Source organism: Lipophrys pholis, assembly GCF_963383615.2.
Source record: "Lipophrys pholis genome assembly, chromosome: 7".
In the NCBI taxonomy this organism is placed as follows: Eukaryota; Metazoa; Chordata; class Actinopteri; order Blenniiformes; family Blenniidae; genus Lipophrys; species Lipophrys pholis.
The window spans coordinates 7,905,218-7,956,171 of NC_137638.1; the positions used below are offsets into that span (position 1 = coordinate 7,905,218).

Consider the following 50,954-nt stretch of genomic DNA (forward strand, 5'->3'; position numbering starts at 1 on the left):
TATATATGCTGATCAAATCTTCCTCTCCTAAGTAACATGACGCAAAATAGTCATTTTGAGGTAAATCCCGAATTTTACTGAAAAAACAAACAAACACAGCGATTATTTTCATCATCAGACCTTGGCGTCAGCAGTGGGCTCTGGATGAGTCTCTACAGTGACGGAGTGGTTGTCCAGAGTGGCCTGTATCTCTTTGTGATGATCCTCAAAGGTGGGCTCCATTTGCACCGTGACCAGGGTGGGTCCTGGAGGTCTCGCTCGGGTGTCTGATGTGTTGGGACTCTGCTCAATGACCGCGACGCACTCATCATCTTCAAAAGCTCTGCATGAGACATATCACGTGGAGACAAACAGATCAGCTCTAAAGCTCTTGCTTTTGTATTGGTTTGTGTAGTAGTGTGAATACCTGTTTTCATATGTTCGTCCTGCAGTCCATCGGTCAGAGTGCCGTTTGGGGACACCCAGATGCCTCTGGGCTGTCAAAGACAGGTAATGTGATTATAGGTTTAACAATCTCATAGTTTGACCTGCACATTTTTATCGGAAGGATAGGAGATCACTCATTTTGTAAGCATGAGGCTCATTCATCTAGTTCAGGGTCTGCCAACTTTATAACCAAAAGAGCTGTTTTTGTCACTTTCCACCAAATCAAATTTAACTGGTGCCACAACACATGTCTAACCTTTAAAGTTGGGCTAACACAGCTTAAAAAGTTTCATTTATAGTTTTGATATATGAACACAAACTGTGTCTTATGCTACTTTTTTCAAGTTAAACTACAATTTAGGATGTAAAGATTTCATTACATTTTCTGCTGTTTTTGCTTTAAATTTTTTTGGGCAATTTCAGCCTTCTTCTTCAACATTTGCAGCACAGACGATTCCTTACCTGCTCTACTGGTTGGTGCAGGCTCATTTTTCTGGACAACAGAATAAAAGGAAACGGTAACAAAGATGAAGGCCAAAGATACACCAACTCCCACCACAATGGGGATGTCATGTTTCTCTAGTACAGGCAGCCATGAGGGCGATTGCTGGGTAACTCTGGAAAACAAAAAGATAAAACACATCTCATTTCTTTGCTTTGCTGTTGATAATCTTCTGGCAACCAGATTTGGATTTTTACCTACCTGGGATCATTGCTGGTCATGGGTGATTGTGAGGTGTTCCTCTTCAGCCAGTCTGTGAGCTCTGTGTCATTGGCTGATTTAGCCGACTGTATCGGGCGCCCTTTCCGAGTAACATTTAGCTGGTCGGACCCGTTAACCTGGTGGGTAATCTCAGTGGGCAGTGTTGAGGAAGTGGATGTCTCGTCTGGAGAATGAGTGGTGGAGAATGACAGCCGCGAAGTTTGCGTTGGGGAAGATGTTCTTCGGGTTCGTGGCAGTGCAGAACTGGAAGATGTTGATGAAAGTAGCCTGTGGCCTTTGGACGGTTGAGGTTTGGTGATTGAAGACTGTGTCGGATTAATGGACGGCAGATGATGCTGGATTGTTGAGAACTCAAGATGAAACTTTGGTATCAAACGTAAGGTAAAGGGTTGTTGAGCATGTGTTTGAGATGCTTGGGATGAGGGTGCAAAAGGCAATAAATGAGTTTCCTGGGTATGAGGAGACTGGATTAAGGATGTGTCATGGTTAGATGGCGAAAAAGATCTTTCTTCCACTTTAGATGGGTACGATTCATCTTGTGTGGTGTCTAAGACTGAATGTCCCATCGAAGTGTTGGATACAGTACTCTGTTTTGTTGACATAATATACGAATCCACCTTATGGAAGCTAAAGGGTCCATCAACTGGAAGCGTTGATGATGATTCTGTGATTTGACTGACTGATTTGCTGTGAGAATCAGCTTCTGTGAAGAATTTCTCGCTAGTCTGTTGCTGGGTTTGTAAACCTAAAGATGTTAATATCAAATGAGATTGACTTTCAGCGTGTGGCGGCTGAAAGGTTGAGCTCGAATCTTCCCCTGTGACGACGGATCTTGGGCTGTTTATTACTGGTGGTTGAGTATTCGGTGCCAGCCTGGAGTAGAGATCTACCGACTGGAAGTTGGGATGGGGAGGAGGTGGCAATATAGGGGGTTGCATTTGTGTAATTAATGGCTGAGTTGGGCTGGTGGTTGTTGTTCGATTTTGGCGGTGGCGTAAAGCATGGCTGAGAGACCCTGATGGCATCCTCAGTTCAGCAACATCTTTTCCTGAAAATGGGGGGAAACTACTTGCCCTGATGTGGGAAGAGTCTGAAATAGAAATGAAAAGAAGTAACCATTTAGTTTCAATATAAAGCCATTCATTTTATGAATTGCCATTGTGCGCCTCTTGAAATGTTTTCCCTCATATACAAATCGGTAATAAAAATAGAAATATTGCGTACTATGTCAAAAATGCAGGGTTATTTACTAAACTTAGAATGGGTTTAACCTCTACCGTATGTTCTCTTTACACTAAACAACACATACTTAAACGTAATATAATTTATGCAACAAAAACGCCATGTTATTCGAATTAACAGTGTGTGAATGTTAAGGTTAAAATGTTCTCGTTATAGTCATGTTTATTTAATGTTCTTAAGCTGGAAATAATCATGTTTGCTTGTGTTTGTGATTTAGTATTAGAATTATTTGATTAGGTTCAGGGAAAAAAAAGCATTTTCTTAATAGTGAATTGGATAAAGTGAATTTGAATTTGTTAAATCACTTTATCCAAATACCTTTGAAAAAAGAAATTCAAGTGCAGGTTTGTTCCCCCACAACACTCTAATTGGAGTTTTATTGTTGGTCCTGGCCTTTCAGGACAGGTTTTATTTCTGTCAATCAAACTATTGTCCATTGTACTGCTAAAGCATATTATGCTCCGTTCATCATAAACCTTGTGTTTTCAGTGCAATTTTCATTGTGACTCCTCATCTGTGGAAGTGGGGAAAACCAATAAAACGCATCTTGTTCGAGCGTTAACACTTGAGCATTCTGAATACCATGTTGGTGCTTATTGCAGCAAGGTTTATGCAATTCAAGCTGAATAACGGTTTTACCATCATCATTGAATTCCCCTTGACATATTTCTGAATAACCAAAGAGATCTTGTGCAATGACTGAACTGCCTCTGGAATCAGTGTTGTCAAAGATCTTGGTCATTATTCTGATCACTACATTGATACAGCAGCATGAAGATGAAGATCTAGTGATTAAAGTGAAGAAGACGTTTCCTCACGTTGTGCCTGTGCATATGGATGTTTCGTCCTCAGATGTTGTTCAGCCAGAGAGTCGCTGAGCTGGAACACTGGAGGGCCTTTGCTCACAATAGTGGTCTGTAAAACATCGACAGGTTCAAACAGCCTATTTTGACGCTATCAGATATTACGTCGACCGTAAAACAAATAATAAGCAGGTAATAAGCCACAAATGACATATGACAATGTAAAGTTTGCGTTGAACTGACAGTACACAACACATCACAAAGTGATTTAGCTGGACCAAAGACTGATTTGGAAACAAAACAGCCTCACAAACAGCAGCGATATTAATGCTGGTATTGCTCACAGCAGACAGAACCACTCCTCTCTGCTTGCTTCTATCAGCTGGATGATCTTCAGTTTAGGACAGAGGAGAGCCGGAGTGAGAGTCGGCAGGAGAAAAAAAAAATGTACAAGATAAATTAGGAGAACACATTATCTCTACAAATACACGGTACATACTGTATATGCTGTTGCGATCAAATGATATTCTGTATAGTGTAAGTGTATACATTTGTTTCCATAGATATCCTCAGTGAGGGGTCTAGGAATTAATATTGGAACACAAAAGAAGAATCTTAAACAAATAGGAACGGTTATTAAAACCAACATCTTTTCATGTTATCTTTGTGGAGTCATGCAGAAAAACTATTTAAACCTGTATGAATGCAGATCATGTCATTACTTGTATTTATACATTTAATGTTTCTTCATTTGAACCAAACATAATTCATGGCGTCTCCCATTTGCTTTCAGGGTTTAAGATTAACATTGGAATGGCAGTTGGAATCCAGAGGCAAAAAAAAGCACAACTCCATTTAGTTACTTTTATTGTGGAATATCTCGTATGTCTCTGTATGTTGGCGAGAATTTTCTTGATTTGGAACTAAAGCCTAGTTTACCATTTTAATTCATCCTCATTATAGGTCTAATTTAAATAAACTATAGTTTTACCCTCTCCTTGGTCATTTTTGATCTGATTTTTTTCTTTTATCATGTTGGGAAAAGCCACCTCCTTAATCTTTAAATTTTTCATCGCCAAATGTCCTCCAGGGCTGATATATCCCACACTTTGAAGCCCACTTCCTTAAAGAAATGTCTGACGTGACAATGAGCCCAGATCAGCTTTACCTGTGATGGTGAGAAGGGTTCGTCTCTGGTGTCGTCCAGCTCGGTTCTCTGCTGTGCAGTAATACTCTCCTGCATCAGAGTGCTGGACACTGGAAATGTGCAAGGCTCCATCCGCTACACGTGAAGTCAGAGAGGTGAGGCAATCAGTTCAGTTCATTTCTGTTCCTGTGTGTCTCCATCTATATCAAGAACTTGAAGAACTTTGTGCGTATTAAAATTGGCATAAACCATTTGGAAGATGATCTATTTAGAGGTCACACTGAGGAGTGTGTCTCACAGATGCATAAAAAAAGCACACAGACTATTGCTTTAATTTAATTTACATTCATTGATATTTGCTTTCGTACATTTCTACTATTCTAATTTATTTATCAGAGTTCTGCAATGCTCATTTTTCAACACTGTGTGCCTCTTCAATATTCTTGAAATGGAGAAACCAACTCAGTCTTTTGCAGAGACGCTGCTGTTATTGTGGTGGGAGTCATTTCCTCAGCTAGCCCACCATGACTTATATTAGTGGACTATTATGAGGTATTTTCTATGTTCTACTTCAAATATCTCAAAATCAATCATTGAGGGATTTTCCACCAAATTGTTATATTTAGATTAACAATTCAATATGTTTGCATATTGATTGTACACCTCCACTTCCATGTTGTCATCATTCATTTGTGCTTTGGCAGTTAAGCGCTCCATCTAATCACATGGTGAATGCAAGCAACCAACAACTGAAAGGATACAGTTTCAAGCAGATTGATCTTGCCTCACCACAGCCTCATGCACGCAAAACTCTCATTTAAATACTCCAGTTTGTGTTTCACTCATAGCATAATTTTTAGTCAAAAAAACCACCCATGAAACACGAATATATTTGTGTGAACCTGCAAGTTAGGTAAATCAATCTCCCATTGAGAACCCACAGTCTATTTCTGATGATCACTTGACTCACCGTCAATGACTCTGTGTTCCGTAGGGGTGATGGGGGACTGTGTATCCTCCCTGGTCCAGGTATATGTGATGGGCTGAATCCCCATGGCTCTGCAAGGCAGCACTACTGAAGTCTTGAGCATGCAGTTGACCTGGCCTACGAAGGTCACTATGACTGGGCTCACTGACGAGGGGAAGACACACAGTGAAGGAAACATTAAGGCACATGATCTTGACAGTGTGTAATCTGATTTTCTTCTTCGCAATCAGTTCAGTGCCTGTTTTTACTTTTAATAGAACAGTGTAGTCCTGTGTGATTTCTAAATTTGACTCCAAGAGCTCTTTTTGTACTGTGGGGATAGTGTTGTAGCAGTGACGCGTAAAAAATATGCAGGACTTCAGTGGAGACCTCTGAGTAGACAAATCAAGCTCAATGTTAAATACCTGTCCTGTCACTTTGACAAATGTTTTGTTCAAAACATTTTATAACTTGATTCTTTTTAAATCTTTTATTAAATAGTTAGAAAATAATTATTTTGCTGAAGGTTAAATAGTCTATTACTTTCAATTTACTAGATCCAAATCATTCAGCAAACAATGTATTGCTTTCATTGATGCAAAGTATGTCTAATATTTTCCAAACTGCTTTTTTTTTAAATCATTTATGATGTGGCATTTTCACTTATATAAACTGAACTAATTTCTCACAGTTTGTTACTTTAAGTGAACCATTCACTGCTTTTTCACTGATGATCAACAGCTTTACAGTTTAATGTGTTCAATGTAGCAGACTTGGGGTTTTTTTGTGAGCTCTTTGCACTATTTATTACTTGCATATTACCAACAATCGTGTCTTTTCTTTTTAAGGCATTATATTTAGCTAATAATTTATTCATTAAAGCGTTCATGTTTGGGTAATTACTTACATGTAAGTTTAGTAATCCATTAATTACCTATTTGGATTTCTTCAGGTCTTAAAGGCTGATTTTACTACACACACTCTAAATCAGCACATTTACACTTGTCAGTCATCTGTCCACATTATCACAGCAACAAACATGATGCACGTTCTTGACTTGACCTCAACTCTCGTGTATATTTTAGTACACACGACACTACAGTCAGGTTGCCACATGAATTACCGGCGACTCTCAGCACTGCTGTGCTGCGACTTTGTCCCATGGTGTTGGAGGCTTCGCACACGTAGACGCCCTCATCATAGCTCCTGGCTGACTGAATGTAGAGAGTGGCATTTCTCACGCTGAATGAGAAAGACGGAAAAGGTCACGTCGCAGTTATTGTAGCAAAGCTAAGTTATCATTCAGGAAATTACCCTGATGTTATCTTTCCTCCAGTCTGCCTGGAGTGGCCTCTCTTCACCCAAGTGATGGAGGGTTTAGGGTGACCGGACACTTGACACTCCAGGACCACCCGAGCACCCACAGGTACCGTTAACGTCTGGGGCCACAGCTTCACTTCTGGAGGGGCTAGAAAATGACCAGTATGGTTGACCTTGGGGTCATTGAGAGAAATTGTCCGTGCTGTTTTGCTCAGCTGTAACACCGTACCCAGAACTGTCAGTGTCGCTGTCTGTGAGGTCAGAAATCTCTGAAGTTGGATGTTGGAGGCCCTGCAGAAGTAGCTGCCACTGTCATCCTCCTGGACACTGCAGACAAAATAGACATATTACAAGAACAATCCTATTTTCTGAAGCTAATATCAGCTCAATCAATAAAGACAGGTGATGGGGATGAGAAGTATTTGATCATGATGTAAAAAGTCAGAAAATAATAACATTTTCTGTTAAGTTTGGCTTGCGAACTATTATTTCACATCGAATGTGTGATCCCCAGAGTGGATTTAATCTTTGTTGGACTAGTTCCTTGTCTTGTCATTTGGCCACGTTTGCCTTTTAAGACAAGGAATTGGGTACAATGACCCGATTGTCCTGATCAGGGGTTGCTGAGAAAGAGTGAGAGTTCAGATCACCATGGTGCCACATGATTCTTTAATCCAAGTCTATACAGTATCTTTATCTCTTTATTGCCATTTTAGAAACATGTCAAGTCATTTGCGTTGTCCTTCTATTTCCCCCCATATGCATCACATAATATAATCATGTGTTGTTAAAAACACAAACCTGTGGAAGGAAAGGTCTCCGCTGGGCTGTACAGTTGTGTGAGTTGTGAGGGTGAGCAGCTGGTTGTTTCTGAACCAGGACACCAGAGCTGCTGGTCTGCTGGAAGGAGGTCTGCAGATGAGTGTAACATTCTCTCCTCTCTTCACTGTCATATTCACGGGCTGCTGAACAAAACTCCAGTCCATCTCTGAAAACACAACACCTCGCACTGCTTAAATGTTCCAACTTTTACACAAGAGCATGCCAAAGGAGAAACACCAGGGTGCGTGATAAAGGCTTGTCTCATAGAGAAACTCCACATGCTGCCATACTGTACCGGCTGGATGAAGGAAAGCTGGTGGTGACTTGATTGTCTCCTCCTGGTTGGAGGCTTCACAGTGATACGAGCCCTCGTCATCTCTGGTCACATTTCTGAAAAAACCCAGTCAGAAGTAAGAGTTTAAAACTATTCCTTGATGAACAAAGTGGTACAGAGAGAATGACTGTCAAAGTTTATAGTTTGGTAGAAAACAACATGTCGTGTCGTTCCAACACAGTGAAGAATGAATGTGCCTGTTGGACGTGCTGTGGGACCTGAACGTGAGCAGCTGTCCATTGTTCTGGAGGCTGAATGAGGCCGAGCAGTTTGTCAGTTGGCAGCCGTCTTTGAACCAGTGCACCATGGGAACAGGGAAGCCGTGGACGGCGCAGCGTATGGAGACTTCCGTTCCCACAGCAACAGTGATGTTGTCAGGGCCCTGGATGATCTGCAGCCTCCTTGGGACCCCTGCATGACATTGGTTAGATATGAGCCAGGAAAAAGGATCATTCCTGTGTTTCTCAATGGACGATACATCAGAAAAAAAACACCAACTGTTTGGTTTCAGTACCATCATGAAATACAGAAAGAACTAACTCTTTCAGGACAATTTTTGTTCTTTTATTACAAATATAATTGTACACACCTTGCACGGTTAGCTTAGCTGGGTTGCTCTTCTTGCTGAAATTCATCAAAGCATTGTGCGTGACACAAATATAAATCCCGTCATCCTCTAACGTTACATTGAGAAGATGTAGAGTGGCTGAAGTTTTCTTCTGGTGACCTCCGCCGTACTCACCCTGCAACAACAAACAGCAAGACAGCAAAGGTATCAAACTAGTCTAAAGCTGAAATATTATACTTTCTTTTTGCTGTTAGTACTGCTTCAAATGATCTATTTCTGCCGTTGTCTCATAAATAAAACTTCAGCAAGTCAGTACAGATGAACTATTTATCCTAATGAAAGCTTGCACTATCACAAGTGTTAATTCCATTCAATGACGATAGAGATGTATTTTTGACTTGGTTGTCATTTATTGGGAGTGGCAGCAGAGAGGAACCCTCTCACAAGGTTGTGTGTTCTTTTAAGGAGTAATTTGTGTCTTTTCAAACAGATTTTGCTGTGATTCACCTGAATCTGTCGCCCTTTTGTGACCACAGTTCCATTTTTGAGCCAGGTGATGTTTGCAGGAGGTGAACTCTCCCCCGAAACACACTGCAGGAAAACTGCCTCTCCTTCGCTGACTGTCTGATCCTGAGGACTGAAGAAAACATCTTCCAAACCTGGAACACACATTACAAATATTTAACAATGAATTTTGTGTTCTGTTTGAATGCATTGTACACTCATTCATCACTATGCACACTGTATCAAGCTTTGAGTAAACGCTGGAACGAAGAAGTTAGAAAGAAGAGAACATACCCGTATTTAATGACTATAAAATCTGATATAAATATCATTCGATAAAACTAACTGATAAGCTGGTACCTCTTATTATTTTAATGCTCCCTAGATAGATTGAATGTACTATACATTACAGTAAGTTCAGAATAAAACGTGCTGCATTCCAGTTTAAATGACAATGTTGTTTTTTCTGCTTCCAGTGCAGTTATTGCTGTGCAGTGCTTTGCGCGTCCTGAGCAGATTCAGTATCTTGAGGTCGCAGTGACAATGAGAGACTCGTGAACACACCCAGTTGGGATGAGGCTGTCAAACCAGACAGGATGAGCAGGCAGATGTGGGAAGTCATCAGTGGGAGAGAACAGTCGGAGACACACACTGGCATGCTACTGCAGAGCTCCCTTCTGTGAGGCGCGAGGAAACCAGCGTCCGACTTCACCCATGCTGTCAGCTGGGAAAAGTAATCAACAGTTAGTAAGGAGTCATAATGGCGCAAAGCTACAGAGCTTCTGTCTTTTGCTCGATTGTTCTCACACGCAGTCAGCATTTGAAGCTTTGTTTTTCACTGAAGAGCAGCTTTGTTACTATTTTACTAAAGTTTTGTTTTGTGATGAAGGCGCCCCTCATGATTCCTGAATCAACCTTGAATCTCAAGTCAAATTTGACTTATTCATAGCTGTCTGCTGTCTGCTGTCTGCTGTCTGCATGTTGGTAGTTCATCTAAACTAGGGGTGTCAAACACATTATAGTTCAGGGGCCACATATAGACCAAGTTCATCTTGAGTGGGCTGGACTGGTCAAATAGTGCCATGATAACGTTTAACTTTAAACTTTTATGTTTTTCTTTGTTGTGACGATAGAGTAAAGGTCATGCAAATGTTATCATGTAAATAAAAATGGCTACCATAGCAACATAACGGCAATTTTAATGATACTTTCTGGTGCAAAATACAGTGAAATGTCAAAAGAATGTCTTCTAGCTGTTGCAAGAACTTACATTTATTGTGTTCACGGAGCATCTTCCTCCCACTAAGTGATGTAACCCTCATCTGACCTGAATGTGTCACAACTGCCCTGCTGTAATGCAGCCTTGTGCACATTAAAAAGACATCCTGAGTAAAAGAGACAAATAAAGATGATTGAAAAGTTACATTCTGAAATAACTTGTTTAGTTTTATTTGAAGCAGACTTGGGATCAGAAGTTTGTAGGTTTGAATCCCACTGCTGGCATGTTACCACTGTGTGTCACTGAGCATGACCCTTGACCTCCGCTGCTGCCCAGGTGGCAGCCCACTGGTCCTAGCATATGTATTTAGGACGAAAGAAATCAGCCATTAGGGCCTAAGCCATGGAAAGTTTCTTTTGACGAATCAAAACAAAAATAAGTACTTTTTTATCAAAATGGAAACAAGCTACTATGATGTATGCCATATTTTGGCTTTCATGCGACAGGGAACCGTCTGAATTTTTACCTTCTTTATCTTCTCAGAAACATTTACAGAAGGGTTTTCAAAGTAATAACAAACTATGCATATCATGGGCAAGTACAAGTCTTATGCTTTCCAGACCTAGATTACTTTATATGAGGATATCATTTTTTACCCTGAAAAAGTTTGTTTTGTTTGGTGAAGTTTTGCTCTATCCTGTAACGATGAACCTGTTACTGGGCTATACCCACATATTGTGCTTAGAGAAGGACACCTGAACTACATATCCAGTTATTAAAATTTGACATCATCGTGTGTTAAGAGGCAATGCCAACATCATTTAAGTTAAAAATGTTAAAAAAAAAGCCAATTCTGTTAACTGTTGTTGTTGTGGCAACCACTCCTGGGCCATATACCCATATATTGTGCTTAGAGAAGTTCATAAAATTTGACTGCAGATTTGAACCCAGCAGTTGATGTTGTGCGATGCAAAACATTTTGCTGAACTAAGAAGACTTCATCTTTCTCCTCACTGCATCCACCACTGTCATTTCTTCACCACAAACGCCGATCTCACTGTATGCATACATCCACTTATGATCAGTTTCCACCAAATGTATTCAACAGATGAATTTTACCGTCTCGTCCTCCTCATGCCCTGCCCTCCTCCTCCTCCTCTCTCCCCTTGGCTTCATTCCTATTTTGGTTGTGGCACCGCAGCGAGCTCAGCTTTGTCCTCTTTAGTTCACTGAATGGGGCCAGCCACTTTATAGAGCTTGCACCGTGGCCCTCCACTCAATGAAAGTGACATGAAAAGAGGCTGCTGAGCTTTGTACTGTGAAGATCAGTTATTGGTCTGTGTGCGGGCAGATCACTTGTCTGATCATATGGCTTTCATGAGCCTCAATATGGCCATGTAGGGCCTGATCTTTCACTGTTTGAATGCATCGTGAAATGTCGCTAATGCACTGCTGATGTTGCATAAGTACAAGACTCATTTGATCTTGAAAGGCTTATTAAACTGGACAGGCAATGATGGGGGGTAAAGGGCAGCACTGCGATTCCTGTAGAGTGAGAACGGTGACAAATTTGAACGTTTTTCTACGGCTTTACACTGTTTCAACACAATGTATGCACCCTGCTGAGCAACAATAAGCAAATCAGTACATTTAAATTATTGTAAGAGAAGATCTTGTGAGGTAATGCGACCGAACTCCAGCTAAACCTCAAGCAAATATCAGTCACACAGGAGTTGTTGGACCAGTGTACGAGGGATCAGCTGTTAAAAATAGATGATCATTATAACATGAATATCGGGGATAGGAGGATCAAGTAAAATTTTAAAGCCATTTTAAGAACTAATTTATATGTATGAGAGCAAATCAAACCCAACTCACTGGCCTCTGTGCCGCTGGATGGAGTGGGGTTTCTTTTTTCTCTGGCCTTAGATTTTATGCAGCTGAAATTGTTGAAATTGCTGAAATTGTTGTCTGCAAATACATGTCGAGACATAAAGGGCATCAGAAGTGGAAAATATAAGGCAGCAGAAGTTGATTGAAAAAAAAGATGTGACAGCAAACTGAAATGGCTAAGTTGGGCTTGGGACATGACAGGGAGTGGACTGCTGATTCATGGTGGGGGTAGATATACAATGTACTAAATATCACATTAGTGTTGAGAGTGTGACGTTATTATCCAAATTTGTGCTAAATTTTGTAGTTGCACTTAGTTTAATATTTGCCAGAACCCTTATTTTTCCCAACGCCTTTACTGGAGCTGACCTTCACTTTCAGCTTTTCTCTCTTGCCAGAATGAGAACAGATTAGAGTGACTTATAAAACCACCTTAGTGGACAAAGTGGTGCAAAACAACGAGATTGGGTGAGGCTCATTACTTCATTGCAAACTTCAGCATATCTCACAATGGTAGATATCAAAAGTGATATTAACTGGCATTCAGTTTAGTCATTTTTCAAAATCATATTTACATTTTTGTTCTCGATTTGTTCCACTCAGACAGATGGATGTGCCTCTGCTGCAGTTCTACACTGCCAGGTCCTTGAAAGTAGTGTGAGCCATTTCACCATAACGCCAGATGCTGCTTGAGCTACCCCAAACATAAAGCATGTTTTTCCCTGGAAATAATAAAGCTTTTAGAGTCCATACAATTCAGGATTCCTCAAACTGAATCCAGTCACTGTCACAGCTTATTGAAAAAAGTCCAGATTTTACAACATAATAAATAATAAATGTGACACACCACCAGTGTGTGGAAAAGGCAGGCTTTTGTTTCTATGGTTTATAACAAATCAACTATAAACCTCTGCTTTGTACCTTGTGAAGACATAACCTTCACCACCAAGATAAATTCACCAGATACCAGACACACAGCAGCTTCATATTATCAATAAAAAGCTCTGGAATCAAACAATATGATCAAATTATGTTTGAAAATTGTCCGCAGGCCCCCAACAACATACCTCTCTGGAGGACAAAAGAAATGGCCTGTTACGATGTGCTTGAGCCGGTGACTAAACCAGAGCGGTACGTTAGTGGTCATCGTTGAGCGCAGTGAAAAGCTTGCCGGGTTCAGGACGGCTAGTGGCTGGCTTATACTCACAGAATGCCAAGAGGCCCGGGGTGTGAATCTGTCTGACTCACACCAGATCATTTACACTGTTTAGCATGTCATTAAGATGTTTGTAGCCCACACAACCACTTCTATGATTTTTTTTTTTTCTTTTTCTAATGGACCAATTGTCAACCATGATATTCATGATATTCATGGTTGACAATCATAATATTACTTTTTTTTTTTTCAATTGGAATGTGCATAACCTGAATCACAAGCTACAACCTTACTTTGGATAAAGAGCTTCTCGAAGATGGATGGATTAATCAATGGATGGACACCCTGAACCGCACACTCGGCTCCTATAATGAGGGTTTTACACGGATTGCACTTATTTTCTATTATTGTACTTGTTGCTGGTTAGAATGAAAACAGCTGCGGATCAAAATGGTGTTCGATCACAAGAACAAATGAAACTACTACAACAGAATGATAATGACGGCAAGAATGAAAAGCAGCAGAATTGCACTGATGAATCTAAACAATTCTCGTGAAGAGGAAAACCAACCAATAATAAAGTTTTCTGATTATATGACGGCAGCGGATACATGAGCTACAATTACAACTCTATTTGTTTTTCTTCAATTAAGTGTTCTTTGATGAAGAATAGGTAATCGAATTCAGATATAAATGCACAGTTTATTTGCAAACCGGTTATGAGCTAAAATGTGAATGTGAATGATGGTTACTTCCTGCACACCTTGATTAATATACAACAAACAGTAGTACCTGCCATGCAAAACACTGTCAGCTGCATTTGAGTTGCAGTTGAAAGGTACAAGCATTAAAAAAAATAAAAGCATCTTTCACAAGACTTGAAATGATTGAAAACATTGATACTCACTCTACAGTAGTCCGAGGATTGTCTTAGTGTTGGTTTAATCAATCCATTCAGTCAGATGTGCGTCTACTGTGAACTCCACTCTGGATCTGCATGTGCATGCTGGGCTTCTAGAGAATAAACAACAGCCACACACGTGTGTACACCCCCCCCCCCCCCCCGACCACACACACACACACACACACACACACACACACACACAGCTTTCCCATTCAAAGCCAGCAGCTGTAATGAAGCACAAAACCCCTTCATGTCCTTTATTTAAACAGAAAACTAACTGATCCATGCACTCGCTCTAAAACAGTAAATTACATAATAAACCCAAATGTTCACTGATGATGGCTTAAAGACAGACTGAATGCATTTTTATACTTTGTCCATTACAGTAAGGAAACAAGTGTTTGTCTGTTTGATGAATTTGAACTGAGTCAATGTTTTTAGAAGCTTTAGTCGGAGCGGATCTTAAGCTTTGCTTGCTCTGAGGTTGGCAAAAATGAGTTGCTCATGTCAATAGAACCAATAAGACCTAATTTATTTTTCTTGTGAGACAACAAGTCATGAAGAAATTAAATCCACCACATGAGCAAATGATAAAATATGCCTATAGTGTAAATGGTGTAAAAAGTGCAATAGCAGATAATGATTGAGTAGGATTCAACGATGGATTTTCTTTTTTCAAGTGATTGATCACTGGGTGTTATGGACCATCCAAGTGAAAGACTTGAGTGATGAAGTTACGTCACTGGACAGCAGAGGCCTAAAGGTTAGAGCTATGAGTTGGTCAAGTTTGCGTCAGGACGGGCAACCGAAAAACAATCATCTTTTGACTTAGTGTTCAAATCACTCACTCACGTTTCATACACACATAAGTGAGGTTTTGCTTCATCTTGATGCTTTCCTACAGAGAACATATAAACAGAGCCCCCCCCCCCCTCACACACACACACACACACTCACACACACATAGACATGGACACAGCCAGCATACTACAGGGGCCAGACAAAGTCCTTACAGATGTAAATTGACAATCCATTCAGCATAATCAAATGGAAATTAAAGTACAAATGCACCGATTTATAATCTATGCAGGAGGGGTCATTTTAATTAAGCAGACAAAGCAGGCGAAATGTAACATTGTTGGATTCAGGACAACATCAAACACAGAATCCACCAAAGGCTGTGCAGAGTGCAGGTTCGCTCCAAAAAAACACACAACAATCTGTATGTGAGCACAGTTCAACTAAAATACTGGAAGACCCAGTGACTTCTATTAGTGCTAAGAAATGGAGCAATGAGTAATCAACTGCAACATATGGACTGACCGACGGAGGTTATTCACTTGTTTTTGATCCGTCTTTGTCTTTGAAATTAGTTAAAAGGGTCACAGTCTCTTTTCATCCATCTAATCACAAGAAAGGTTGTTAAGATATTGAGGTTGTATAGTTTGAACTACAGACATGAATTCAGAAGAAGGTAATTAGTCTAGAAATATTTCATAACATTGTGACGCTTTACAGCAAGAGTTCCTTTCTTTCTGCAAAAATGCTGAAAATACTTCAGTAAAAATATTATTAGCCATTCGCACCTTTAATCAAATTAATCATCAAATCAACTCGATCGCATGTTATGCAGGGGATGCTACCAGCCAATATTCAACAGATAAACAGTGTGTTTTGGGATTAATATTCATTCGGAATTCATGTACTGGAAGCTGTAAGGGAAGAAGTGTCTATTGAACACTTTCTTCCTTAAAGATTGAAAAATCACAAGCGCCAATCAGAAAGTCATGGCTGTAGCAAGAATGGGAGAAACAAGAAGCGAGAGGATGAGGATGCCTGGGGTGATGAAGCTGGGCTGTGCTGCATTGTGGAGCTCAGTTAAACAGAGGGCTTGTTCCAGCATTTGATGAGTCTCAGCACTGATACCTGGAAGACACAAGAGTGAGCGCTGTAGGAGCGAATACACCGGGGCTGCTTCTCTTTAAAGTTGAGATCTTACCATGTTGGGACCATTCCCTCCAGGCATGCAGATAGTCAGGATCATATTCCCGCCCAGAAGCTGAAAAAAAAAAGAAAAAAGAATCACTTCTCATAAATATTTCTACAATTTCTTTCAAGGAAAATAACCTCTTTCCTACCTCGGGAGTGCTCCATCAGAAGATGCTTCAGGTCCCTGATGGCTCGGGTCAGGTTCTCCAGGCGCTGCTGCAGGTGGAGGTTCTCTTCCTTCAAAGTGTGGATGGTGTCCTGGAGCTCGTAAGCTGAGCCGCTGGGCGAAAGCTGAGAAATCAGCCAGAGCAGCACAGTGACCTGCACATCAGGGAACATTGTGGCAACAGCTGAGGGTCCATCCGTCACACTGAGGGTTGCTGCCTGGGTAAACTCCTCTGCAGCTTCACTGTGTTTCACTGTCAGGACGTGGCCCTGTGGTGCGCACGCTGGCCTGTTTCTGTGTCAGAATTGATCCACTGATGGGTAACTAAGTGCTTTTCGCCCTATGACCCAAACTAATAGGTCGATTGTTCTGTTTGAGATCTCAGAGAAACACAAAGTTGTTTTGGAAGTAATAAGTCTTTGTCCTAATGTTGGAGAACACAAAATGTAATACAGACAAAAGCCCAGGGAGATGTGAGATATCAGTTGGATTAATTTGTAACTGAACTTTATTGGAAATTGAAGCTGTTTGAGGTACTTTAAATGTAACCGATGAGCTCATTGTATGTCTAATGTATGCTCTTCGAATCTGTTCAACCTCAGTATATATATGTCTTATCTGCTGCTCCCACTTCATGTAGTCTACATTGTGTGATGTATATTATATGTATGAATGTACACTGCATGAGATGCAGTTTGGCTCTTTAGTCGATTGTTAAGTTGTCATGATACATCCAATATGTCTCCTTGTACTGGAATCTATGATTTGCAGGTTATTTTCCTCAATGTTTGAACGGTTTGTGGGACGATATTGTTTGTTTTTCTGGTATATATATATAGCTTTAGTGATGTTTATAAGTGAGAATTACTGTATGTTGGATAAATGCAATGTCGACAAAATGGCTTTTTTACGCAACTTTCCTTTATCTTATGATAATAATGGTTACAAAGGACTAATATATAATTATATTATATATATATAATTTCTGTAGGCTACAATGAATCTTGATTGCATTGTTGATGTCAACATCTTGTGTACATCGATCAAGGTGGGCTGTAACAAAACTGTTTGTTTTCTGAATTCTTTGGTTAGAAAGAGCTTAATAAAAAAAGCATTCTCAGTTTACCATCCAAACCACTTTATTTATTGTTCCAGTAAGACATACATTTTTTTTGTTTTTGTTTTATTCAAATTTTCTGGAAAGAATAGGCCGCATTTCTGTTTTTTATTTATTTCAGTCCATTGTCTTTGGTCCAGGGATTATTTAGGCAGCTCCTCTAAATTTATGTCTTTGGTTAAATTTAAAAAAAAAAAAAAAAAACAAGTGAGTTTTATATTTGCACAGAGGATGGACATTTTGAAAATCAAGAAATTATGTTCAATTAATCTTAACGGACAAAGTCCGTAAGTATTGTACATGTTCACAAGTCACTGTCACATTTCAAAAATATAGCATTTTTAATTAAATTATAACATGAAAACATCTCATCCACATTAGCCTGATCAACAACCCTAACCCTAACCCTAACCTTAAAGTATTCACTGTGAGGAAACCGAGTTAACAAACTAAACATAGTCGCCATTGTTTGAAGCTGTATGGAATAAAACAGGAGGCTCAGAGCAGAAGAACAGAGCATTGGGGGGGATCAGTTCACTTGGACTTTTTTCTTGACTTCGGGAAAACATCACTGAACGTCATCAGAAGCAGGCTGTTTTGTTCTCAAACGCTCAATGACTTCCTGGAGAGAATAAACCTTCTTGTGACGGCGCCTCGCTGACTGATGAGCCGCCTTAAGCCTTGTTCTCACGCGTCTTGTGTCCTGGTGGCAAACATTCAAGTTGTGTTTGAGGGATGTTGGACTCTCACAGACACAGTGCTCCCTTTGTAGACACTGAAGGTCACATTGGGAGCGTTGGCTTCGGGATGTTGGCATGGTGAGAGAAGGAAGTTCAGGGGATGTGGCTGATTGTAACGAGCACGGTGAGCTTGTGCTGTCCTCTGAAGGCTTCCTCGGCTGCACAGCCTGCAAATACATCCACGGACATTTGTCTCACATCAATATAAGAAGTCTGAAACCCGACTGAAATCTGCATCATGTCTGCATTAACTGTTATCCTATCGTAGGACACTCACAGTACGCATCAAATGCTGATTAAACTTGAGCAGGGTGGGTATGGAGTCATCTCTGAGGCGAATGTTCTGTCCGGTGCGGTCAAAGCAGCGATCAGCAAAGTGATCCGAACAAATCACCGCCTTTGGTCCCGGTTGGTAGTTTTCATACTGGATAGCAATAATCCACCTCTTCACCAGATCAGGGTTGCTGCGAGGAAACCTGACAAATAAGAAATGGTAAATCTACTGCATAGAACATCAAAATGAAAGCGTTTTAAAATAATATATTATCCAGCATTATGGTGTTGATCTTGCTACAAATTGGGCCATGCAAATTGAGTATCTTAAATGTTAAATTTGTATTTATTTCTATGTCCAAATATCAGTTTTATTTATTTGTATTAAGTGTAATAGGAGTCAAAAATCTCATGAATTTTCTTTCTTACCTGTGAAAGGTTTTTCCACATCCTTTGAACTGCCTGTTAGTACAATTAAATGCAGCACAACTTGGCATGACTAAATCTAAAACATGCCAGTAAAAACCTTGTGAAACAGATTCTCAGCTTTTTCTGCGCGGCTGAGTCTCCCCTGATGTTTTCTGCGCTTTGGGAGTACCAACATGGCGTCTAATGGGCTTCCGGTTGTTTTCTCCGGTAGACAATAAAGTTTGGACGTACGTCAACGCAGCCGCCATATTGGACCGGGCACATAGGTTCGTAAATCTCCTTTTTAATAGTAAAATCTCTGCTATTCTCTTCATAAACAAACAGAACACCTCGATAAAATCACACTAAAGGCAAATATTTGTCAGATATATTTATTTTTTGTCACATATATGTACAGTGTTTTGCTGTTATTGTTAGTAGTTTATCATGTTAGTGCATTATTGTTAAGTAAATCTGTCATTCTGTGTACTACCTTTACACTTTACAATAACTTGACGTGTATTATTTAGGCAGTATTTAAATACATTATTTTATTCTTATGTACACGCATTCCCTGTTGTTGTTCAACGGTTACCACAATTATAACTACTTCTCTGATCATTATGATATAGAGATTTTCCTTATTACTTCCATACTTGAAATACTGCTGCATTTCTGTAAGTATTGATTTTGTGCCATAACATGCTAATAACAGGATATTATATTTATTTTTATAGAGTTGTAATATTGTTTTGGAGACCTGTATTTGTTTTCTGCAATATATTTATAAAATGATGTAGTCCGATACAAAACCCAAAACAAGTTTGACTAATATACACACTCCTTTTTCTGTGCAAGTGATCTGAGCAACTGCAACTGATCTATGTCACTGCTCTTATTACCCTCCACTAAAGATCATAAACCCTTGAAAGATGAGGATCCAGTCCAAGCTGAGGTCCATCCTGAACAACGTCTCATACTCCTCCATGATGTCCTGGTCAGAACACCTGGAACACCTTCAGCAACAAACTCATCCCACCAAAGTGTAGAGATCCTTCCTGTAGCCACAAGATGTTATAACTCATCCTTGGAAATAGTGTTTGTTGTGTTTTTGTCCCATTTTCTTTCATTCTTCCATGTTATACTAGTCACTGTTAACTCTTGTGCATATCAATATTTCACATTATTTATTTAAATTTTATTCAATATTATAACTTTTTAATGTATATATTCAGTATTTCCGTCTGGGGTTAATATTATATTCTATTCTATTCTATTCTATTCTATTCTAACCGTACTAATACTATTTTTTAATATTACGTACAATACAACCGATAAAATACTTTTCATCCAGAAAAATTATTCCAAAACTATTTTCCCTGTATTTAAGTTTATCCCGGCGCACTGTTGCCCGGTACAATATGGCGGATGCGATCGCGTATGGGGACCTATCTATTGCGGGACCATAGTGTTCTTCTTCCGGGTTCACTTCCGGTGACAGACGTTCCAAGATGGCGACTCACATGTCAAAGTGCCGAAGCCTGAGTCGAGTTCAAAGGTAACACGTTTACTATCAACTTTTGTTCATGGACATCCAACCTGGGCACTGCACAAAGATACTGTACTCTTAGTACACCCAGCACAGTCCATGGGAAGCTTCTCACTTGCTCGTGCGGCCTTAGTGCGACTCCATTAGCAGAGATTAGCTCCTGCAGTTAGCATGCTGCTAAGTGTTGGGTTAATGTTACAGCATGACTCAGGCATCAGAGTTAACAGGACAGCAGCCATGGTTAAATTGATGCAGACATAGACTTGAAAACAGCTTAGTTTATGTTTGGGAACTGCTGGGATTTGCGAGTGGAGGCTCAGCTCAGGGCAATTAAGTAGGTATCACTTATATATTCACAGTTGTAAACACATTTCATATATTTTACTGTAAGCGAAACGCATGAAGCTGTAAGTTGGACGTCAAAACGCCTTTCAACCTGCCATCGATCCCTTAGATATTATATATGCTATTTAATAAACATGAAAACAATCTTATTTTTTGTTTTTATTAGTATTTTATTAATTATATTCCTGAGCAGTGTGTGATACAGTGTGAACTTTATTTTAATGGGAGTGTTAGCAGCGTTTGCTTGTCTTTTTTTTTCTTTCTGGTCCACCACTCAGTGTGAAATAATACAGCAGGTTTTATATTCCATGTTTTGCTGCCTACAATTTCTGGTGAAACCTTCATCAGCCCTCTTCTACCCTCACCATCCCTCCGGCCTGAATGATCGCCTTCAGCCTCTTGCTCCTCCCAGAAATCTGGAAATTACTCCTACCCAATATCCAAAAGATTCAATCTCTGGACTCCTGAAAATCTCAACTTAAAACATAACTTTTTAAACAAACATATTTGTGTTAAACAAGTGTTTTTTTTTTTTTAATGTTTTTAATATGATTGTTACTTGTTCTTCAACTCTATCTTAGCATGCTCATTTTGTACCTTCTTTGTCCTGAAAGGCGCTGATAAATAAAATGTATTATTATTATTATTGTTATTATTATCATCATCATCCTCACTTTACTGTTGTCCAAGGTTTGGGATCGCAGCGTACAGGAAGTACAGCAGTGGCAATGGATACCCAAATATCTCCCTCTCTACACCTTTGCCTGGGATCCCTAAACCAGTGTTTGCCTCCGTCGATGGTCAAGAAAAGTATGAGACCAAGATAACAACTCTGGAGAACGGCCTCAAAGTTGCCTCTCAAAACAAGTTTGGTCAATTCTGCACAGTTGGAAGTGAGTTACAGCTTTAATATGCAACTAACGTCGATTACGTCACTGTTGGTTTTTGAGTGAATGAAACGTGGGCGTCTTCTTTCTTTGTTTCTTTCAGTTTTAGTGAATTCAGGATCCAGGCATGAAACAAAGTACCCAAGTGGAATATCACATTTTTTAGAGAAACTGTCATTTTCTGTAAGTGGAACCACTTCAGTGGCAACAGGTTCAAGTTTAAGGAGGTGGAGATGTTTGACGCAACACTAACAATATGTTCATAATCAGTCTACAGCACAGTACGGGAGTAAAGATGAAATTCTGCTCACGTTGGAAAAACATGGGGGCATCTGTGACTGCCAGACTTCAAGGTATTTGCACAGTTCCTGCCTCGGTGTCACACGATGTAACGATTGTTTACTAAAACCTTTGTGGTGTGTTTACTGTCGCGCCGTGCAGAGACACCACCATGTACGCGGTGTCCGCTGAAGTGAAGGGTCTGGACACGGTGGTCAACCTTCTCTCTGATGCTGTATTGCAGCCTCGCTTGCTGGGTAAGTTGGTCTCACCTCAGGTGAACCATCGGGGATCTCCTGGAGGCGTCTCAATCAAGTGATCTGTCGTGTGTTTGTTCGCACGCAGACGATGAGATCGAGATGACCAGAATGGCCGTGCGCTTTGAGCTAGAAGATCTAAACATGAGGCCGGATCCTGAACCGTTACTGACCGAGATGATCCATGCTGTGAGTCGCATCTCGCTGGTTTTCCCTCTGTAACACGGGCACATAGCTGGAGGACCTTTATGACTCTTTTATCAGTCTGTTTTCACAGCAGAACAAAGCTGAACTGCAGGGGTGATAGGTGGCGGTCAGAACAGAGATCCAGGCTGTGAGAGAATAAAAGAGTTATGGGTCCTAACTTTATTTAAAACAAGTAACTGCTTCTAAGTCGACAATAAATCACAATGCATGATATTTATTTTCATAATACAGCTAATCTCAATAGATATCTGGTTCAAATATTATCAAAAAGACATTTCTCCCCAAATCACTCACAACCAATCATTTAATTATTCTTAATAGTTTAAGTTGAATATCACTGTCTGTATAGATTTTGAGGCTGCATCTTAGCTCGCAGCTTCCTTGGTGAAGCTTGTGTCCAGTCCTGTTGACCGTGCACGGTCTACCTCCAGGCTGCGTATCGAGGAAACACGGTGGGGCTGCCGCGCTTCTGTCCCGCCGACAACGTGGACAAGATCGACAAGAAGGTGCTTCACAGCTACCTGCGCAACTACTACAGCCCGCAGCGCATGGTGCTGGCCGGGGTGGGCATCGAGCACGAGCAGCTGGTGGAATGTGCCAGGAAGTACCTGCTGGACGTGAAGCCGGTGTGGGGGGCGAGCGCAGCGACCAACGTGGACCTCTCGGTGTCGCAGTACACCGGCGGCATCATCAAGGTCTGGGAAACTTTTTTAATATGAGAAAAGAAAACTTTGTTTTAGTTCTTGGTTTGAGATAAACATGGAGCAAAGTATCTAAGCTTGTTTGAAAAGCGGGATCTTTATGTTGTCAGATGGAGAAGGATATGTCTGACGTGAGCCTCGGCCCCACCCCGATCCCCGAGCTCACACACATCATGATCGGCCTGGAGACCTGCTCCTTCCTGGTGGGTCCCCGCACGGTTTGGGAGAGCTTTGCCACCACTGTGAAATGTCAAATTCAAACAAACGTTCCCTTTCCAGGAGGAAGACTTCATCCCGTTCGCAGTCCTCAACATGATGATGGGCGGAGGCGGCTCGTTCTCCGCCGGGGGGCCGGGGAAAGGCATGTTCACCCGCCTGTACCTGAACGTGCTCAACAGGTGAAAACCGCTCCTCATGCTGCACGTCTCTCACTCTGCTGCAGGAAAAAGATGCTTTTAACTACTTTAGGTCAAATGGAGACACTTTTTCAAACTTTGAGGTTTATTCTGTCCTTTAATACTTCCTTAACATTTTATTTGTGACTATTGATGCAAATATTTGTGTGGATATTTTCTTCTTTTAACTTAATCACACTTTCATGGTCATAAATCTGTCACTTTGCGTTCATATTTACTTTTAAGTCGACTTTTAACGATGTAAATGAATTCTTCCTTGTCTGTTTGAGGTGAGTCCAAAGTAAAGTAACAAATCATTTGAGAATTAATGTGTTGAAGTCAAGTTTCTTCTAAAGTGTATTTTGCTGTCAGGAAAAGATCAAAAGTTCAGTTAATGGACAAATCAGCAGTTGTTTACCCCCCCCCCCATTCATGTCAATTGTTGTACTGTTTGTGCTTTCAGGCATCACTGGATGTACAATGCCACCTCGTACCATCACAGCTACGAGGACAGCGGGCTGCTGTGCATCCACGCCAGCGCAGACCCCCGGCAGGTCGGCACAGTCGGTCACGTCTTCGCCATCAGAGAGGGTTTTGTTAGATCAGTCCCTTCGAAGCCGTCACATTTTAGAGATCACACTGTATTTGTGTGACTCTCTTGATGTGTTTTCCTGCAGTTTACCACTGGTAGACCGTTCACTGGTGTGACCCATATTCTCGGCTGTGCTGCTCATCCCACAAATGCAGGCTTCATTAATACTTGGTGTCACTTCAAAGTAAAATAACAAGGATTTCCAGTGGCATGAAATGCTTTCCCTAAAGACAAAGAAATAATCTATCAAACGTATGTTTCTTAGTTTTTCTAGTTTCATTGCCTGAAAAGCTTTGAATTTAAGTGATACTGTTATTTGACTCATTCTGTTTTTATTGCCTCGGTTTGTGGTGTATTGTTTTTAAAGAATTCCTCCTCCTGTAAAGGAGTGACGTGGCTCACGTTCACACTCGCTGTTCCTCCTCAGGTGCGGGAAATGGTGGAAATAATCACCAGAGAGTTTATTCAGATGGCTGGAAATGCAGGAGAGGTAAAATATGGTCACGCATGAAGTGAATTAAGGATAATATTTTTTTAAATCAAACTTAAGAGCCTTTTTTTAAATCAAGCTTTTAATTGATTTTTATTTATTAAATTATTTGTATTGTGGTTTTTTTTGTACTTTTGTGTTGTTCATTAATTACTATCATTTTAGTGTAATATTTTTCATTTATTTGTTTTCATTCCTCATTTGAGTATTTTGAAATTCTAAATAATCTTTTTATGTTTCTGTGCAGCCTTAATCTAAAGTTGATGTTTAGATGTCTTCGTTTTAAATAATGTTTTCTGTATTGAGTGACTCATTCTGGCTCTAGTGTTTCCTCATTTTAGAAGAGGATTAACTCTTTCATCTCTTTGATGCTTTCATTTTAAATGTAGCATGCTGTTTTTTTTAAGTGGTCATAATTTTCCCCCCTCCCTGCATTTGCAGATGGAGCTGGAACGAGCCAAGACTCAGCTGAAGTCCATGCTGATGATGAACCTGGAGGCCCGGCCGGTTATTTTTGAAGACGTAGGCCGCCAGGTCCTCTCCACAGGAAAGAGGAAGCTGCCACATGAGCTGTGTGACCTCATAAGTGAGTCCTGGAGGAAAAGCTGCTGTTGTTTCATACTTCTACGTGGAATTATATCAACTGCTTGACTCGCTTCCAGGCAACGTGACGGCCAGCGACATCAAGAGAGTGACCACCAAGATGCTGCGCAGTAAGCCCGCCGTGGCGGCCCTCGGCGACCTGACAGAGCTGCCGTCCTACGAACACATCCAGGCCGCCCTGTCCAGTAAGGATGGACGTCTGCCACGCATGTACCGCCTCTTCCGATAAGCTCGCCCCCCCCCCCCCCCCCCCCCCGCCCACCAAAAAAACAAAAACTGGACTCTTTTATACTAGTGTTCCCTCCTGAAACAGAAGAGGCCCTCTGTGGGAAGGGAACCAGCAACCTGGGCTCTGACCCAGATCCTCCCGAAAGAGGGGAGTCACACACACAACCACATCGTAGTCTGCAGAACCCCTGGACACTCGGTATTTATTGTTAAAGAGCAGAAGCCGTGATGGAGTCTGGATTTGAAGTGGCGGTTGGCCTCACAATCGAAGTTACTGTTCCCTTCAAATAACAGCTTGTTTTCATGTTACATAAGATCCCAACAAAGTTACTCCCCTTCCTTCCTTTTCCTCCTAGAATATCTGAATATTGATGCAGTAGTGCATCACAATGCCACAGGAGGAGAGCCCACAGTTCACAGAATAATAATTAAAAACAAAACTAAACTTGTGGTCATGACCAACTTCCTGGTTTCTTTAATGTGAACGCCTCAGACTGACGAGGAGGAAAAGTTAGAGGTCAGTTAAAGTCACGTTCCGGCAGGCAGCGAGATAAGAAGATCGATAAAGTTCTTCATGATTAAGTTTCCGTTCGTATCCTGTTAGGCTATTTCTCCCTGGACGAAAGCGAGCACTGCCATGTTATAGCTAGACATTTGTGTGACACAGCAAGAAGAGACTAATTCACTAGATTGTTTTATCAGATGCACTTTTCTTCGTTTCTCACTTGTATTAGGGAGCGAGTCACACGCTGTTGTGTAACCGGCCACTAGAGGGTGTTTTGAGATTTCGTGGGCTGTCACGTTGCACGAACAGAATATTTTGAACACATTATTAAGAAGCTGCCTTGTTTTGTTTGTACTGAGAAACCGAACTTTCAGTGAAGGATTGGATCTCAACTACTTGTTGCATCTTCTCATCTCACTTTCTGCCAGAATAAAAAAAAAAAAAAAACGCAAGAATTATTATTTTTTTCCTCCGAAGAAAAGTAATTCTTTGTCTCATTAAGTTTTCTCGTGTCTTTAGCAGCTTTTATTTTCCAAAACAAAACGTGTAATTCTGCCTAAAACCGTTCAGGGTGTGGCGGGCCACTTCGAAGAGCTTCAGGGGGATGAATGACTTCATCCTTTAAATTACTGAGAAGAAATTCTGCTGAACTACAGGTTGTTTCAATAAAACACATGTGAGACAGATTATAAATGTAAAACAGGCTGTAGTGCAAAAATCATGCGTTTACATGTGTACATCTATATTAGACGATTTATATGTTCAAAAACATCACAAAATCTGGCAATGCGCTCTGAAAACCTCCACGTCTGGTTCCTACTTATATTCTATGTGTTAACATCCTTGTATCAACCAGTGAATAAATGTGAGAATAAAAATCTATATTTTAGAAAAGCTTTTCTTTGCTTTGATGGGACAAAAAGTTTGATGGCAAACAGGCAAGTTTCAGGTTCCTTTTTTTTTTTTTATTATTATTATTATGATTATGGGATGTTACGCCTTTGGTCACATAGAAAGTTGCAGATGACAAGGAGAGGTCCTGATGACACGGAGACAAGACCTACAGGCACTTCTTTAGGAGACAACTGCTCCTCATGCTGGGAATGTCAGTTCATTCGTTAATGTGCTACATACATACAGTACATGGACGGTTTCTATGGGTTTACTCAGCAGTCATGAGAGGTAAGGCATTAAGATTCTGTTGCAAAGGATCACTTGGCCAAATAAGAGCAGAAGTAATTCATTTTACAGTATAAATAAAATTTCCCGTGAGAGGGGAGAAAAACAAGAGTTCCTTTTAGGAGTAGTTTAGTGAAAACGTGTTTGATCTCCCTGAAGTCAAGTTGTAACCTCATTTCCTTTGTCACGCGTGCTGCTTTTGGTCTCGTGGCAGAATACGAACATGAAAGCACCTCGTCTCTCAAACACTCGGCCGAGAGCAGATTCAAGTCAGTCGCAGGCGTCTAAATGTGCTCATGATGAAAGACAATAAAGAATTCACAAGGCATGTCAACACTGATGTAGCGTTCAGACGACATTAAAAGTTCAGGAAGCTTCATAAATGCCTATAAAAACAGAAGATGCGCTGTTAAGAGTCTGTAAGGTTACGTGGGTCCACACTGGAGCATCGGTGAGACCCCGCCGAGCCCGTCTGACCTCAAGGTCCCCGCCCTCAGGTCCAGCCAGCTTCACTGAGACTCGGTCTCCACCTCCGCGTGGTTAAGAGTTAAGACACCTCGGGTTTCCTCTTTTTGGCCCTCGGGCCGGCTGCTTGTGGCACGAGTCGGACTTCCTCCTCAGGAGACGGAGCAGATGGTGCTGCTGCTTTGGTTCTTCATGGCCTCCCTCCTCTTCAGCTCCCTGGTGATCCTCCTCCTGATGCCCTCCAGGTACAGGCCTCGGTCAAACTGCCCCGCTCCCAGAGGAATGCTGACCAACACACCAGGAAAAAAACAATACTGCATAAACATACTTGCAGCCTTTTTTTTTAATGGTGATTTTTTTTAACAATGAGATAATTAAGTTCTTATTATTGAAGTGAAAGGATTACATTGCAGACAGCAGATCACTACAACTTGAATATCCAATTTGAGATAAAACCTGCAGTAAAACAAAACATTGCCTGATGCAAAGCTTGAACAGTAGTTTACCAAAAACATCTTAACACAATTTAGTTTTTTTTATAAGGCAACACCTAAAGATTGAGCAGAATGAAGTCAAAGTTATTGGTTGGCCCCATGTAAAATAGAAACGGCCACTCCTGCTCTATGATGACGCGTTGAAAGCAGGAAGAGCTGACGACTGAAGCATCTCCAGTACTGCAGGGTTTGTGAGGGTCCCCCCCGCCCCGATATCATCGTGTGTGTGAGTGTGAGCAGACTGACTTGTCTCTTCCCGGCCTGAGTTTGACCTGGAAGACTCCGACGACGGGCCGGTGGTCCGAGGTCTTGATGTTGGAGCAGCTGGTGTATTTCACCACTTTGATGTCGTCGGCCTGCCGGTTCCTGAACAGGATCCTGTCCTTTGAACACACACAAGAGACTTTGAACACTTTAAACCAGGAGAGGCACATTTGTTCATCAGCCACATGGAGACCCATATAGGATCGTAACAGGGACCGACAGTGAAAAACAAAGAAGACCACATCAAATCAGAGGCAACAACACCAGCAGTAGTAGTTCCCAGGAGGTTCTATTTACTCTTAAATTTATCGGTGTTGAAGTCCGTACATAATTCTGTTGTTTGACTTACATTAGCAGTGTCAAACTCATTTTAGTGCAGGGGCCACATACAGTTGGAATCTATCTCGAGGGGGCTGGATCAGTAAAATCACAGTGGATACAAACTTTCGGTCAACTCCAAATGTTTTAATGTGAAAGTTGAAATTGACATATTGAAATAAGTTGAAATTTACATATTGAATCTTTAATGATGCCTCATAGTTGAAAATACAGTGAAACGTCCTAAATGTCCTGCATTTGTGGCATTTTGCAGACTTCGGCCTCACAGCGCAGCTTTTATTGTGAAGAGACTTTACAAGTAATAATTTTGTCACTGCAGCATTGCTGATCTCTCAACTCGGCTCCAAAATCCACATTATGTACAATACCAACAGTAGCTACATTAAATGAACAATTCCAGTCAATATCTTTGTTGTAATTTTTATATTTTACATAGTTGTCCTGAACCAGCTGTGACTAGTTCAGGGGTCTCAAACACATTTTTAGTTCAAGGGCCAAATACTGTCAAATTTCCTCCCGATATACCCGTAAAAAATAGTGCCATAATAACCTTTTGAATAAAATAGTTTTCTTTGTTGTGGTTGCAGAGTATGAAAATGTCTATATTTTCACAAAACCAAACAATTCCTCATGAAAAATGACTACAATGTCAACAACAACAAAAAAGTAATTATATTTTTCTGGTGCAAAATACAGTAAAAATGTTCAAATAAAATATTGCATTCTGCATGTTTTCACAAACTCACCCTGACAGCGTGGCTTTGAGGACAATGATAGTTTTGTGTCCGCTACTCTTAAGTAATTTGTTTAAAAAAAAGAAATCTGTGTTTTCTATGAAATTTCTACAGTTTTGTTGGTGGTTTGGAGCCTCCTGCGGGCCGGTTTTGGCCCAAGGGCCTTATGTTTAACACCCCTGGACTAGATGACGATCATTTTCACCACCACCCAAATCTTTGCGTTTGATCTGCTGCGTGTTCTCACTGTGTATGAAGGAGTTCTCTGTTTGGACGTGGTGTCGTAGATATCACAGCCGATATCAAACTTGTACGTGGGGAAAAACTGGATGTGAGCCTCCTGGAAGCCTTTGAAGATGGAACCTGAGGGGAAACATCCAACAGCGTGAGGATCGATCGCTTCCGGGAGACCTTTAGCTCGGTGTTCAAGTTACAATCATACCATCCTTCATTTCCCTGGAGAGCTGGTCATGCTCCAACAGAGGACCCATGTTTCCTCCCACTGTGCGATTCAGCAAGGTTTCTACGTCGGCACGGTCTTTACTGAGCCGGAAGTTAAAATCTCCAAACCAGAAGACCTGATCGAATCTTGTGGTCACGTCAGCTACAGATGAAGAACAAATTGAGGAGGCGATGAGATTTTAATGACAATTGAGTGACAAAAAAAAAAATCACATAAGGATTGATCTATATTAAAGAGGACCTATTATACTTTTCTGTTTTTAATGTTGCACGTATATTAGTCATGTTGCGGCACATCGTGAACTAAAAGTATCAGATAATGACCGAAACTGCCTGTTTTAGTGTCTCACACTCTTTTCTATCTAAGCAGCTTTTAGTGAATTTAGTGTCGGAAGCAGCAGGCAGGACAATGAAGCCGATGTCAAGCTGCACACATGCTACAGGGAGCGGGCCTGACTTCATTAAAAACATATTTTTTTCTTATTTTTTTTGAAAGCTGGCGAAGCAGAAAAATAGAAAAAAATTCAAGTGAACAAAAAAGGACAACTGCAAATTGACTAATGTGAAAGTTCTGTGGTGCATGCACAGGTTGAAAAAAGGGGGTCAGATTGAGCTCCAGTTAAAAACCATAAACACACTACACCAGGGATTTATCAGGCGTTTCACACTAGAAGTTATTTATATTAATTTAAAATAGGTCTTTGCATGGTCAAACTGATTCCCATAGATTTAATAGAAAGCTGTTTGAAGAGATCTCACATGGCGTGGAGCGGTATGGGTTGGTGTCTGGAAGGCCTTTTGGAAGAGCCAGAGCCTCCACGATCTTGTTGTAATCCAGGATTCTCTCATAAACTTTGGCATCTCCAGCTAGAAGAGGAACACATCAGGATCAAACAGGGTTTGTGTATTTAACTTTTTTTTTATTTTATTTTTTTTATGAATGGTAAATAGATTTCACTGGGTTCAGTGTCTTGTTAAAATACATTCTGACAAATAAGACAAGATGAGACGGGGGGATTAAAAACACAAACGAGCAAACAGATCTGACTCACAGGTAAAATGGGAAGTGATGAAGAGAAAGGAAGTGCCAAAAAAAGTGAAGGCGACGCCCACAGCCCCTTTGGTCTTGATCTGAGAGATGATCCTGGTCGTGACCGTGGCGTGCTCCACCTCTGTGAGGGTCGGACCAAACAAACAAACAAACAGACAAAGTGTGGTGAGATGCATCAGGCATGTGAAACTCTTTCAGGGATCAGATTTTTCTCATCATAGATATTATAAGACTTGATGGTCCAGTGAGCACATACACGGACAATTAGGTGAACCAACTTCCTAAAAATAGGAAACTTCACAGCTGCATCATCTTCGTCAAACTTTCATATCTTTTAGATTATTTCACATGAACTAACATGATTTAAGATGCATTTTATTTTATCCCAGCATTCTTGTCATGAAAATAAATGATATCGTCTCTCAAGATAGAATATTTTGTAATATTGTTTTTACTAATACTGATATTTGTGGGCGATTTGGGACGCCAAATACCAATATGGGGAAAGCGCAGAATAAAGTTGATCCAATGAAAAAGATGAGTTTGTGTGAGAGAGTATGTGAGAGGTTTTAAAGTATTTCATACTCTGAATCGCTTGAGATGAAGATTCCATATTGTTTCTACATACAGTCCTTTTATTTCTTTGTAAAGCACTGCGAATTGCCTTGTGTCTGAATGTTGCTCTATAAATATATTTGCCTTGTCTCTACTCACTAATGTATCAAACTGATTATAATTAGCTGTAATCTACTTTTAGAAAGTATATTTTAAGATCTCTGCTCAAGATGTTAATGTGTAAAGCGGAAAATTCTGTAAAGGAATTATTATCAGGCCTTGAGAGTTGTTTTACTCTTTGGCTTTAAGAGCTGAAAATGGCACTAAAACGCATTAAAGTTTGTAAGATGTGTTAGTTTTATTTTGGAGGTTTAACTAATTGTCCTTAGTAGGACGAGGCAGATAAGAGTTCCAGAGCCTAAGATGAGGCTGTACATATCACTCTGGATCCAGTGAAGTTCTTGTTTTCACAAATAATAATGATAATGAGAACATCAGACAGTTTATTGAAAGATGTGTGTGCCAGACCTTCAAAAAACCTTCTGAACTCACCTGAGCAGAACCAGATCAGGTCTCTTCTGACAAACATGGTGAGATATAAGACGCCGTGCGAAGCTGCATATAGCATGACGAAGTAAGGTCCCAGAGTCTCCTGAAGACGGACCTCCCACTCCCTCCTGCCCACAAATAAGTCAAACTGAGCTTAAAACTGTAATATAGTTAATATCACTTTAAAATGTAACCCACCTGTCAGGACAGCCTTCCTGGACTCCAATAATATAAAAATCCTGTGCAAATTCAGAGTCTGTTGGAAGGAGGAGATCATCCAAATTGGTTGGAAGGCCCTAAAAATATACAGGGACATGGTGAACAGCCTGAGACTGGTATGTTAAAAGCTGCAGCAGTCATAACTTTCTCCCACCTTTTCTCCCTGCATGTTCCACGTGGTGATGTAGATTCCCACTCTCCGGTCGGGGAAGTAACGGTCCAGCTCCTCAGCTCCGAGGAGAGCGCCGCTTCCCATCACGCTGCCCTCCAGAAAGCTCCTGTAAGACCCCAAACAGAAAGAAACAAAAAGATTCAGATTTTTCCTGAAGCACTGTGCATCAAAACAACTGATAAAGAGCTAAGTCTGTCCCTCCTCCTGTCATATTGCAGAACAATCATGTCTTATTATCCTTGGTTAATGATCCTTCACACTGTGGTGCTCATCTTTTGCTTTCTACATACGTGGGTGAAATCCAAGTCTTACACAGATGAGCAATCACTCTTGCGTGTGAACAACACTCCAGATGTGCAAAGTAATCAGCACCACCTAGAGGGCAGAGCAGGGACTGTAGACTTCAACTAGTTCCAATGCTTAGGAGCAGCAAAAGTTACAAGCAGTAGAGCAGCTGAGCTCATTCTGATGAAATCAGCCACACATTTCTTTACCTGAACATATAATAGTTCAGAAAATCTGAAATGAATAAATTCATCTCAAAAATTTCCAAGTTTGCGTTTGCTGTCTTTTTTGTATCCATTTCTAAGAGACCAGCAGCCACAAGCCAATGAAAGCTTCTGAATATGACTCCATGTGTATTATCTCTGGTCTACTAGTCATACTGTACCTGTTCCGCACATCCTGAGGTCGTATGGGGCTCAGCACGCTGTAGGTGGATCTCATGGAGTTGACAGAGGTGTTATCAGACCCCATGTTGTCCAGAAGCCGGCTGTCGCTCAGGTTCCTGTGCAGCCTCTCTCCGAGCTTTGCTCTGGTCAGCACGGCATAATCCAAGCAATCTCTGTCAATCCTATTAGCCGCCCTCAAATTGGCAGACGCGAAGCTCTTCTCCAGAGCAGGCAGTGGCCCCGTGGGCTGCACCGGGGACAGGCGCACCTTGGTGGATCTCTCCCAGTGATCCGTGGGATCACTCTGCTGGCTGTGGGGCCTCCTCTCATAATCGGAGAGACTGCTCCCTCTGTCACGAAAGACTGGAGACCCTGTGGAAGCAGCAGCAGAGGTTGGCCTCGCGATGGAGCCCTGGTTGCACCTAACGGTGGAGGCATCAGTATCAAGAACACAGCCACTGGGAGCTGTAAGAGGCTGGTCCTCTCTCAGCGAGTCTGTGGAGGAGCCGGTCTCAGCCGGGTCGCTCAGGCTCTCCTGGCTGTTCCTCAGTCTCCTGCTCCTGACAGTCTCCTCCACCGAGCAGCTTTTACTTGACAGTCTGGGTATCAGGGGAGGACGAGGCTGGTACGGATTGATCTCCCCCCGCACGTGTCTGGCAGCCGGTTTGAGGCCATCCCCACTATTGCTGGATTTGACACCTGTGAAGGAGGTCTTGAGTGGCTTGCTGTCAGGAACAACTGAGCTTTGTTTAGCAGGAGCATCACAGGAGTGATGGAGGGGGTAGTCCTGGTCATTCTCAGTCATCCTCTCCTCATGTTTGAGAGCAGCTGAGGGCAACCTGCGGACATACAACAGTGTGTTTTCGTCAGTGTCTATCCGGAGAGAGTTCATCAGTCAGTCTGTTTCAGTGAAGCACCGCAGCTAACAAAGCTAACTCAGCTCAACGTGGCTCCAGCTCATCAAAATCCATTTAGCTCCCAACGTTATAATACCTAAAGAAACCGCCTGGCACCAAATAATGTTTAAATGAATTAATTTACAAGTAGCAAAGCTTAAAAATAACGACAACAAAAACAACAACAGTAGCTTTAATAAAGCTAGCCGAGCTAACGGGCGCCAGCATTTTAAATGACACGCACGCGGACATTATTCCTGGTTTCTGTCCACAGGCTGTGGATTTTTTCCACCCTTATCACGCCGAAACACCGTTACCTGTGGGGAAATGGGCCGTTTGGAGTACGATGGAGTGTATAATCTGACTGTAGCTCTGTTACTTCCTTAGCAACGTTTGACAACACTGATTCTGTTGCCAAGAGAGTAAAACTGTGATTGGAGCGGGTGTCACAGCGCCCCTCTGTGGTCCGAGGGTGGTATTACAACTAAACCTCAACATTGTGCTCACCTCAGTAGATATTCGAGAGGTCAACACCAAATACACATTTCTACTTAGCCCCCTGCAAACCCCAAAACTTTGACGTCTTTTAGACTATGTTTCTTGATCAGTAAAGTAATTGTTTTTTGAGGACTCGAACATTCATCTGCCTTTGGATTGTAATGTTCAATGTGTTCCTTTTTTTCTTTTGAGTGTCTGGTTCAAAATATTTAAAGCCGTTTGATTATTTTGTTTCATTCTTAAGTTCCTGATGCTAATCATTAGATCCCTCTGCATTTCAAACTGTTTCTTTCTGATACCATGCAGATATTTCTTTAACAATTTACAGTTATGACACTGAGCAAGCTGTCTGGTCTTCAATGGTGACTTGGATACGATGTTCTTCACCAAAGACACTTTGGGCTCGATACTTTAGTGTGCTAATCATCATTGGGAATCATCAATTCAGGGGGACGCAGGGGAAATTTATCTGGGCAGATATGAGTAAATGTCTCACTGAATATTTCAAGTGTTGCAGACACAATGTTCTTTATACCAGCATCCAAGACCGGAGACAGTTGCGAATCTGTTGGCGAACCAGTCGGTATGAGTGGCAGTAACTCCTCTACAGTCAAAATCAATTTCACAAAGAAATCACTACAATCGGACACCTGCAAGACGTGTGATTGGATGACAATCGAGAGTACAGATACACACATGAAACGTCTCAGAAATGTAGTAACATTAATTCTTCAACAGATCAATAATAATAAAGTGGACTTAATGATGGACATTAATGTTTCTTGTTCGAGACTTTTTAAAAAATAACTTTATGATCAAGGCAGTTTTCCTCATATCTGTTTAAACACTGACATTAGAAAGCACATACTTTAACAGTATCTGGTAGTTCACGGTATTTAAACAGATGTAAGCCTGATGAATCTCATCGACTATAATGTACTTCCCGATTCCTTATTCATTCTTTCCTATTTTAGATGTTAACCACTTGTTTATTGTTTTTGTGCTTTGGTTTTCATTTTAAAATCAACTTTCTAATAAACCTTGTTTGTGTTGCAAGTGTGTTTTAATGCTCTTTTTTTTGCTGAGTCTCCAAAATGTCATGAAACTACAAAAGATTTATTGTCTAACATGCTAAAGTCAGTGATTTTCCAAATGACATAATGTTGAAGAAAGAGTAAAATTGTTGCCGCAAACACATCTTAAAGAAAATGTATGTCCCGCTAAATCGACAGTGTCAAGTTGTGACCTCTGATTGTTACCCCTTTTTACCAGACTGTGACCTCTGCGTTGTGCGAGAAACAGCCGCTGAAAAGGACTTCAGAGCTCACTGGCCCCTGAAAATGTAGACAATCCCTCTGTTTTCGGTGCATTTCTGTGACGTTGTTGCTGAGTCAGAGGGTTTGGAACAAAGAGACAATCCCTGGGTCAGGTATAAAAGGAAAGGGTTAAACCAGGTAGAGGTACAGTTCAGTGCAAGAGCAAGAACAGCAGCAGCAACAGCAGCAGCCAAACTGACCAGCAACATGACTTCCAGTGGAATGAACATGATGAGCAAGGTAGGAGTCCATTTCTTTCATCTGGACTATCTCTGGGCTTATTGGTCCAATCCAGTGTTAGAATTATACATGTGAAAAAGTTAGATTTAAATTTGTCAGTTTTATTAGGAATTATTAGGAACTTCTAAGAACAAGAAATAAACATATTTGGAGTAAAACAGAACTCTGTTAACAACACATGTAGTTCAGCTGTGCCTCTCAGCTTCTTAGGGTCTCACAGCATGTTCCTTATGTGTTGTTTCATTGTTTTAATTGACGGTATCCAACAACAACAAAAACAGCTGAATAAGAGTTGTTGTTGTCTTTTTAAACCTTTCTAAAATGTTACCTTCCAGAAACTGTTCAGTCAATTTGTTCAAGATAAGTTGATGAGTATTTTTCAATTCCAGAAGAATAGATACAGATTCTGGTTGATGGTAAATATAACAATCTATTGCTGAGGCCAAGTTTGAAGTTTCAAATCTTGAAATAATCTTCTCAGTTAAAAACCACCCAAAGTGAACATGTAGGCCAACCAGTGTTTCTGTGTCTCTCCCCCTCAGATCATCTTCTACGAGGAGAGGAACTTCCAGGGTCGTTCCTATGAGTGCATGAGCGACTGCCCCGACATGTCCTCCTACATGAACAGGTGCCACTCCTGTAGGGTGGAGAGGGGCTGCTTCATGGTGTACGACCGCACCAACTACATGGGCAACCAGTACTTCATGAGGAGGGGCGAGTACTCCGACTACATGAGCATGATGGGCATGAGCGACTGCATCAGGTCCTGCCGCATGATCCCCATGGTGAGACCTCAGGCCTGGAGAGATTTGCTTTGAGTGACGACTGTGAATTACTCTGACATAAACACCCTCTTGTGTTTGGCACCACAGCACAGGGGAAACTACAGGATGAAGATCTACGAGAGGGAGAACTTCGGAGGTCAGATGCACGAGCTGATGGACGACTGCGACAACGTCATGGACCGTTACCGCATGTCCAACTGCATGTCCTGCAACGTGATGGAGGGCCAATGGCTGATGTACGAGCAGCCCCAGTACAGAGGCAGGATGATGTACATGAGGCCCGGCGAGTACAGGAACTTCATGAACATGGGCATGAGCAACATGAGGTTCATGAGCATGAGGCGCATCACCGACTCCTGCTATTAGACCTGAGCAGACTTTGCACTAAATAAAGCTGTCATAAACTGAACTACTGGTGTGTTTGACTCACTGTCTCCTCTCTCTCACCACATATTAACTGCTTATACCAAGAAAAGATGGAAAAAGTAGCCGTCCCACCAGGGAAACACTACAATTGAAGGTTTTGATGTCTTATTTACTTAATCACTGCATCTCAAAATCAGCAACACTTTAAAACTCTGCTCATGTCACTTTTATCCAGCAATGTTCAGTTTCACAGAAATTCATTTCAGGCCCGATATGTAACAACGACCCGAATTGTTGATATATGGCTTTTCAGGCTTGGTCCCTAATAACTGGTCGATAATGTAACAAAAGTACTGTGCAAAAATTGTAATTAAAAAAAAAATTATTCAAACCCGAAATGTAATAACGGGTCAACGATGTAAATTTTTTTTACAAGAATTTAAATGATCTTATTATGTTTAATTCTTGTACATTATGTTGTACTGATGATTGGAGAAATAGATTACAGATTACAGAGAGCAGAAGAGTATAAGTTACTTGGTCAACAGCACTCATACTTAAATACCGTAAACTGTGTAGAGGATGGACGTACAAACAAATAGTCTAAACTTTTAGAACTTATTCTTTGAGTGGTATTCAAATTGAAGCAGTTCAAGTACAAGTCCAAACTATAAATCATTGACTCACTTTGTGATGTCATAAAATTATAACACTATTAAGGGAAAAATATTTGACTTGCCCCATAAAGTAATATGTTAGTAAGAAGTTTTGGGCCCAGAATCTTGTTACATTATTCATTAGTTTTGGGTTTTATTACATTAGACTTCATAACAATTTGGGTCAGTGTTACATTTTGGGTTGTTGTTACATATCGGGCTCTAACAAGCCTGACTCATTGATAGATCCCTTATCGGACTGATGTTTGTGCGACTCATGCATGGCTCTAATGCATCAGAAGCCTAACTAATCAATGCTATGCTATGCTATGCTATGCTATGCTATGCTATGCTATGCTATGCTATGCTATGCTATGCCAATACTGAATTTGAAGTTTGTGTTTTTTTCAGTATGTGCTGGGTCCTTCTCCAAAATTTTGTGAAGCTTATGAATTGTAATGAACTATAGAATGTAACAGTAACAAATGTCATATTATTGGACATTAGGATGTCACTACTCACAATGAACAAGCTGAAGTATCACAATTCTGAATTAACATATATGGAATTATGTAGTAAACAAAGAAGTTTGGAATAACTCAAAACTACTATATAAACATTCATAACTGCCAGCTATGATCACAACTACAGATCAGTGAAATACAACAACAATGCCACTGCAAGGCTGAGCCAGCTGGCAGAGATCATTAAGAGAACTTGGTGAATAAAGGACCTATAACATACAACCAGCTCTTCATCCCTGAAGCACTTGAAGCTGCTCAACAGGTTAACAGCTCCAGCCACCTGGCTCAGGAGATACACCAAAGAGGCTGAAGTCATGACAATAATCAAGATGTTGTCCACTGAACCGAGGTGTACTCTCAACGACAGAGAACTAATAATAGCTGCTGGTCAGACTCACCAAGCAATGGGATGGAAACACACTGGGATGGCATCTCGTAATGAAGCATCACATAATACTGATGCCCAGTGGCTAGAGGATATGAGAACTGACCACAGTAACCTCCCAGAGCAAGAACCAGTTAACATCTGTGGCAGAGATCCAAATAAGAGTATCTAAGATGAAGAGTTGGACGTCACTTGGCCCCAATATGATCGACACATCCTGGCTGAAGAAGCTGACTTCGCTCCCTGAGAGACGGGCAGCAGAAATGAACCAGTTGGTAATGAATTTCGACCGTTCCACAGCGGTTAACCCAGGGTAGAACGCTGCTAATCATGGACCCTGAGAAGGGAACCATCCTATCCAACTGCTGATACCCTGTCTATACACTACAAGCAAGCTCCTGTCAGACATCATAGCTGCTAAAACCAACAAGCAATTAGCTCAATATCTGAATATCAATACACGAAGCACAAAAAGGAATTGGCACTAATGATACCAGAGGAGCCAAACACCAGCTTGTTGACAGAGCAGAGCCGCTTCTCCTGTGCGCACGTCTCTATATGAAATGAATTTCCGTGAAACTGAACATTGCTGGATAAAAGTGACATGAGCAGAGTTTTAAAGTGTTGCTGATTTTTGAGATGCTGTGTTTGAGTAAATAAGACATCAAAACCTTCAATTGTAGTGTTTCCCTGGTGGGACGGCTACTTTTTCCATCTTTTCTTGGTATATGCAGTTAATATGTGGTGAGAGAGAGGAGACAGTGAGTCAAACACACCAGTAGTTCAGTTTATGACAGCTTTATTGAGTGCAAAGTCTGCTCAGGTCTAATAGCAGGAGTCGGTGATGCGCCTCATGCTCATGAACCTCATGTTGCTCATGCCCATGTTCATGAAGTTCCTGTACTCGCCGGGCCTCATGTACATCATCTTGCCTCTGTACTGGGGCTGCTCGTACATCAGCCATTGGCCCTCCATCACGTTGCAGGACATGCAGTTGGACATGCGGTAACGGTCCATGACGTTGTCGCAGTCGTCCATCAGTTCGTGCATCTGACCTCCGAAGTTCTCCCTCTCGTAGATCTTCATCCTGTAGTTTCCCCTGTGCTGTGGTGCCAAACACAAGAGGGTGTTTATGTCAGAGTAATTCACAGTCGTCACTCAAAGCAAATCTCTCCAGGCCTGAGGTCTCACCATGGGGATCATGCGGCAGGACCTGATGCAGTCGCTCATGCCCATCATGCTCATGTAGTCGGAGTACTCGCCCCTCCTCATGAAGTACTGGTTGCCCATGTAGTTGGTGCGGTCGTACACCATAAAGCAGCCCCTCTCCACCCTGCAGGAGTGGCACCTGTTCAGGTAGGAGGACATGTCGGAGCAGTCGCTCATGCACTCATAGGAACGACCCTGGAAGTTCCTCTCCTCGTAGAAGATGATCTGAGGGGGAGAGACACAGAAACACTGGTTGGCATTGGTTCACCTCTATGATCACTTAGTTTTTTTCAACAGACATTCCCAAAGCTTTGTTTTTCATCTTTCTATTCTCATATTCTCAGATTTTGCCAATGTGTATTCAATATCCATCTATCAGATCAATGCGGTATTGTGTAACAAATGACATGTTAATGTACTGTTGAAGTCAATGGCAGTAAAAAACTTTAAAAGTGAATCAAAAACTAGAGTACAAGCTGAGAGACCCTAAATGTTCAGGATTACAGCTGAATCACAATTTTTCAAAATGGTTTTGTTTTACTCCAAATATGATCACTTGTGGGCCTTAAAGGTTCTGAAGTATTCCTACTAAAACCAACAATTTTAAATATAATTCTTTCATGTGTATAATCCTAACACTGGATTGGACCAATAAGACCAGAGATAGTCTGGATTAAAGAAATAGACTCCTACCTTGCTCATCATGTTCATTCCACTGGAAGTCATGTTGCTGGTCAGTTTGGCTGCTGCTGTTGCTGCTGCTGTTCTTGCTCTTGCACTGAACTGTACCTCTACCTGGTTTAACCCTTTCCTTTTATACCTGACCCAGGGATTGTCTCTTTGTTGCAAACCTCCTGAGCCAGCAACAACGTCACAGAAAAGCACAGAAACCAGAGGGATTCTCTACATTTCCAGGGGCCAGTGAGCTCATAATGATAATAATAAAGACAATATAAGACCATGATCGAAGACAATTGCAAGCATACGTCAAAGGACCAACCAACTTCTGCTTTAAAATTTCAACCGACTGTGTCACGCGTATTGGAGTATTCAAACTTTTTTTTTGGTTGATCCAACTGAGCAACTTTATTTGTTGTAAATGTACCTAGGAAGTCCAACATCAACTGAAATGTGCTACTTAGCCTGAGGAAAAGAACTCAATGTCTGTGATTGTTGATCTGATGGTGAGAGTGTTTCTGTTGATGGTAGAGAATGACAGCCTTCATTTACTTGGATTTTGCCTTTTTTTTTTTTTGTCTTGTCCAGTGAAGAAGCTGTAATTACATTCATAGAAAGATATATTCCCAGAAGAAGGTACCTGCAAATTGGAACTAGGACCCTGCATATACTGAAAAAAACAACTGTAACTTCAATTTCAATATGATCTAAAGATATCAGCCGGTGATTTATTCTGTAGCAGGGGGGCTGGCCCTGTGGGAGCGTTAAACTCCTGCTGATTTCGAGAAGCTATGCTTGAACAAATAAGACATTCAAATTTAAATCACATTGTTTCCGTATTTTTTCCATCTTTGGTTGGTGAAAGCTATAAATGCGTGGTGTGACAGAGCGGAAACAATGACCTATGGACAAAAATACACTTCCAAAAAGTAAATTGCACTTTACAAGGAATTTATTAGAAAAAGAACAGATGTAGAAATTAAATACAAGTAGATAAATAACCAATTAACAAAGATTATAAGGGTTAGCAGAAATTATTACTATCGTGAAATGCGAGATAATAACAAAAGTATTATGAAAGAAATATGGGCTCTATTAAATAACATGATTTAAAAGAGCTCTTGACTTCATTATCCACAGCATGTCTTCAATCAAAACTTTAAAATAGACTCTATGGATAAAATAGTTAATTGTTACAATAAATTTTTCGTCAGTGTTGAACCAAACGTGGCACAATAAATCTCTGATCTCAGGACTGGAATAAGCTCATATAAAGAAACCAGAGCTCAACGTTCCTCACAGCAGTGGAAGAATAAGAAATCATTAATGCTGTAAACAAATGTAAAGAGATGACTTTTACTGATTGTAATAGCGTTGATATGAAAATGTGAAAAGGGTCATTGAGGGAATTTCAAAACCTCTCACTTTCATCTGTAACTTGTCATTCCAAACGGGTACATGTCCAAACAAAATGAAAATAGCTCAAGTTGTGTCGGTGTATAAAACTGGGTATCGACACGTACTTCACAAACAGCAGGTCTGTTTCTTTATCACCTCGATTTCCAAAATTTCAAAGGAAAACATTCAGGAGCAGATTAGACAAATTCATATAAAAACAAGTTACTTTGACAGCCAGCATGGATTCAGCTCAAACAGCACAACATCAATAGCATTAATGGAATCAGTTGAGGAAATGACGACCTCTATAGATCACAAATTGTACACAATTGGAAGATTTATTGACCTATAAAAAAAAGCTTTCAATACAATCAACTCTAACATATTAATGAACAAACTGGAACCTTATCAGATCAGGGGAATAATAAGACAGTGTGTGAAGCTGGGAAGCTTTATTTCTTCATGTTTGGCCATTGCTTGTGGTGTCCCCCAGGGGTCAGTACAGGGTACCAAAATCTTTGTCCTTCACATAAATGACATCTGCAAAGTTTCTAACATTTTAAAATTGTTTTTATTTGCCGATGACAACAGTATATTTTGTTCTGGGGAGAATTTACAGTAACTACTGAAGACAACACGTGGAGAAATGTGTAAAAAAAAACAACAACAAAAAAAGGAAGAAATGTTTAACAGGAATAAAAATTGAAATTTTGCTATTTGTGAATTGTCAAATGAATGCTAATGCAATTATACAGATAGATGGGATCGACATTGTGAGAACTTGCAAAATCAATTTTCATTGTGTAATACTGGATGAAAAAATACGCTGGGAAAACTCATGTTAAACATGTACACAACAAACTCTCACAAAGCATTTTGTAAGAACAATTTTCCAGTGTTCAATCATTGTGATTAATGCACATGCGGTATGGCGTGAACCAACACAGACACAAACAGAATTTCCAATCAGTCTTCATGTAGTTGAGTTGACTCTTTATTTGTAGGAAAATAAAATAAAAGATGAATACAGCAGGTATTACTATAGAAAGTTGTAAATCTTTTTCCAAGGTTTCTGTTGGCTTGTTCCTGTTTGGTTTGCCGGTCTGGTGAGAACAGTTTCCTCTCCCATTACCTGTGCCCTCCTCTTCTTCTGACCTATGCCCTCTGATATATGCAACCTGTGCCCAACTACTGCCAACAAGTGCCCAAATCATGCAACAACAACAACAACAACAACAACAACAAATCTATATTATGATTAATATACTACACCCGGGGAGCATCCAAAACAGTTTGTTAAGACAAGAGAGGGCAAATTAAGGGAATAACTATATTTTAAACAACCATGTGCCCACATGACATCAAAAACATTTCATATTTCTATTTGTGGTGTGAAACTGTGGATTATGGTGGAGCTCAGGCCGAATCCTACCATGGAACAGTTCTAACAGGTACAGTCAAAAGGTCTTCAGCAAGTCCGGGGAAGAAGAAAGGTACAACATGCACCAGGTGTTTTTTGTTGTTGTTTTTTTTACATTGTTTATTGACCTGTTTATGTACTTGAGCTCTTTGCTTTGCTCTGTGGTTATTTAAGTTGACAAGCATGTGACTGGCTGAAAAATTTATCACTGGATGCAAACAGATGGACTGGAGTGTGAATAGGATTTATTTATTATGTTAAAAAAAAATCTGACAAACAAAAGCAAAACATATTGTTTCCCTGGTGAGAAGGGTACTTTTTCCATCTTTTCTTGGTATAAGCAGTTAATATGTGGTGAGAGAGAGGAGACAGTGAGTCAAACACACCAGTAGTTCAGTTTATGACAGCTTTATTTAGTGCAAAGTCTGCTCAGGTCTAATAGCAGGAGTCGGTGATGCGCCTCATGCTCATGAACCTCATGTTGCTCATGCCCATGTTCATGAAGTTCCTGTACTCGCCGGGCCTCATGTACATCATCTTGCCTCTGTACTGGGGCTGCTCGTACATCAGCCATTGGCCCTCCATCACGTTGCAGGACATGCAGTTGGACATGCGGTAACGGTCCATGACGTTGTCGCAGTCGTCCATCAGCTCGTGCATCTGACCTCCGAAGTTCTCCCTCTCGTACATCCTCATCCTGTAGTTTCCCCTGTGCTGTGGTGCCAAACACAAGAGGGTGTTATGTCAGAGTAATTCACAGTCGTCACTCAAAGCAAATCTCTCCAGGCCTGAGGTCTCACCATGGGGATCATGCGGCAGGACCTGATGCAGTCGCTCATGCCCATCATGCTCATGTAGTCAGAGTACTCGCCCCTCCTCATGAAGTACTGGTTGCCCATGTAGTTGGTGCGGTCGTACACCATAAAGCAGCCCCTCTCCACCCTACAGGAGTGGCACCTGTTCAGGTAGGAGGACATGTCGGAGCAGTCGCTCATGCACTCATAGGAGCGACCCTGGAAGTTCCTCTCCTCGTAGAAGATGATCTGAGGGGGAGAGACACAGAAACACTGGTTGATCTTCATGTTCACGTTTGTGTAAACTCAAACATAACACATGAAGCTGTGAATGCATATTGATATATTAACACACTGAAATTCGATTCAGAGTGGTGTTTGAGGTTACCTAAAATGGTATATTAGATATTCTCATTCAGTGCCCGTGTGTATTTTTGCGTCCACCTTGCAGCTCAATACCAGCCTGTATAACAACTTACATGCTAGTTTTCTGCTGAAGAATATAGAAGGTAACATTTTGGATTTTTTTAAATATATTTATTTATTATATTTCATTTGTTATTAGTTCTAGTCAGTACCTGAAACTACAACAGTGACTGACTGAAAAAATAAAGTACAAGCTGAGAAACCCTCAAAAGCAGAGAACTACAGTTGAAATATATTCATTTTTACCATGGTTTAGTTTTACTCTAAAAATACTGATGGTTTATTGATCCTACAATTTCAGAAATATTTCTTGTAGAACCATCAATTCCAAATATAATTCTCTCATATATATGTAATTCTGGCACTTTTAAAGTGTCACAATTTTAAATATAAATGTTTCATATGTATAATTCTAACACTGGGTTGGACTAATAAACCCAGAGATAGTCCGGATTAAAGAAATGGACTCTTACCTTGCTCATCATGTTCATTCCAGTGGAGGTCATGTTGCTGGTCAGTTTGGCTGCTGCTGTTGCTGCTGCTGTTCTTGCTGTTGCACTGAACTGTACCGCTACCTGGTTTAACCCTTTCCTTTTATACCTGACCAATGGATTGTCTCTTTGTTCCAAATCCCCTGAGCCAGCAACATCAGAGAAAAGCACAGAAACCAAAGGGATTCTCTACATTTCCAGGGGCCAGTGAGCCCATAATAATAACAATAATTTAAAAAGACAAATTAAAGCCATGTTGTTGACATACAGTTTATAAAATGACCAACCAATCATACCTTAAGTTAATGTTAATTTTATAACCACAAATATCACCAAATTCCTTTAGTAGTTTCATAAGTGTTCGGAGTTGCAGTGTATATGTTATACTTATCAGTCATCAACCACAACCACAACCACAACAACAACAATAATAATAATAATAATAATAAATATATATATATTTTAATTCATTATTATTACTATTATTATTATTAAAATATATTTCAATTCATCATCATCATCATCATCATCATCATCATCATCATCATCATTATTATTATTATTATGCTGGGTCCATTACTGTTCTCTCTCTATTTGATGCCTCTGGGACAGGCAATTAGCTGTTTTTGTGGGATGTCACATCATTTATATGCTAATGGCATTGAATTGTATTTCTCATTCAGTCCAAAAGAGAGCAACAAACTGTCAGTTTTAAATTACTATGAGCTGGCCATTAAAATGTAGATGTCTGACAACGCTCTTCAATTAAATATGAGCTAAATAGAAGCTCTTTTACTTGCCTCCCAAACATGGATATCATTGATTAAGCAGCATATTGGAAATGTAGGGTTATATCTTGAAACCTGACTTCGTAATCTCGGTGTGTTCTTTGAACGTTATCTGTCACTAGACAGCCATGTCAGCCAGGTAACACATTCTAGTTTTTTCCCATTTGTACAGTATGGCTGTCTTGCATGGAAGGCTGGGTAAGGTGGACTAGACAAGGCCCGACGCCCTATACCACCACCTAACCCCCACAAGACCACCGCCAGGCCCAGGGCAGACCCTTTGTACGACCCGACTCCGACACCCCCAAGGCAGGGCGTAGCCCTCACGGACAGCTTCCAGGTCCCCCCTCAGCCTACTGGGTACTTAAGCAACGAGGCTCCAGACACCGCCAGCCCTAGGAATCCCAGGGAAGAGCCACAGCAGATAATTGTTTTGGCTGATTCCATATGATTCAACAAAACCATCAAATTGACTAAATGAGCTATTAGAGATGCATTGTTCTAAATGTATTATTCCTTTGTTTTACCATCTTGGAAAGGAGATTGGTTTCTTATTAGATGTCAGGATAGTTCTAGGTGGGTGGGAGTCTGCATGGAATAATTGATGACCCATTCATTTCGAAGAATTCCCACCAAATTGTCAGAGATGTTCTGTTTTTGATGACAGGACTGAAGAATGGAAGATCACCGATTTGGAGATCTCTACAGAAGATGTTTTCAGTATCTAGCCGGCCTTCATTGTCTAAAGGTTCTCATTGATCCATTTCAAAATGTAAAAGTGATTTATTGACTAAACAAATTTGGTTGTTCAAAGCCACCTTGGTCTTTGGTGTTCTATAGAGGTTTTAAAGTTATACGAGATGGTTTGTTCGTCCATAAGAATTTTGAGATTCAACAATCAATAGTGTTGGTCCTGGTTTTGGGTGGTTTTGTTGGGATCATTGAAAAACTGTAATTAATTCTGGGCAGGAACATGATTTTGACTGTTGCAACTCTCCCCATAAGTGATATACAGTAGGTAGTATCTTCCATCGAGTGAGGTCGTCTCCTATTCTTTTAATAAGTGTGGTGTAATTTAAATGGGCTAAGTCTGACAGTTTGGCAGAGATGTTAATGCCAAGGTTTTTTGATATTCCCTGGTTTTAGAAGCCCATTGCATTTACACTGAAAACTAGAGTTAATGGGAAAAACAACTGATTCATTCAAATTCATAGAGCATTCTGAAATGGAAGAGAATCTGTTTATTGACTCAAATGTTTCCCAAAGAAAAGTCTGTGCATTTTTCAGGAAGAATAACACATCATCTGCATACAGGCACATTTTGTGACTTACATTTATGTTTCTATTCCTTTTATATGTTATTGTTTTGTCTGATGGCTGTTGCTAGTGGTTCAATGAAAATTGTAATGAGAGACGGATAGCGTGAACACTCTTAGCCGCTGTGTCCATGTGCACCACCAACTTATAACATCTACATGCATTTTTAGTGGACTGTAGCCTTTAATGAACCCAATGTTAGGTCTCTGTCTGCCTCTGCCCGTGTGTCTCACCTCACGCTTTCAATTATCCTATTGCCTTCTCCTCCTTGTCAGCACTCGTGTGCAGCACCTGTTGTCTCCCCTCCTTTCCTGTGTATTTAAACCCATCTCCCTCTCTTGTCTGTGTCAGTTTGTCTCGTCTCTTTCCCGACACCCCAGCATTGTCCTTGTGTTCCATAGACTGTAGTTTGTGGTTTTTGTTTCTATGTTTTTCATGGAACTAGTGAGTCTTGTGTTAATCAGGTGGTGATGAAGAGGATAAGAAAGACTTCACTGATGCCTTCTTGCGTGCGCATAAAAAAATATTTATTATCAAGTTGTTAGCATCAGGATCATAGACTGATGGTATAACTCTGAGGGAGTCCGCTGCTGAGAATGCAACTCCCAGAGCAGCAGCCGTCTGCATGTTATACGTATACCATTGTGGCACAACCTCCACCAGACCAGAATGTCGGAAAGAAACCGAATACACAAACCTCAAGAACAGCGCGTCAGGATGAAGAAGGAGATGGAATCCCATCTTTAACACTTACTACCTAAACATTATCTTCACGAGGTCTCACCGAGACTAGCTGACAATAAAGGAAAAAATATACCTCACTTGCTTTTCGGTCCACATCTGATTTGTGGCACGCAGTCTGGTCAGGGTGTGTGAGGTGTCTTGTAATTCTTTTCTGTTCTGCTTGCTAGGGCTTTACTGATTATTTTGAGATCTGCATTGTTAGTAATATTAGGCAATAGCTAGATGGTCTTTATTCGGTTTTAAAAGAAGCCTGATATTTACACAATTCATGTGTGGAGGGAGAGGAGGAGACTCTTAACCCTCTCAATCATCCTACAAAATGTCAGTGAGTGTAAAGGCCAGAATTCTTGAAGCATCGGGTCCTGGGGCTTTACCATCAGGCACATGCTGGGCAGCTTGATGCAGTTGTTCTACTGAGATAGGTGCTTTGGGCTGGGATGTGTTCATTTTATTTTGGGTATTTCATTTTATTCAACTGTGCACAGCAAATGTCTCTATTTGGGATTCCCATTGATTTCATCTAGTTTTTACCCTTTATGTCTGACCTGTGCCTAATCCATGGGTACATGAACAAGGCAAAGAAGAGTGTGATTCCCCTTTCCAAAATAAATGAATAGGTTCTGTTTTCATTGATTCTAGCTAAGTGTTACTCTTGAGGCAGTAGAATTGACAGCCCTGCTTTACTTTGAGGTTTTTTTTGTTTGTTTTGTACAGTGAATACGATTTCATCACATTCATAAAGAAATATATTTAATTACCTGATGCAATGATGAATAAATTGACCAGAAGGAGGTGCCTGCAAATAGAATCCTGCATATACTGAAAAAGCAGAAACTTCAATTTCAATAAATTCTATCATGTGGCAATTTATTCTGTCGCAGAGGGGCTGGCTCTGTGGGAGCGTCAAACAAGAGAATATAGTATGACCCAGTTATGCTTCTGATACCTTAGAATCCTGCTTCAGTTAATGCAAACCTCAGTCAGATATAGAATTTATCAATAAATCAAGCCTGAACAATTCATTAAACTTTACTATGGACAAACATCTCACTCCATGGCTCACAGAAACTGTGCACATTATGGAAAACCAGCTGTGTCAGAATTTGTCAATTTAAATTGTTTGTTGCATTAATGTATAATGTATTTTAGTGTTCTGTATGAGTTTTAGAAATCCAGGTGATGAATTTTAATGGTTATTACTGATGTTAATGACAATGTTGCTCATTTTACTGTCGGTGATATTTATAATGTGTATTGTATTGTTTTGTATTGTGATGCAATATTTTGTTACTGCTTGTTGCGTTATTTGTATAATGTATTGCACAAGATTTTTTTCCATATGAATTTTATGAAACCAGGTGAAACATTTTAATGGTTATCACTAATTGTTACTAATTTCTATTGTAGGTTATATTTGTAATATGTATTATAATGTTGTGGGCCTGCAGATGGAAACCAGCCATGGCTAAATTTGGTACAAAGTATATTTTCTTTAAGATTAAGGTTTTTTGTACATGGTACCTTAAAAATAAACAAACAAAAAAACAACAACTTGAAATTCAGTTCTATGAAAGTCTGATCATTGGTGGAAAAAACTGACGCAAGCAGAGGTGTAAAGTGTTGCTGATTTTGAGATGCTGAGATTGACCAAATACTGTAAGACATCAAAACCTTCAATTGTAGTATTTCACTGGTGAGAAGGCTACTTTTTCCATCTTTTCTTGGTATATGCAGTTAATATGTGGTGAGAGAGAGGAGACAGTGAGTCAAACACACCAGTAGTTCAGTTTATGACAGCTTTATTTAGTGCAAAGTCTGCTCAGGTCTAATAGCAGGAGTCGGTGATGCGCCTCATGCTCATGAACCTCATGTTGCTCATGCCCATGTTCATGAAGTTCCTGTACTCGCCGGGCCTCATGTACATCATCTTGCCTCTGTACTGGGGCTGCTCGTACATCAGCCATTGGCCCTCCATCACGTTGCAGGACATGCAGTTGGACATGCGGTAACGGTCCATGACGTTGTCGCAGTCGTCCATCAGCTCGTGCATCTGACCTCCGAAGTTCTCCCTCTCGTAGATCTTCATCCTGTAGTTTCCCCTGTGCTGTGGTGCCAAACACAAGAGGGTGTTATGTCAGAGTATTTCACAGTCGTCACTCAAAGCAAATCTCTCCAGGCCTGAGGTCTCACCATGGGGATCATGCGGCAGGACCTGATGCAGTCGCTCATGCCCATCATGCTCATGTAGTCGGAGTACTCGCCCCTCCTCATGAAGTACTGGTTGCCCATGTAGTTGGTGCGGTCGTACACCATGAAGCAGCCCCTCTCCACCCTGCAGGAGTGGCACCTGTTCAGGTAGGAGGACATGTCGGAGCAGTCGCTCATGCACTCATAGGAGCGACCCTGGAAGTTCCTCTCCTCGTAGAAGATGATCTGAGGGGGAGAGACACAGAAACACTGGTTGGTCTTCATGTTCACTTTTTTTTAAACTGAAACACTTGTAGTGAACAGTGAACCAAAATCTAAAGAACAAACAGAGACCCTAAAAAGCTGAAAAATACAGCTGAAGTAGTTTTGTTTTTTCAAAATTCGACATATGTTGGTTCGTTGGTCTCATAAGTTCTGAAGTATTCCTACTCAAACCAACAATAATAAACCAAATATAATTGTTTCATATGTATAATTCTAACACTGGATTGGGACGATAAACCCAGAGATAGTCCAGATTAAAGAAATGGACTCCAACCTTGCTCATCATGTTCATTCCACTGGAAGTCATGTTGCTGGTCAGTTTGGCTGCTGCTGTTGCTGCTGCTGTTCTTGCTCTTGCACTGAACTGTACCTCTACCTTGTTTAACCCTTTCCTTTTATACCTGACCCAGGGATTGTCTCTTTGTTGCAAACCTCCTGAGCCAGCAACAACGTCACAGAAAAGCACAGAAAACAGAGGGATTCTCTACATTTCCAGAGGCCAGTGAGCTCGTACTCACTGTGATCTGTGTCTGTGATTCTTTCTTTCTTTTTTATGTGCCAGCAACAGATTTTCTACAGTTATGTAAGAAAATCTGTTTCTAATCTGCGTGATTGTCTATCCTTTTCTGAGAGTTTT

At 40.8% G+C, this 50,954-nt stretch overlaps 7 protein-coding genes across 9 annotated transcripts; 2 read left to right on the forward strand and 5 right to left on the reverse strand.

The window, feature by feature from the left end:
• Positions 1 to 15,106: 15,106 nt before the first annotated feature.
• LOC308111670 (uncharacterized protein) lies at positions 15,107 to 16,423 on the reverse strand. The gene is made up of 3 exons (XM_080466653.1): positions 16,168 to 16,423; positions 16,029 to 16,088; positions 15,107 to 15,955 (listed from the first exon to the last, which is right to left on the reverse strand). Exons 1-3 carry the CDS (start codon positions 16,355 to 16,357, stop codon positions 15,807 to 15,809), a joined length of 399 nt encoding a protein of 132 aa, XP_080322779.1. The 5' UTR covers positions 16,358 to 16,423; the 3' UTR covers positions 15,107 to 15,806.
• An 885-nt stretch (positions 16,424 to 17,308) lies between these two features.
• LOC308112636 (THAP domain-containing protein 1-like) lies at positions 17,309 to 18,928 on the reverse strand. Its single transcript, XM_080468312.1, has 3 exons — positions 18,744 to 18,928; positions 18,319 to 18,517; positions 17,309 to 18,208 (listed from the first exon to the last, which is right to left on the reverse strand). Exons 1-3 carry the CDS (start codon positions 18,809 to 18,811, stop codon positions 17,870 to 17,872), a joined length of 606 nt encoding a protein of 201 aa, XP_080324438.1. The 5' UTR covers positions 18,812 to 18,928; the 3' UTR covers positions 17,309 to 17,869.
• A 1,292-nt stretch (positions 18,929 to 20,220) lies between these two features.
• On the forward strand, positions 20,221 to 26,648 carry pmpca (peptidase, mitochondrial processing subunit alpha). The gene is made up of 13 exons (XM_080468102.1): positions 20,221 to 20,280; positions 21,307 to 21,509; positions 21,607 to 21,686; positions 21,774 to 21,856; positions 21,945 to 22,039; positions 22,128 to 22,228; positions 22,678 to 22,941; positions 23,058 to 23,150; positions 23,227 to 23,345; positions 23,806 to 23,896; positions 24,362 to 24,424; positions 24,866 to 25,010; positions 25,087 to 26,648. Exons 1-13 carry the CDS (start codon positions 20,234 to 20,236, stop codon positions 25,254 to 25,256), a joined length of 1,554 nt encoding a protein of 517 aa, XP_080324228.1. The 5' UTR covers positions 20,221 to 20,233; the 3' UTR covers positions 25,257 to 26,648.
• An 82-nt stretch (positions 26,649 to 26,730) lies between these two features.
• inpp5e (inositol polyphosphate-5-phosphatase E) lies at positions 26,731 to 34,219 on the reverse strand. The gene is made up of 11 exons (XM_080468112.1): positions 34,128 to 34,219; positions 32,914 to 33,753; positions 32,226 to 32,349; positions 32,051 to 32,148; positions 31,856 to 31,980; positions 30,750 to 30,869; positions 30,457 to 30,564; positions 29,678 to 29,839; positions 29,483 to 29,598; positions 28,145 to 28,281; positions 26,731 to 27,689 (listed from the first exon to the last, which is right to left on the reverse strand). The coding sequence occupies exons 2-11, from the start codon at positions 33,717 to 33,719 to the stop codon at positions 27,557 to 27,559; spliced, it is 1,929 nt and encodes a 642-aa protein (XP_080324238.1). The 5' UTR covers positions 33,720 to 33,753; positions 34,128 to 34,219; the 3' UTR covers positions 26,731 to 27,556.
• Positions 34,220 to 35,831: 1,612 nt separating this feature from the next.
• LOC308111796 (gamma-crystallin M2-like) lies at positions 35,832 to 37,015 on the forward strand (the record flags this gene model as incomplete). The annotated part of the gene is made up of 3 exons (XM_080466826.1): positions 35,832 to 35,864; positions 36,407 to 36,649; positions 36,737 to 37,015. The coding sequence occupies 3 exons, from the start codon at positions 35,832 to 35,834 to the stop codon at positions 37,013 to 37,015; spliced, it is 555 nt and encodes a 184-aa protein (XP_080322952.1).
• A 2,390-nt stretch (positions 37,016 to 39,405) lies between these two features.
• Positions 39,406 to 45,011, reverse strand: LOC308111933 (gamma-crystallin M3-like; the record flags this gene model as incomplete). 3 transcript variants are annotated; one of them, XM_080467068.1, is made up of 3 exons in its annotated part: positions 39,406 to 39,684; positions 39,772 to 40,014; positions 44,979 to 45,011. In XM_080467068.1, 3 exons carry the CDS (start codon positions 45,009 to 45,011, stop codon positions 39,406 to 39,408), a joined length of 555 nt encoding a protein of 184 aa, XP_080323194.1. The 3 variants fall into 3 exon arrangements, with proteins under 3 accessions (XP_080323194.1, XP_080323193.1, XP_080323192.1); XM_080467067.1 differs by lacking the exon at positions 44,979 to 45,011 and adding an exon at positions 40,483 to 40,515; XM_080467066.1 differs by lacking the exons at positions 39,406 to 39,684; positions 39,772 to 40,014 and adding exons at positions 43,721 to 43,999; positions 44,086 to 44,328.
• A 4,659-nt stretch (positions 45,012 to 49,670) lies between these two features.
• On the reverse strand, positions 49,671 to 50,624 carry LOC308111995 (gamma-crystallin M3-like; the record flags this gene model as incomplete). The annotated part of the gene is made up of 3 exons (XM_080467160.1): positions 49,671 to 49,949; positions 50,036 to 50,278; positions 50,592 to 50,624. 3 exons carry the CDS (start codon positions 50,622 to 50,624, stop codon positions 49,671 to 49,673), a joined length of 555 nt encoding a protein of 184 aa, XP_080323286.1.
• Between the last annotated feature and the right edge of the window lie 330 nt (positions 50,625 to 50,954).

Coding starts and splice junctions, on each gene's coding strand:
- LOC308111670 (XM_080466653.1), bottom strand. CDS start 16,357: ATGTTCCCTGATGTGCAGGTCACTGTGCTGCTCTGGCTGATTTCTCAG. Junction 16,089..16,167: donor TCTGATGGAGCACTCCCGAG/GTAGGAAAGAGG, acceptor TTTTTTTTTCAG/CTTCTGGGCGGGAATATGAT. Junction 15,956..16,028: donor GAGGGAATGGTCCCAACATG/GTAAGATCTCAA, acceptor TGTGTCTTCCAG/GTATCAGTGCTGAGACTCAT.
- inpp5e (XM_080468112.1), bottom strand. CDS start 33,719: ATGACTGAGAATGACCAGGACTACCCCCTCCATCACTCCTGTGATGCT. Junction 31,981..32,050: donor CAGGAAGGCTGTCCTGACAG/GTGGGTTACATT, acceptor ATTTGTGGGCAG/GAGGGAGTGGGAGGTCCGTC. Junction 27,690..28,144: donor CTCAGGCCGGGAAGAGACAA/GTCAGTCTGCTC, acceptor TGTGTTGGTCAG/CATTCCTCTGGGAGCGGGGC.
- LOC308112636 (XM_080468312.1), bottom strand. CDS start 18,811: ATGCCAAGTTGTGCTGCATTTAATTGTACTAACAGGCAGTTCAAAGGA. Junction 18,518..18,743: donor TGTGGAAAAACCTTTCACAG/GTAAGAAAGAAA, acceptor CTTATTTGTCAG/GTTTCCTCGCAGCAACCCTG. Junction 18,209..18,318: donor ATCAGCATTTGATGCGTACT/GTGAGTGTCCTA, acceptor ATGTATTTGCAG/GCTGTGCAGCCGAGGAAGCC.
- pmpca (XM_080468102.1), top strand. CDS start 20,234: ATGGCGACTCACATGTCAAAGTGCCGAAGCCTGAGTCGAGTTCAAAG. Junction 21,510..21,606: donor TCAATTCTGCACAGTTGGAA/GTGAGTTACAGC, acceptor TGTTTCTTTCAG/TTTTAGTGAATTCAGGATCC. Junction 24,425..24,865: donor TGGCTGGAAATGCAGGAGAG/GTAAAATATGGT, acceptor CTGCATTTGCAG/ATGGAGCTGGAACGAGCCAA.